Here is a 72,089-nt window from a genome sequence, read left to right as displayed (position 1 = left end):
CAAACCACATGCTCTTCAAAAGAGGAATGGATACAGAAAATGTGGTACATATACACAATGGAATATTATTCAGCTATCAAAAACAATGACTTTATGAAATTCATAGGCAAATGGATGGAACTGGAAAATATCATCCTGAGAGAGGTAACCCAAGTACAGAAAAACACACATGGTATGCATTCATTGATAAGTGGCTATTAGCCCTAATGCTTGAATTACCTTAGATGCACAGAACACATGATACTCAAGAATCATGACCAAAGTGTGAATGCTTTACTCCTTCTTTAAAAGGGAAACATGAAAACACTTGGCAGGGAATAGGGAGGCAAAGTTTAGAACAGAGGCAGAAGGAACACCCATTCCCAGTCGGCCCCACATGTGACCCATAAATATTCAGCCACCAAACTAGATAAGATGGATGAAGCAAAGAAGTACAGGATGACATGAACCAGATGTAGATCTCTCCTGAAAGACACACCCAGAATACAGCAAATACATAGGCGAATGCCAGCAGCAATCCACTGAACTGAGATTGGGACCCCCGTTGAAGGAATCAGAGTAAGGTCTGTAAGAGATTGAAGGGGCTCAAGACCTGATATGAACAACAATGCCAACCAACCAGAGCTTCCAGGGACTATGCCACTACCCAAAGACTATACATGGACTGACCCTTTGCTCCAACCACATAGGTAGCAATGAATAGCCTAGTAAGAGCATCAGTTGTCGGGGAAGCCCTTGGTCCTGCCAAGACTGAACCCCCAGTGAACGTGATTGTTGGGGGCAGGGTGGTAATGGGGGGAGGATGGGGAGGGGAACCCTATTTAGAAGGGGAGGGGAGAGTTTAGGGGGATTTTGACCCAGAACCCAGAAGGGGAATAAGAATCGAAATGTAAATAAGAAATAGTCAAGTTAATGATAAAAAAAAGAAAGTAGGCAGGATATGGAGTTCCTGTGAAGGACCCTAAGGGCTTTTGCCAGCTTTACACCCACCATCTCAGGTCAAAATTAAGCCAAGTACCATCTTCCCGCCTCAAGTCAAGGCTAGACAAAGTTCCATTCTCAACCTACAGTTCTCAGGAGAAGCAGGGACATTCTTGAAAGTCTGAAGAATGTACTGACTGATAGTCACCTGATCCTCTATTTCCAGATAAAGTTTTAATGCATGTCATATGCTTGTTAGCCAAGAGATTCAAAGGACAATATGTTTAGCCAATAATTTTAAACTATACCTTTGCTGATGCAGCCTATACCCCTATAAGAACTGCTTGTTATAGCCACTTGGTGTCTTCTCATCACGCACCACAAGGGGCTGACACGCCTGAAAATTACTCCTCTTGGGTGTATTTGCTTCTTTTTGTTGTAGAGTTTTAGGTGTTCTGTCAAGCTGCTAGTGGATGCTCTGTCCAGTTTCTTTTTGGAGGCCCTGAGAGCTATGATTTTGTGGTATTTTGTGCCTTCATTTTCAGGTTGAAGTCTATCACTATTATGGTGTGAGGTACAATTTGTGCTTTGAGCTTTAGTAAGATATCTTTTATGAATATTAGTGGCTTTTCATTTGGAGCACAGACATTAATATTTGTGAGTTCATCTTGATAGACTTTTCCTTTGGTTAATATGAAATGTCCTTCTTTATTTTTGTGATAGCTTTTAGTTGAAAGTTGATTTTATTTTGTATTAAAATGGCTACTCCAGCTTCTTAGGACCATCGGCTTGGAAAATTGTCTTCCAGCCTTTTTTCTGAGGTGATGTCTGTCTTTTTTCACTGAGTTGTGTTTCCTGTATGCAGCAAAATGCTGAGTGCTTTTTTTCCATAGCCAGATTATTAGTCTATGTCTTTCTATTGAGAAATTGATTCCATTGATATTAAGAGATATTAAGGAATAGGGATTGTTGTTTCTCTTTGTTTGCTTTTTGTTTGTTTGTTTGTTTGTTTGTTTTGATAGAGGTGGAATTATGTTTGTGTGCCTCTCTTGGCTTTATTCCAAGGAGATTACTTTCTCGCTTTGTCTAGTGTGCAGTTTCCCTCCCTGTGTTGGAGATTTCCATCTACTATCCTTCGTAGGGCTTGATGCATGGAAAGATACTGTGTAAATTTGGTTTTGTTATGGAATATCTTGGTTTCTCCATTTTTAATAATTGTGAGTTTTGCTGGATATAGTGGTCTGGCCTGGCATTTGTTTTCTCTTATGTTCTATATGAAATCTGCCCAGTAGCTTCTTCCTTTCATAGTCTCTTGGGAGAATTCTGGTGTAATTATAATAGGTGGAATTTTCCTGTGATGGATATGAAGGTTCCTTCCTTGATTTTTGATAACTTTTGATTGAAAGTTGATTTTATGTGATACTAGAATGGCTACTGCATTTTGTTTCTTGGGACCATTTGCTTGGAATATTGATTTCCAGCCTTTTCCACTGAGTTATTGACTGCCTTTTTCACTCAGATGTGTTTCCTGTATGCAGCAAAATGCTGGATCCTCTCTGTGTATCCTATCTCTTAGTGTATGTGTTTTCATTGGAGGATTGAGTCTTTTGATGTTAAGAAATATTAAGGAACAGTGATCATTGTTTTTTATTATTTTGTTGTTAGAGTTGGAATTGTGTTTGTGTAGCTACCTTGATTAGGGTTTGTTGCAAGATTACTTTCTTGTTTTCCTATGGAGAGGTTTCCTCGTGTTGGAGTTTTTTCTTCTCGGATCCTGTTATTTTTCTCACATTTGTGTCTTCAATCCTGCCTTTAAAGTTCTGGAATGTCTCAAAAGTAGCTGAGATGAGGACAAAGTATTTGGGGAGTATCTTCTTCCTGTGCAAACTACTCAGCAATACTTACACTGGCTGCTTCTCCATGCAATTGTGACACAGTTCCAACTCCCTACTGGGGAAATCTCATTCCATTTCTTCTATGCTGTCAATCATATATAAGTGTCTGTGTTCAGCCTGGACACAGGATCGGAGTTCTCAACCTGAAGCCAGGATATCTGGAAGGTACATAATAAATATACAAAGGCTACTTTTTGTGTACAAATTGACAGGCAATTTTTCAAAGTTTAAAGTTTCTCTCTCCTTTCTCAATCTCTGCTTTCTTTCTCTCCTACTCACTCACTCACAGCTTGAGGCTGCATGTACTCTGCACTATCTTGCGCACTCTGTTTTCTTATGTGTGCTCTTCTTTTCATGAACTTCCACACTGCCTCACACCTCTATTCATTCCCCTTTTGTGCTCATGCCCAATCTTCACACCCTTTTCCAACACATTTCACACATACCACATATTCTCTCCTTTCACTCTCACACACACTTCTCCACACACACTTAACATTATCTCTCCTTTCACTCACAAACACACTTCTCCTCATACCTCACATTCTTTTTTCACTCACTCTTCTCATGCTCCTCTCATGTTCTCTCACTTTTTCTTACCCCAATCTTTTATTTCTACTCCAAAAGCAGGTAGAAAAAAAGTCATTGTATAATTATTGCCAAGTGATATTCAAAAGAAAACAACATCTCACAAACAATCAAGAATTACAATTCTTCCTAAAATTTCAAGCTTCCTCTTTTCCCAGGCCTGTGACCAAAATAATAGTGATTGCAAGAGATTTGAGGTCAGCTACTTGCATTTTCCTGTGAATCTCTGAAGAAAAATGACATGGCCAAAGATGTCAGGCAACGGCCAGAAAGAAAAAAGTTAACCCTTAACTCAGTTAGTTCTATTAGCTTTCTACTTCTGTTCATTGCATTCAATGATTCTTCTGAGAGTCCCACTGTCTTGAATTAATTTTACTAGTATAAGGTTTTATGTATTCTATACTTGCTTTTCAGGAACCACCCTGAAATGTTGTACAAAACTTATTTCATAACATCAATAGTTTTTTTTTTCTTTCTTTCTTTCTTGGAGTACCAATCTTGGGTCAAATTCATTTTCTTTCTTTTACTGGAGATATATATATATATATATATATATATATATATATATATGTGTGTGTGTGTGTGTGTGTGTGTGTGTGTGTGTGTGTGTGTGTGTTTATTCCCTTTCCAGGTTTCCTGTCCATCAGCCCCCTAACCCCTCCCCTTTACTACTCCCCCCAACAATCCCCTGCACTAGAGTTTCAACCTTGGCAGTACCAAGGCTTTCCCATTCCACTGGTGCCCACAACAAGTCTATTCACTGCTACATATGCTGTTGGAGCCCAGGGTCAATCCATGTATAATCTTTGGGTAGCGGTTTAGTCCCTGGAAGCTCTGGTTGTGTGGCATTGTTGTTGTTATAGGGTTGCAAGTCTCTTCAGCTCTTTCAATCCTTTATCTAAGTCATCCGATGGGGGTCCTGTTCTCGGTTCAGCAGTTTGCTGCTGTCTTTTGCCTCTACATTTGGCATTCTCTGCTTGTGTCTCTCAGGAGAGATCTACATCTGGTTCCTGTCAGCATGTACATCTTAGCCTCATCAATCGTATCTAGTTTTGGTGGCCATATAAATATGGGCCACATGTAGGGCAACTCTGAATGGCCATTCTTTCAGTCTCTGCTATATACTTTGCCTCCACAACCCTTCCTATGGGTATTTTTGTTCCCCTTTTAAGAAGGAGTGAAGCATCTGCAATTTGGTCATCCTTCTTCTTGAACTCCATGTGGTCTGTGGATTGCATCTTGGATAATTTGAGCTTTAGGGCAAATATCAACTTACCAGACAAGTTTAGGAAACTATAATGGTGACTATATTATTCGTGTCAATGCTACCATAATTTAGAAAATGTTGAATGTTCTCATGCCTGTCATCCCAGCATTGAAGGAAACTTTGAACCTGTGAAATTCAACGTTTGTATCAAAGTGACTTGTTTCACATATAATGAGCATTGATGCCTTTTGCACTTTACACTTTATACATAATATATGACAATAACATATTTAATGAATTAATTTTAGTTTTCCAAAATAGAGCGTAATCTCTAGAGCAGATCCAAGAATGCCAATGTGAATAATATTCATTTCAAAGTTCAGATGAAGAATACCCAAGAGAACAAATAATGCTGTTATACACAACTTAGTGGATACTCTTTTTCTTTCCAAGGTGGTGTTCATTGTGGTACTTGTATTGTTTGCCAGTTGTAAAATCTGGGGAAAATCTTCTTAACATTTTGTCTCACTAATAGAATCCCTCACACAATACTGCTTTGAGTTAGAAATTGTACATCATTTGTAGAAGTTTGTGGAAAGTGCTGCCACTTAGTAAGAAGAGTGATGAGTTTTGCTTTAACTACACTGCTTGGACTAGAGTCTATGGAAATAATTGGGAGTATGTTGAAACTTAGAAAATTTCTTATTCAAAACCAGATCTTGGATGCTTTCAAGATTGGATGCTCTCTAGATTAAGAAGACACACTGCTCTTGCATAGAACTCAAGTTTACTACCAAGCACCCATATCTGGCAGCTCTGACTATAACAAGTCTTACTTAGTTATGTTTTTAAACCTGCCTTAAACCTGTGAAGGTGAGACAGGTGATGGATGTTTAGCCAGATAATTACTCCTAATGGATATGCATATAAACATTCTGTTGTAAGCAATTTCAATTCATGATTTGATTTTTTATGTGAACTTGTGGTGAACTTTTAAACATGTGATCATGTATTCTAAAAGATATATAAGTATTGAAGACAAAGAGGTAAGAATAGAAATTTTCTTTTACTAAAAAATTTTTGCCTTTCCTCCCATAGAGATTTTTTTTCCTTGTCCCCACTTAGGATCGTTCTGCTTCCCCCCTTTTTAGATAGCTTTAGTAGGAACATTTTCACAACTTAATAATAAACACTATTATCACTTTTCAAAGTGTCCTATTTTTCCTGATACATCCTACTAGCAGGTGGAAAATTAGGGCCTCACAATTACTGTGGAAATAGTACAAAGGCTATTTACTTAAATCTGTTGCTCTTTCTACACTTTCTGACCTCAGAGGATCACAGAAGGCAGGTCAGCTTCAGTAGCAAGGTAACACTGACTTAGATGAGTAAACATTTTATTATTATATTATTTTATTATTATTAATATCACATAAGACAAAATCTTACTCCATATCTCAAAAGACCAAGTCCAACCCTTCACTGAGGCTCTTCCCCCTCTGCTGCCTCAAGAAAATGAACAAGAAAGAAGACCCCACCAGGGCTGATTCCTGGCAGACTATTGACAAAGTATACTTGTTTTGGAGAAGTCAGGAACAAATACCTCTTAGCCCAGATCAGGCACTAATTATGTATCAAGAAATTCTTCTATTCTGGTTAGATAGTGAACCAATAATTTTAACTGGAATACTAATCAAAGTATAGGTGATTAGCTGAGATTCTTAGCCATGGAGGATATGGAGACGGAAGTGGCCACCTGCTTTAGCCAGGAAGAACTTCCATTGGAAGTAAGGGGACACCAACCCACCCACAAAATCTTCAATACCAAATTTGTCCTACCTAAAATATGTGCAAGTATACAGATGGAACGGAGTTTGATGGGAATGACAGAACTATGGCTGGCCGAATTTGGAATCCATCCCATGGGAAAAAGCCAGTCTTAGACATAATTAAGGTTACATTGTTATGTCTAGTACAGCTGTCTTCTGAGAGTGGTTTCCTTTCATCTTAACAGCTTCATTCAGTAGTTAATGGAAACAGAAGCAGAGACCTATAGCCAAACAATAAATAGAGTTCAACAATTCTTGTCAGGAAACCTGGCAGGTAAGGATTCAGGTAGCCAGAGATGTCAAAGAAACCACAAGAAGACCTACATAGTCAATAAACTTCGGTCCAACTGTACTCACAGGGACTCAATCACCAACCAAAGAACATACATGGGCTGAATGAACCTTGGCTCACCTACACATATGTAGCAGATGTGCAGCTTGGGTCTCCTAATAATTGGATTTGGGGGAGGGCTCTCTCTGACTTTGTTGCCTAACTTTGAATTCCTTCCTCCAAGCTGGCTTGCCTTATCTGACCTTAGTTGTGGTGGATGTCCTTATTGGTGCTATAATTTAATCTACCTGGGTAGGGGAAGGTGGATTGGTACCCATGGTAGGGATCAGTCCTGTCTCTGAGAAGACAGGGTGGAGGGAATGGAGAAGGGTATATAAGTTTGGGACTGGGAGGAGAGAAGGAGTGCTGCAATCATGATGTAAAGAGAAAAATAAATTAATTAATGAAAAAATTAATGTGCTGTTTCATGAATATATATTCTTCCAATTGTAGGTACATCCGTGTCAGAGGAAAGAAATATTTCCACTCAATCTATTCTGAATCCAATTTTTTTAATTTCTTTTTTCTAATATCTGGGGCCAACTGGGTGACAAGGGAAATCTATTTTTTAAGGGAAATAATTTTTTATTTATTTATTATATATAAGTACACTGTAGTTGTCTTCAGACACACCAGAAGAGGGCATCAGATCTGATTATAGATGGTTGTAAGTCACCATGTGGTTGCTGGGATTTGAACTCAGGACCTCTGGAAGAATAGTCAGTGCTCTTAAGTTCTGCGTCATCTCTCCAGCCCAATCCAATGAATTTTTAAATGTAAGGGTGGGAGCTTACTTCTGAAGTATGGGTAACTGAAGGCAACTATGTCTTATAAGACCCTTCCCATCATGGGCATATGAGTCATATCACCTGACCTCTATTCCTTCCAACTTTGCAGAAGTTCTATTAAGATATTCATCCATCTCCCAGAAACTTGTTATTGCTTCTAGAAGATTAGGAAGGGTTCGCCAGATGATACAATGCTGTTTATGCCAGCCCTGAGGACCTTTTAACAGTTGGGGCCTGAGGGATGCAGGGGGTACATGGGGAACAGGTCTTCTTTGATATCTTAAATAGGCACCTCAGCTTGTTTTTCCAGGTTAAAAACCTATCACTCTACAGCTGAAGATGTTTGCTCCTTGCCAGAAATCAATAACCACATGTATCCTATCATGCTGAGGAGGAACCTTCTTTTCCACAGTGTTCCCCTTTGATATTTACAAGGAAATATTTTATAGTCAGTGTTCTAGAGATAATCACAAATACTCTGATAGCAGAACAGCAGATTCTATGTCATACATTAGCCCTGAAATTATCACAAGGATACTGAGACAAAGGTTAATGTCCTGGTTATGATTAACTGGACAGAGACTTAAAAACAAACTGACAACTAGAACATTGAAAAAACAATTGCATCCATCTCATATCCACAAATATTTTGTGTACCTCTGCCTGGGTGGAAAATGTGCTGAGACAGAGAAATCCAGATCAGTATGCTGCCCATTAAGCATGTAAATCTCCATAAATATATACAATAATAAAGAGGCATTGGAGGGTGGGGTGGTAGGCCAGTGCATAGTAATTTTGTAACAATTCTAACACCTGTCTGACTAAGGAATGTAGTTCACAATATACATTGTTAAATCCCGTCAATTCATTTTGTACAAGAATGCAAAGTCTTCTCCACCATGGCAAGTATAGCACTAGATACAAAGTAAATCTTTAGCCAGCATCAACCTACCACAAAAGCTAGTGTTAAAATACTCAAAAATGTGTATCAAACAAACCAGGACAATGTCATTGCAATGAGAACAAGCCCAGGCAACTTCCTCAGAGGTTGTGATTGTAAGGAAGTCACTACTATCTTTTGTGTATACAGACACTCGCAGACAGAAGAAAGAGTTTTAGATCCTCAGAATGGCAAAGGGAAAACTTTTGGTCTCTCTGATTTATAGTTAACAGACTTATTATAGAAGGAGGTTCAGTTCCATTAATTTAAGGTTTTAACTACAATGATTAATGAATGAGCAAGAATAAAATAAAAATGAAAAAATATATGTCTGTTTCTAGATATAATATAGAAGGGCAATTTTAAAAGGGATAAGAGAGAATTGCCAGCTATAGGAAGTCCCCTCTATGGAAACAGCAGCCCAATCCCCAGACTGTAGACTTCAGAGTAGACAGTTGAGAAGGTCAGCCATATCCTGTAACAGGTAAGAACTTAGAGATACTGGGAGAACCTTATAACCATTCCTGCTTTGATATGTTAAATAGACAACTCAGCACACTTGGGGCCTGTGAGGAAACCCAGTGCAATGAAAACTTCCTGCAGTCTATGATGGTGACCCTAATAAGGACTCTCACAATGCTTAATGAAACAGAATGATAGGCAGAAGGGTGCAAAATGGAGATGTTGTATGAAGTTAAGGGTGTTAGCATTCCATCTAAGCTCCACCCCCACAGTTACCTGGCAACAGCCAGGCATGCCTGACACTATAAAAGGGGCTGCTTGCCCCCTCCTTTTTCTTTTATTCTTGGTGCTCTCTTGCTCTCTTGCTCTTTACCACTTCCACATTTGACCCATTCCCATCCCTCTCCCCATTCCCTTTGCCAGTCTCTCTCCACTTGCTCATGGCTGGTCTCTACTCCCTTTTCTTCTCTTCTTCTCTACTTCTCTTCTCTTCTCTTCTCTTCTTTTCTCTCCTCTTCCTCCTCCTCCTCCTCCTTCTTCTTCTCCCTCTCTCTCTCTCTCTCTCTCTCTCTCTCTCTCTCTCTCTCTCTCTCTCTCTCTCTCTCTCTCCCCTACCATCCTCTTAACTCCTCTCCACATGCCCTGAATAAACTCTATTCTACACTATGCCATCCTGTGGCTAGTCCCTCAGAGGGAAGGGGATGCCTCAGTCCCCACCCGCCTCTAACTTTTTATGAACACATCACTCACATTCAAATGGTCAAACACCCTCCACACAGGTACATGCACACAAATAAGAAAATAAATATTTTTCTTTGTTTATATATTTCCCATTATTTATTTATTCACTTTATGTAACATTCACACTCCCCCCCCATATCTCTCCTAAGTCCCACCCTCACAAATACCTCCTTTTATTACCAAGCCCTTCCTCCTAAGAGAATGGGAACCCCTCCCTTCGGATACCACTGACACCTGAGACATGAAGTGTCTCAGCAGGACTAATTCCATCCTTCCCCACTGAGGCCTTCCCACAGAGCCCGACTGGGGGATGGGGATACAGTAGAAGGCAATATACTCAGAGACAGTCCCCACTCCAATTGTTAGGAGACCCACATAGAGATCAAGCTGCACATCTGCTACACTTGTGGGCTGGGTGGAGGCTAAGTCTAGTCCATGCATATTCTTTGGTTGGTGGTGCAGTCTCTGTGAATTGCCATGGTCCCAGGTTACTTGAGTCCATATGTCTTCTTGTAGTGCCCTTGACCCAATCAGCTCATTCAATCCTACCTTCCACTCTTCCTTAAAATAAAGCATACTCTGCCTAATGTTCAGTTGTGGGTCTCTAGATCTCTTTCCAACAATGGGTAGATAAAGCCTCTCTCATGAGACAGTTATGCTACACTTCTGTCTGCAAGCATAGCAATATCATTAATAAAGTCAGGGTTTGGCTTTTTTGCATTGGATGCATCTCAAGTTCGGTCTGTCATTGGCTGGCAATTCTCTCAATGTCTGCTCCATCATTATCCTTGTACATTTGTAGGCAGAACAGACTGGGGGTTGAAGGATAGAGATGTCTCAGCCATTAAAGGCTAAGCTCAAACAAAAGATAAATATTGTGTGTGTGTGTGTGTGTGTGTGTGTGTGTGTGTGTATACACATGCATGCATGTTTGTATATATTACTGTATTGGTTACTTATAACTACTTTAAAAGAAATCTTGGAGAGATGGCTCAGTATGTAAGTGTACTTGTTCTTGCAGAGAACAAGATTTCGATTTCCCAACACCATATGACAGCTCACAATCATATGTATAGCCAATCTCCAGGGATAAGCCATGCTTTTCAGGTCTCTGCAGACACTGGATGTGTATAGTGTACAGACATACAGGCAGAAAAAACACCAATGCTCACAAATTTTGGAAGATCAATTTTTTTACAAAATTTAAAAAATTAGAGGAAAGGCAATAAACGAGAGTGTATGGCAGTATGGGAGAGAAAATGGTTATGTATTACATGCTTACATGCAAATGTCCCTTTGTAACACAGTCATGTTCAATGAATGCACACAATGAAAATAATCAAGGAACATAAATTAATAAGTAATTAAATGAAAGGAAATAAATATTAATAGTAAGTAAAAGAAAACTGAGGATTTGGAATGCAGTTCAGTAGAGTGCTTGTCCAGTATACAGGCGGTCCTGGGTTTAAGGCCCCAGTTTTTCATAAGCCAGGGTTGATGGTGTATATCATGTGCAATCCCAGGGTTGGTTGTATTTACCTGCAATCCCAGCATGTAATGAGACAGAGGAGAACCAGGGGTTCAAAGTCATCTTCAGCTTTGCAGAGAGCTCAAGACCAACCTGAGCTACATGAGAAACTTTCTTGAAACATATTTTAAGGAAATAATATAGAAAATGAACAAACATAAACCCAACATATTTTAAGATATCAATGTTAAATACCTAAGTAAACTGAAATGAAGGGAAAATATGGGAATAGGTGGTAAAAGCATAAATAAATGAAGACAGAGATTACATGGACTCTGGAGGATAAGCATAGAAACATGACTAGAAATTGTATAAACAATAATTAGGGGATTGGAGAAATGGGGCATCAGTTAAGAGTACTGTATACTCATGTAATTCCTAACACCCACAGGGCAGCTCACAACTACCTGTAACTCCAGTTCTGAGCAACCCTATGCTTTCATTCAAACAGACATGTAAGCACAACACCAATGTACATAAAAACAAATACAAATGAACATTTTAAAAATGCAAGAATTAGAAATTTAGGACAGTGTTTAATATCTGTTAAAGACAGATTGTCAGATTGTCATGCCTCTAAAGACATGGTCCCTTTTGATAGTGTCATTTGTGGATTTCAAATTTTTACTTTCAATTTTTTGCTCACTACAACAAGTAAAAACAAAAAGTATTCTAGTACTCAAGGTCAATATCATTAATTTTAATAATTCTGGTCTTTTGTATACTTTATGTCATTTTCCAAAATGACATGCAAATTTTCCCCTTTCTTTTTGGACTCTATTGTCTCATATATGGAAGTGTGATTTTCATTTATTCCTACTCACAATTCCAAGTTGGTTAATCATTTCGATGAAATCTTCATAATATCAGAAAGCTTTCAAAATCTATTTTTAATTTGTTGCTTTGTTTTAATCTGAATTTTTAAAATTTTAATTGTGTGTGTGTGTGTATTTTTGTGGGTATGAGGTGGTTTAAGTTCACAATTTTATAATGCATCACATTCATAGCTATCCCTAAATGCAAGTGATCTTCAGGAGAACATATCAAAAAAGAACACTGTTACACCTGCACACTTCTAAGCTAGACTGGGCACCCCAGACATCTTGCTCAATGCAGGTTTTCACAGCATCTACTTATTGAAAAATGCTCTACAGTGGCTGATAATATCAGAACTCCTGGGCATCAGTAAAGAAACTCATAGCAAGAGATCTGGAGGGCACAGTAGTCAAGGAATACTCTATACACAATTTCAACTTCATATAAAGATGCCGTAAATTACATTGGAGAGTAAACTATGTTATCTCATGCCAAGGTTCCACGTAAATCTGAGATATATCACAAATGCTCATGGAAGGACAGCAAGATGGCATTAGGAAGGTTGAGAACCACTGGTCTAGATTATTAACACATGATTCAGAAGGCTAGAATCACCTGGGCATCTGTAACCATCATTGAGAACCTGTTCCCACCTGCAGCTATCTGCTAAAATTAACCATTGTGCTGGGTACCAGGGGTGACTGTGACTCCTCCCTATCATACACAACAAAGGAAAACTGATGGTACTCCTGGTAGAATTAAAAGAGGAAAATACAAAAGATGTAACATCTCTTTATACAACCAGGTCTTTGTAAATTAAAAAATAACCCAATAAAGAGACCCAAAACATAATCACCAAAAATCTCATGCTGAAAGCAAAGATCATTTATGATAACATTTTTAAAACAAACTGTGTGTGTGTGTGTGTGTGTGTGTGTGTGTGTGTGTGTGTGTGTGTGTGTGAAAGAAAACCTTGTGTTGTGTTGACATTGGCCATCTAAGCCAGAGAAAGGAAGAGCCATGGTAATCAAACTTCGAACTTGAAATTTAGCAACAAGTTTTTTTACCTAACTGTAGTCTTAGCAGTCCAAATTCTGAGACTGGAGGAGCCTGATTTCCATCCTAGTCTGGATTATGTGAGGAAAGGAGGGTGGATGAGACAGAACGTCTGCCTATCCTAATTTATCAGGCACGTTTAAGCTAGGTAATGGAGACACACATAAAATGATAACAACTCATAATGATGGCATGAAGCGATCCATCTGTACAGCCTTAGAGATTCCTTATCTGGTGGCCATCCAGAGGCCTACATAACCAGATTCAGTGCAATATCCACTATCTGTAAAGACCAGTTTCTAAGGGTTTAGAGCAACAACAATCTTCCAACATCAATCCTATCCTTCCTCCATTTTCCAACCCCTTCTCCCCACCACCAATGAGAGGGAGTGATGCATTGACCAATCACATAGCACCAAAGATTTTTTGTAACTAGTTGCAGCTGTCATATACTAAGGGTTGACTTGGAAGTCCTAGGGCAGTGAGTCTGAAAATCTTGACTTCTGCTCCTTTTTCCTTGTATGCTTTTATTTGCTTTGTTATTTGAGGAGTGGGTGTATGTGCATCGTTTTTCTTCTGTTTTTTTCCTCCCTCATGTGTAGGCAAACCAGAACCAGTTTGTATCCTGGTTATTTGGACTTGCTTTAGCAGGAGAGTAAAAACAATTTGCAGTACTGTGGTACTTAAACTATGTATTTAATCTTTTCTTTTTTGAAATAGGTCTACAAAAATCATTACTAGTCTGAATCTTCCAACAACTGTTCCAGCTGGATCCACAAACAAGACTACAGACTTTATCTTGCTTTTCCCGACTTCAAAGTAAGTAAATGGACCACATGAGATTTTTGGCTGGGCTGGAGACCTTGGAGGAGAAGGTATTCTTTAGTCCTCCCAGATACAAAGAAAAAGTAAATAGTGTGTATGTATTATGATGGTTGGACACCAAAAAAGGAGATGATAGAGATATATTTATATATTTATGTTAATGAGTGTTAGGCCTAGAATCAGGAGAACCCACAGAGGTACAGGCAGGTATGATCACATCCAACATTTGTGTCTGTACCCTTCACCTGAGTTTACCTTTTAAAGGCTCACCTTTTCCCCCTTAGACTAGGAGGTAAATGCATGGGCAAAGATTGGTTACATATCAATAAAAATGGGTTGGCTGTTGTGTTGAGTTACGGTTCCTATGCTAAACAACTGTATTAAACCCCTGAAGTCTAATACCTCAAAAAGGGATAAAAAGATATTTCTGTAGATGTAATTGGTTGTCTAAGGGTAACCATGTGGAGACTGTGACACCAGGAAAATTTAATGTGATAATCAAGGCAGATACTGGAGTTAAGTAGCTAAAAGAGACAACAAAGTTTTTCAGGAAAGAAGGGGATCAGAGTGTGCAGGCCAGGGGTTCTCTGAGGAAGGGCGTGTGAAACTGCTGACCCTGCCTCACATTTAGTAAGGCAACACAATTCTTAGTGATTTTGTTGTTATTGGAGTTTGGTTTTTTTAAAACAGAGTCTTAAGGACAGTGGGCTAGCTGACAATCACTGTGTAGAGAAGGATGACCTTGAACTTCTAATCCACCTGTTTTCACTATCCAAGTTCTGCTGTTGCAGGTGTGGACCATCACAATAGATTTTCTATGTTGCTGTGTGTGGAATCCAGAGCTCTGTACATTCTAGGCGAGCATGCTCCCAGTCAACCCACATTTCTAACTGAATTTCTGTAGTTGAAAACCTCATAGCTTGTCATTTTGTAACAGACACCCTGCAAATTTACCTCTGATGTTTACCACAAATAACTCAGGGTTTGTGTTCTGAAAATAAAAATGTTGTTCAGTATCACAGTATATCAAAGTCAGGAAATTAACAGCAGTAGGATAGTGTTGACCAACATAAAAAAAAATATTTAGCCTTGCATGATGGCTCTTGAGCCCACCAACAAAAACAGATGAAATAGTAATGAAGGATAGAAAGAAATTAGAGTAAAAATAATCAGTAGATTCTGTGAAAAGCCCTATAAGGTCTAGTTTAAAAGAAATATAAAAAATGAATGCATAAATAAATAAATAAGAAAATACTCGTATTGTCAAAAAATGTACTCCATCCCACCAGAGGAAGGCTACTTGAGTTGAAGACTAGCCTGGTCTATACAGTGCATTCAAAGACAGCCAAGGCTACAACAAAACCATAGCAACAACAAAAACCAAAACTAAAACAACAAAATTTTTTAATAGGCGGCTGTGTTTTCATACTAAATATCTAATACCTTTTCTGGCATGAAGCGTGTGCTTTAAACACAGGGTTTCTGGCACTCTGTGTGCTTGTGCATCCTCTGAACCCTCTACTCCTGTGACAGCTCACTCTATGTCTCTCTGTCTCTCTCTGTCTCTCTGTCTCTGTGTGTTTCTCTCTCTGTGTGTGTGTGTGTGTGTGTGTGTGTGTAAATTTCTATAGGGACAAGATGACTTTTTTTGACTCAACTTACTGGTAAAAATGTTGGAATATGAAGTCTTATTTCACCTGATAAAGTCCCTAATAAAGTTAGCTTTCAAACTTTCTCTTAGGGGTTGAAGGTTTACCTGGGTATTAACCACACTTGTCTAACCTGCTCAAGACCCTGCCTTTGGTCTCCAAAGTTGGAAACAAACACTCATTAAATAAACAAAAATGGGAGGTGAAGAATGTCGTTTTTCAAGATTTTGTACAAATAAACAAAAATCACCTGTTTGATTGGATGGAAAGTTGTAACTGTCCCTATTTCTGGTTGCTAGCTGATGTTTGGTTTTGTTGTTGTTGTTGTTGTTATTCTCTTTTGCTTTTTATTTCCTGCTTGCCTGATTGTCTGCCTGCCTTTCTTCCTTCCTTCCTTCCTTCCTCCCTCCCTCCCTTCCCCCCTTTCTTTCTTTCTTTCTTTCTTTCTTTCTTTCTTCCTTCCTTCCTTCCTTCCTTCCTTCCTTCCTTCCTTTCTTTTGAGACAGTGTCTAATTTTTTTTTTTTGGAGCTGGGGACCGAACCCAGGGCCTTGCGCTTGCTAGGCAAGTGCTCTACCACTGAGCTAAATCCTCAACCCTGACAGTGTCTAATTTTGTTGCCCTGGCCTACTTCAAACTCAAAGATACACCTGCCTCCAGCTCCTGAGTGCTTGGAATAAAGGTGTGTACCACCATGATGAACTTTTTCTGGTTTGGTTTGCTTTGCTTTGCTTTGCTTTGTGGTAAGTATTATCTGTGTAGCATTGGCTGTCCTGCAACTCACTCTGTAGACCAGGATATCCTGGAACTAACAGACGATCCTGCCTCTGCCTCTTGAGTGCTGGGAACAAACATGTGTGCCACTGCTGCCTGAATTATTTTATATTTTTTAATTAGACCTGTTGGGGTTTCTCACTCTACTGACTGACTCCCTGTCTCCCTCTCCCTCTTGCCAATTATTATTCTCTTCCAACTTGAATTCCCCACTTTGTTGTTTCTCACTTAAAGTATGTAACTCCATCATGGAATTTCAAGATATGAAATATGTAATATATAACATGTGTGTGTCACTTGAAATATGTAGGGTCACTTGAAAACTGGCAAGTACCAGGGTTGTCTCCTCCTCATGGAAGTATGGTTCTACTTCTCAGTAGCAATCAACTGCCATTAGCTCCTCAGTGAGGAGTGGGACCTTGTCACTCCCTCTTCCATCCAGCTAGGGTGTTGACAAGTTTGATCTTGTTCAGGAACCCCAGCTACTGTGAGTTTGTGTGTGCAGCAACTGCATCATATCCCAGACACCAACTTTCCCAATTCTCTTTCCCATATTCTGGCATTTAAATACTTACCCAAATTCCATCATCAGGTTCCTTCAGGAAGCAAAACCTTATCTAAGGAATATTCATTGTTGAGGCTGCCTCCTTTTGTGTTTGCAGCTTCAGTCACAAGGGAGAGACTGCTTGTAACTTTGCAACTCTGCAAACTTCCAGTCCCCTGTTAAAGGAGATGGGGGGAGCCTAGGGCCTGCTGATTTCAATATGTGATTCTATGATCTCTGAGTTCTGAGCACACTGAAAATGGACCTCAACAATGTTTTTATTACAGTGACCATGAGAGAGTAGGAGCTGGTACAGGTATGGTGATTCCAGTACTGCACAGTCCGTTGGTTGGCTGTGAGCATTCTCCTCTGTATTGGTCAGGCTTCTGTAGAGCCTCTCATGGGATAGCTATACCACACTCCCATCAGCAAGCACTTCTTGGCATCAGCAATATTGTCTGGGTTTGTTGTTTACAGATGGGATGGATCCCCAGGTGGTCAGTCTCTGGATGGCCTTTCCTTTCATCTCTGTTCCACACTTTGTACCTGAATTTCCTCTTAACAGGAGCAATTCTGGGTTAATATTTTTGAGATAGGTGGGTGGCCCCATCCCCCAACCAAGTGCAGTGCCTAACCTCTGAATATGATCTCTACAAGTTCTCTCGCCCCTTCGTTGGATATTTCAGCAAATGTCATCCCCTTTGGGTCCTGGGAGCATCTTGCTTTCCTAACATCTGGGACATTGTAGTGGATACCTCCAGTCCCCCATCCCTCACTGCCGTATACTGCCATTGAATTTCCTGACTCTGTACTTCTCCCTAGTTTCCTATCACACCCCTCTTTTCCCTCCCTCTCAGGTTGCTCGCTAGCTCTATCTCCTCAGATTATTTTCTTTCTTCTTCTAAGTAGAACAGAAGCATCTACACGCATCTATTTGTGAGTTGTAATGCAGGAGTTCTGAGCTTTTTTCCTATAATGCACTTATCATTGAGTTCATATCATGTTTGCTCCCTTGTGACTGGGTCACCTCACTTAGGATGTTATTTTCTAGTTCCATCCATTTGCCTGTGAATTTCATGAAGTCACTGTTTTTAATAGCTGAGTAGTAGAGCATTGTGTAAAAGTACGACATTTTCTGTATCCATTCCTCTGTTGAAGGACATTTAGGTTGTTTTCAGCTTCTGGCTATTATAAATAAAACTACTGTGAACACAGTGGAGCATGTGTCCTTGTTTTATGTTGCAGCATCTTTTGGGTACATGCCCAGAAATGATATAGCTGAGTTCTCAAGTAGTATTTTGGGTACATGCCCAGAAATGATATAGCTGAGTTCTCAAGTAGTATTACTTTTCTGAGTAACTTACAGCCTGATTTCCAGAGTGGTTGTAGCAGCTTGGAATCCCACCAGCAACAGAAGAGTTTTTCTCTTTCTCCCCATCCTGTCCAGTATCTGTTGTCACCTGAATTTTTGATCTTAGCCACTCTGACGGGTATGAAGTGGAATCTCCGGGTTGTTTTGATTTGCAATTCACTGATGATTAAGGATGTTGAAAATTTCTTTAGGTGCTTCTGAGCCCTTTGAGATTCCTCAGTTGAGAATTCATTGTTTAGGTATGTACTCAATTTTTAATAAGTTTATTCAGTTCTCTGGAGTCTAACTTCTTGATTTCATTGTATATAGTGCATAATGGCCCTCTCTATATGATGTACGATTGGTAAACATATTCTCCCAATATGTAGCTTGAAGTTTTGTCCTGTTGACAGTGTCTTGTGTCTTATAGAAACTTTTCAATTTTAATGAGATCCCATTTGTCTATAGTTGATCTAAGAGCCTAAGCATTGGTGTTCTGTTCAGGAAAATTTCCCCTGTGCAGATGTGTTCAAAACTCTTTCCCACTTTCTCTTTTAATGGATTCAGTGTATCTGGTTTTATGTAGAGGTACTTGATCCCCTTAGACTTGAGCTTTGTACAAGGAAATAAGAAAGGATCAATTTACGTTACTTTACATACTGACTGACAATTGAGCAAACTCCATTTGTTGAGTAAGCTCTTTTTCATTTTTATTTATTTATTTATTTATTTATTTATTCTTTAACCTTTTTTATAGTCCAGGTTTTACCCCTCTTCCAGTCCCTCCTAGACTGTACCCATACCTCCTCCAACCCCAGTCTACAAGAGGATGTCCGTACCCACCCACCCCACCAGACCTCCCCACTCCTTGGGGCCTCAAGTATCCTGAGTGTTATGTACATCTCTGAGTCCAGACCAGGTAGTCCTCTGCTATATATGTGTTGGGGGCCTCATTTAGGCTGGTGTATGCTGCCTGGTCGGTGGCTCAGCTTCTTAGAGATCACAGGTGTCCAGATTAGTTGAATCTGCTGGTCTTCCTATGAGGTTGACCTCTTCAGCTTCTTTAAGCTTTTCACTAATTCAACCACAGGGGTCACCAGCTTTGGTCCATTGACTGGGAATAAATATCTGAATCTGACTATCTCATCTACTTCTTGGTCCTTTCTGAGGGCAGTCCTGGTAGGGTCTAATTTGTAAGCATGCCATAGTTGCTGAGAAGGTATATCCTTTTGTTTTAGAATGAAATATTCTGTAGATATCTGTTAAATTCATTTGGATCATGACTTCTCTTAGTTTATCTGGGTTTCTGTTTAGTTGCCATGATCAGTCCATTGGTGAGAATGGGGTACTGTAGTCTCCCAATGTTATTGTGTGATATTTGATGTGTTCTTTCAGCTTTAATAACATTTCTTTTACAAATGAGGGTATACTTGGAATTGGGACATAGATGTTCATAATTGAGAGGACCCTGGGCTTGTATTTTGATCTTTTATGGTCATTCTGACATCTGTCAAAGATGTCCGGGCTTTAGAGTAGCTATTAAGAAGTCTGGTATAATTCTCATATGTCTGCCTTTATATGTTACTTGACCATATTCCCTTAACACTGTTAATACTTTTTCTTGTTTTTGTACATTTGGTGTTTTGACTATTAAGTGAAAGGAAGAATTTCTTCTTTCTCTTTCTTCTTTTTTTTTTGCAGTTTGTATTTTTTTCTTCTATTCTTCTTTATTAACTTGAGTATTTCTTATTTACATTTCGATTGTTATTCCCTATCCTCGTACCCCAGCCAACATTCCCCTAACCCCTCCCCCGCCCCTTCTCTATGGGTGTTCCCCTGAACATCCCCCCAATACTGCCCTCGCCCCAACAATCACTTTCACTGGTGATTCAGTCTTAGCAGGACCAAGGGCTTCCCCTTCTACTGGTGCTCTTACTAGGCTATTCATTGCTACCTATGTGGTTGGAGGCAGGGTCAGTCCATGTATAGTCTTTCAGTAGTGGCTTAGTCCCTGGAAGCTCTGGTTGGTTGGCATTGTTGTTCATATGGGGTCTCGAGTCACTTCAATCTCTTCCAGTCCTTTCTCTGATTCTTTCAATGGGGGTCCCGTTCTAAATTCAGTAGTTTGCTGCTGGAATTCGCCTATTTATTTGCTGAATTCTTGTATTCTGGCTGTGTCTCTCAGGAGAGATCTACATCTGGCTCCTGATGGCCTGCACTTCTTTGCTTCATCCATCACGTCTAATTGGGTGGCTGTATATGTATGGGCCACATGTGGGGCAGGATCTGAATGGGTGTTCCTTCTGCCTCTGTTCTTAACTTTGCCTCCCTATTCCCTGCCAAGGGTACTCTTGTTCCCCTTTTAAAGAAGGAGTGAAGCATTCGCATTTTGGTCATCCTTCTTGAGTTTCATGTGTTCTGTGTATCTAGGGCAATTTAAGCATTTGGGCTAATAACCACTTATCAATGAGTGCATACCATGTGTGTTTTTCTGTGATTGGGTGACCTCACTCAGGATGATATTTTCCAGTTCCCTCCATTTGCCTATGAAATTCAAAAAGTCATTGTTTTTGATAGCTGAGTAATATTCCATTGTGTAGATACACCATATTTTCTGTATCCATTCCTCTGTTGAAGGGCATCTGGGTTCTTCGCAGCTTCTGGCTATTATAAATAAGCCTGCTATGAACATAGTGGAGCACGTGTCTTTTTTATATGTTGGGGCATCTTTTGGGTATATGCCCAAGAGAGGTATAGCTGGATCCTCAGGCACTTCAATGTCCAATTTTCTGAGGAACCTCCAGACTGATTTCCAGAATGGTTGTACCAGTCTGCAATCCCACCAACAGTGGAGGAGTGTTCCTCTTTCTCCACATCCTCGCCACCATTTGCTGTCACCTGAGTTTTTGATCTTAGCCATTCTCACTGGTGTGAGGTGAAATCTCAGGGTTGTTTTGATTTGCATTTCCCTTATGACTAAAGATATTGAACATTTCTTTAGATGTTTCTCAGACATTCGGCATTCATCAGCTGTGAATTCTTTGTTTAGCTCTGAACCCCATTTTTAATAGGGTTATTTGTCTCCCTGTGGTGTAACTTCTTGAGCTCTTTGTATATTTTGGATATAAGCCCTCTGTTGTAGGATTGGTAAAGATCTTCTCCTAATTTGTTGGTTGCCGTTTTTTCCTAACCACAGTGTCCTTTGCCTTACAAAAGCTTTGCAGTTTTATGAGATCCCATTTATCAATTCTTCATTTTAGACCATAAGCCATTGGTATTTTCTTCAGGAAATTTTCTCCAGTGCCCATGTGTTTGAGATGCTTCCCCACTTTTTCTTCTATTAGTTTGAGTGTGTCTGGCTTGATGTGGAGGTCCGTGATCCACTTGGACTTAGGATTTGTACAGGGTGATAAGCATGGATCGATCTGCATTCTTCTACATGTTGACCTACAACTGAATCAGCACCACTTGTTGAAAATTCTATCATATTCCCATTGGATAGTTTTGACTCCTTTGTCAAAAATCAAGTGACCATAGGTGTGGGGGTTCATTTCTGGGTCTTCAATTCTATTCCATTGGTCTATCTGTCTGTCTCTGTACCAATACCATGCAGTTTTTATCACTATTGCTCTGTAATACTGCTTGAGTTCAGGGATAGTGATTCCCCCTGACGTCCTTTTATTGTTGAGGTTAGTTTTATCTATACTGGGTTTTTTGTTATTCCAGATGATTTTGCAAATTGTTCTGTCTAACTCTTTGAAGAATTGGATTGCTATTTTGATGGGGATTGCATTGAATCTGTAGATCACTTTTGGTCAAATGGCCATTTTTACTATATTAATCCTGCCAATCCATGAGCATGGAAGACCTTTCCATCTTCTGAGGTCTTCTTCAATTTCGTTCTTCACAGGCTTGAAGTTCTTATCATACAGATCTTTTACTTGCTTGGATAAGTCACACTGAGGTATTTTTTATTATTTGGGATTATTATGAAGGGTGTGGTTTCCTGAATTTCTTTCTGGGCTTGTTTCTCCTTTGTGTAGAGGACGGCTACTGATTTATTTGAGTAAATTTTATACCTAGCCACATTGCTGAAGGTGTTTCTCAGGTTTAGTAGTTCTCTGCTGGACCTTTTGTGGTCACTTTCATATACTATCATATCATCTGCAAATAGTGATATTTTGACTTCTTCTTTTCCGATCTGTATCCCCTTGATCTCCTACTGTTGTCTGAATGCTCTGGCTAGAACTTCAAGAACTATATTGAATAAGTAGGGTGAGAGTGGGCAGCTTTGTCTAGTCCCTGATTTTAGTGGGATTGTTTCAAGTTTCTCTCCATTTGTTTAATGTTAGCGACTGGTTTTCTGTATATGGCTTTTACTATGTTTAGGTATGGGCCTTGAATTCCTATTCTTTCCAAAACTTTTATCATGAAGGGGTGTTGAATTTTGTCAAATGCTTTCTCAGCATCTAATTAAGTGATCATGTGGTTCTTATCTTTCATTTTGTTTATATAATGGATCACGTTGATGGTTTTCCATATGTTAATCCATCCCTGCATGCCTGGGATGAAGCCTACTTGATCATGGTGGATGATTGTTTTGACGTGCTCTTTGATTCAGTTTGCCAGAATTTTATTGAGTATTTTTGGGTTGATATTCATAAGGGAAATTGCTCTGAAAATCTCTTTCTTTGTTGGGTCTTTGTGTGGTTTAGGTGTAAGAGTAATTGTGGTTTAATAGAAGGAATTTGGTGGTGCTCCATCTTTTTCAATGTTGTAGAATAGTTTGGATAACATTGGTATGAGGTCTTCTATGAAGGTCTAATAGAATTCTGCACTAAACCTGCCTGGACTGGGCTCTTTTTAATTGGGAGATGTTTAATGACTGCTTCTATTTCGTTATGAGTTATGGGGTTGTTTGAATGGTTTATCTGTCCCTGATTTAACTTGGGTACCTGGTATCTGTCTAGGAAATTGTCCATTTCCTGCACATTTTTAAGTTTTGTTGAATATAGGTTTTTGTACTAGATTCTGACAATTTTTTGAATTTCCTCTAAATCTGTAGTTATGTCTCCCTTTTAATTTCTGATTTTGTTAATTTGGACACACTCTCTGTGTCCTCTCATTAGTCTGGCTAAGGGTTTATCTATTTGTTGATTTTCTCAAAGAACCAACCTTTGGTTCTGTTGATTATTTCTATGGTCCTTTTTGTTTCTAATTGTTTGATTTCAGCTCTGAGTTTGATTATTTCCTGTCTTCTACTCCTCCTGGGTATATTTGCTTCTTTTTGTTCTAGAGCTTTTAGGTGTGCTGTCAAGCTGCTAACATATGCTCTCTCCTGTTTCTCTGTGCAGGAACTCAGAGCTATGAGTTTTCCTCTTAGCAAAGCTTTAATCGTGTCCCATAAGTTTGTGTATGTTGTACCTTCATTTTCATTAAATGCTAAGAAGTCTTTAATTTATTTCTTTCTTTCTTCCTTGACCAGGTTATCACTGAGTAGAGCATTGTTCAACTTCCATGTATATGTGGGCGTTCCTCCCTTATTGTTATTGAAGCCCAGCTTTAGCCCGTGGTGGTCTGATAGGATGCATGGGATAATTTCTATCTTTCTGTATCTGTTGAGGCCTGTTTTATGACCGATACTATGGTCAATTTTGGAGAAAGTACCATATGGTGGTGAGAAGAAGGTATATCCTTTCCTTTTAGGATAGAATGTTTATAAATATCTGTTAAGTCCATTTGGTTCATGACTTCACTTAGTCTGTCTATGTCTCTGTTTAATTTCTGTTTCCATGACCTGACAATTGATGAGGGTGGGGTGTTCAAATCTCCTACTATTATTGTGTGAGGTGCAATGTGTGATTTGAGCTTTAGTAAGGTTACTTTTACGTATGTAGGTGCCCTTGTATTTGGGGCATAGATATTTAGGATTGAGAGTTCATCTAGGTGGATTTTTCCTTTGATGAATATAAAGTGTCTTTCCTTATCTCTTTTGATAACTTTTAGTTGAAAATCAATTTTATTTGATATTAGAATGGCTACTCCAGCTTGTTTCTTGCGAATGTTTGCTTAGAAAGTTGTTTTCCAGCCTTTCACTCTGAGGTAGTGTCTGTCTTTGTCTCTGAGGTGTGTTTCCTGTAGGCAGCAGAATACAGGGTCCTCGTTGCGTATCCAGTTTGTTAATCTATGTCTTTTTATTGGGGAGTTGAGGCCATTGATGTTGAGAGATATTAAGGAATAGTGATTATTGCTTCCTGTTATATTCATATTTGGATGTGAGGTTATGTTTGTGTGCTTTACTTCTCTTTGTTTTGTTGCCAAGACGATTAGTTTCTTGCTTTTTCTAGGGTGTTACTTGCCTCCTTGTGTTGGGCTTTACCATTTATTATCCTTTGTAGCGCTGGATTTGTAGAAAGATATTTTTTAAATTTAGTTTTGTCATGGAATACCTTGGTTTCTCCATCTATGTTAATTGAGAGTTTTTCAGGATACAGTAACCTGGGCTGGCATTTGTGTTCTCTTAGGGTCTGTATGACATCTGTCCAGGATCTTCTGGCTTTCATAGTCTCTGGTGAGAAGTCTGGTGTGATTCTGATTGGTCTGCTTTTATATGTTACTTGGCCTTTTTCCCTTACTGCTTTTAATATTCTTTCTTTATTTTGTGCATTTTGTGTTTTGACTATTATGTGATGGGGGGAGTTTCTTCTCTGGTCCAATGTATTTGGGGTTCTTTAGGCTTCTTTTATGTTCATGGGCATCTCTTTCTTTAGGTTAAGGAAGATTTCTTCTATGATTTTGTTGAAGATATTTACTGGTCCTTTGAGCTGGGAGTCTTCACTCTCTTCTATACCTATTATCCTTAGGTTTGATCTTCTCAATGAGTCCTGGGTTTCCTGTATATTTTGGACAAGTAGCTTTTTTTGTTTTACATTATCTTTGACAGTTGTGTCAATGATTTCTATGGAATCTTCTGCTCCTGAGATTGTTTCTTATATCTCTTGTATTCTGTTGGTGGTGCTTGTACCTATGGCTCCTTGTCTCTTCCTTTGGTTTTCTATATCCAGGGTTGTTTCCCTGTGTTCTTTCTACATTGCTTCTATTTCCATTTCTAATTCCTTCAACTGTTTGATTGTGTTTTCCTGGAATTCTTTCAGGGATTTTTGTGATTCCTCTCTATAGGCTTCTACTTGTTTATTTATGTTGTCCTGCGTTTCTCTAAGGGAGGTCTTCATTTCTTTCTTGAAGTCTTCCAGCATCATGATCAAATATGATTTTAAATCTAGATCTTGCTTTTCTGGTGTGTTTGCATATTCCGTGTTTGCTTTGGTGGGAGAATTGTGCTCCAATGATTCCATGTAGTCTTGGTTTCTGTTGCTTGGGTTCCTGCGCTTGCCTCTCGCCATCAGATTATCTCTGGTGTTACTTTGTTCTGATATTTCTGACAGTGGCTAGACTGTCCTATAGGCCTGTGTGTCAGGAGTGTTGTAGACCTGTTTTCCTATTTTCTTTCAGCCAGTTATAGGAACAGAGTGTTCTGCTTTAGGGTGTGTAGTTTTTCCTGTCTCCAGGTCTTCAGCTGTTCCTGTGGGCCTGTGTCCTGAGACCACCACTCAGGTCGCTTGGAGTAGAAAAGTTGGTCTTACCTGTGGTCCCGAGGCTCAAGTTCGCTCGTGGTGTGTTGCTTTTGAGCTCTCTGTGAAGGTGGCATCCAGGAGGGCCTGCACTGCCTTTTCCGGGAGTCCCCGTGCACCGGCGTCCCAGATGGCATTAGGTGTTTTCCTCTGGAGTCAGAAATGTGGGCAGAGTGTAGTCTCTTCTGGCTTCCCAGGCGTGTCTGCCTCTCTGAAGGTTTAGCCCTCCTTCCCAGGGGATTTGTGGGCAGAGAACTGTTGATCTGGTCCCTTCAGGTCCTGGTGGTGTCTGGGGCGCAGGGGACCTGCAGCTCCAGTGCCCCTATCTTCAGGTTCCCAGAGACCATATACAGTTTCCTCTTGGGCCAGGGATGTGGGCAGGGGTGGGCAGTATTGGTAGTCTGTCCTGCTCTGAAGTCTCAGGGGGACACACGTGTCCGTGTGGTGAGCTCTCCCTCCCAAGGGGTTTGGGAGCAGTGAGCTGCGGGCCAGGATCAGCAAGGTTGGGAATCCAGCTAAAAACTGGAAGTGTCCGGTCCCAGAGGAATTTTGCCTCTGTGTGTCCTGAAACCACCAGTCAGGTCGCTTGGAGCAGAAAAGTTGGTCTTACCTGTTGTCCTGTGGCTCATATTTGCTCTTGGGGTGTTGCCTTTGAGCTCTCCGTTAGGGCGGCAACCAGGAGGGCCTGTGCAGCCTTTTTCGGGAGCCCCTGTGCACCGGGGTCCCAGATGGCATTAGGCGTTTTTCTCTGAGTCAGAATTGTGGCAGAGTGTAGTCTCTTCTGGCTTCCCAGGCGTGTCTGCCTCTCTGAAGGTTTAGCTCTCCCTCCCATCAGATTTGGGTGCAGAGAACTGTTGATCTGGTCCCTTCAGGTCCTGGCGTTGTCTGGGGACCTGCAGCTCCAGTGCAAGAATTTCTTTTCTGGTCCATTCTATTTTGCATTCTGTAGGGTTCTTTTATGTTTATGGGCAGCATTTTCTTTAGGTTAAGTCTATAATTTTGTTTAAGGTGTTCATTGGACCCTTGAGTTCGGAATCTTGGCACTCTACTATGCCTATTATTCTTAGGTTTGGTGTTTTCATTGTGTACTGAATACCCTGGATGTTTGGGGTTAGGAGATTTTTGCATTTTCTTTGACTATTGTATCAATGTTTTCTATGGTATATTCTACACCTGAGATTTTCTTCTATCTCTTGTATTCTGTTGTTGATGCATGCATCTATGACTCCTGATGTCTTTCCTAGATTTTGTATCTCCAGGGTTGTCTCCCTTTCTTATTTTTTTTTTCGGAGCTGGGGACCGAACCCAGGGCCTTGTGCTTCCTAGGCAAGCGCTCTACCACTGAGCTAAACCCCAACCCCTATTTATTATTTTTATTTCTATTATTAGATTGTGAACGGTATTGTTCATCTCCTTGACGTGTTTGGTTGTACTTCTTGTATTTCTTTAAGGGAGTTATGGGTTTCTACCTGTTTACCTCTGTTATACTGTATTTCTTTAAAAGATGTATTTATGTCCGCTTTAAAGATCTCTGTTATCATGAGATGTGATTTTAGATCAGAATATTGCTTTTCAGGTATGTTGGGTTATCTAGGGCTTGCTGCAGTAAAAGAATGGTTTTCTGCTGATGCCTAGCAGCATTAGTTTCTATTGCTTACATTCTTGAGTTTTCCTCTCACCATCTGGTTATCTCTAGTATTAGCTGGTCTTGCAGTCTCTGACTGGAAATTTTCCCTCGTAAGAGTCTTGAGTCTGGATGTGTCAACATTCCTGGGGGTCAAGGTTTTGTGGACAGCATTGGGGTGGTGAAGTGTGTATCACAGGGTCATCTTCAGGGTGCAGATGGAAACAGGAAGGGTCATTTTCCTGGCTGTGCTTTAGTTTCTAGGTCCACTGAACTCTGGTAGGTCCTCATTTTCCCAGGTATTTTGGAGGTAGTAGTGGTTCCACCTGTGAGATTGAGTGTGTCAACACTTCTGGTGGACAAGGTTTCTTTGCAGGGGGGATTGGAGTACTGAAGACTGTAGTACAAGGTCAGCTCTCAGGTGCAGAAGGAACCTGGGAGCATCATCCCCTTTTTATGTTTTGTCTTTATATATGTCAAAAATCTCATTTATTACTTATTTATTTTATTTTTTATTGTGTGTATGAGTGTACATGTATGGGTGCACAACATACATGTCTGGTACCTAGATACCCAGAAGAAGTTATTAGTTGCCATTCTAGTGAAATTACAGGTGATTGTGAGCCATCTGATATGGATGCTGGTAACTGAACTCAGATACTCTTCAAGATCAGCTGGTATGCTAAACCCCTGCACTGCACCTCACCATCATTAAAATCTCAATAGGGGATGATGCAATATGAAATCAGGTCACTAAGTGGCTCAGGCTTGCCTGAACTTCACTACATTGGTAGGTGGACCCTAAAATTGTAATCTTCCTGCCTCTTCTCTAAAGTAGCTGGGATTCCAGGCTAATATCACTGGACTACCTGTTCATATTTACAGCTGTTTTATGCTGTTTTATATACACAGTACTGTTATCCTAATAGCATCATAAATATTTCCCTGTGTTAGCATTATACTTGGTATCATCAGAGTTAAAGAGAGCAATAATTCTTTTAAGATTTATTGGTATGTCTTTCCATGAATGTATGTAGGAGCAGCACTACATGTGTGCCCTGCCTGTAGAGTCCATAAGCGGGTGACAGATTCCCTGGATCTAAAGTGACCCCCTAGCATGAGTACTGTAAACCAAATATGTGTCTTCTATAAGAGCACCAAATGCTGTTAAGTATTGGGCTATCACTCCAGTCCCATCAGTATTTCTGCAGAGTAATAAATGTCACTTTGTTGTTTTCTGCTGGACATAGTGGAGTGCAGAGTAGGACTCCAGTGATGACTCTAAAGTCTAAGGCTCTGAGGACTTTGTATCTCTCTAACTGTACTTACATGCTGATGATAATTCCTAAAAAATTCTTAAAAGATTCTTGTTCTTTCTAAGGGTAAAAGTCTGCTGGCTCAGGAGACTGACACCTCTAGACTTACAGCAGAAGATTAAGTGATGTGGCCAGGATTGCTGGGCTCTAGCTTTCAGCCTGCTAGGTGGAAGTCTCAGGAAGGAAAAGGGATACTTTGAAAATGACACAATCAGAAAAGGACCTAATAGCAGTCCCACTATAAAAGAGCTTAATAATTACTGTTTTAATATTAGGAATACTTTTAGGATCATCATTAAGACTTAAGTCATCTATTTGTCTATATAGAATTATCACAAGAAATGTACATCTTCATAGATCTGCAGAGATCTGCTCCAAAGGGTGGGCTATTACTTAATGACTACTACATAAGCTTAATAATAATAGGAAAGGCATATCAATCTTTCCTAAAACTAATTCCTTTACAGTCTTCCTTCATGAGGATGAATCTGTCACCTTATATAATAATCTTCCATCTCAGGAAGATCGCTTCCTAGTTATTAGCTTACCCAATTATGGCTACTGAAAGTTTTCCAATATTTGTAGCAGTGGTTCTGAACCTGTGGGTTGAGATCCATTTGGGGGTTCAATGACTATTTCCTAGTGGTTACTCAATACCTTAGGAAAACATATGTACATTGGTATGCATAAAGTCACAAAATTAGAAAATTATCAAAAATAACATTATAGTTAAAGGTCACAAAAACATGAGAAAGAGTATTAAATAGTCTCATCCTTGGGACCATTGAGAACCACAAAGTTGTTTTAATGACCCTTTCAATGGGATGAGAGTTAAAATGAGACTACACTGAAAAACTCCCTGCCCTTATTTATCACACACAGTGAACAGTGAAGTATGTGATAGGTTAGTGACCACATGCATGTATGGAAATGGGGATTGACATGTTTGCGTGGAAGCCAGATACTGATATCAAATATCTTTCTTGATTATTCTCTACCTGATTTTGGAGACAGAATTTTTCAGTAAACCTGGAGCTCAGTGAATTAGGCTATAGAAGCTTGTTAGAGGCCACAGCAATTCTCCTTGCTTGTATTTACCTTCCCTAGTGCTAGGATTGCAGGACTGTGCCATCATACCTGCCTTTTATTGGTTTGTTTGCTTCTCTACCTATATTATATCCTGGCCTCAGTTTCTCCTGCTTCCCTTCCTCCCAGTCCCCCTCAAAAACACATTTTCTATTTCCACTATATCTATTCCTCCATTGTTACCCCTAAAAAAACAAAGGGCTCTCAGAGATAGCAACTGAATGCAGCCTATCAAATTACAATAAGACTAGGCACGATCCCTCATATCAAGGCTAGATGATGCAATGCTATAAATGGTAAATTGTCCCAAGTTTAAGCAAAAGAGTCAGAGGCAGTCCCTGCTCCTCTGTTAGGGATGCAATAAGAACACAAAGTTATACAACCATACTAAATAAGCAGAGATTATTGCAGATTTCATGCAGGGTCCATGTTTTTCTCTTCAGTCTCTATGAGTCTCTGTAAGACCTGCTTAGTTGATTCTGTGGGTGTGTTCTCATAGTGTCCTTGACCCCTCTGGCTTCTTCTTTCCCTCTTCTGTGGGGTTACTGTGGCTTGACCATTTGTTTGGCTGTGGTCTCTGCATCTGTTCATTTCATCTCCTGGATGATGCCTCTGAAGACTATGGGGACAGGCACCATACTCTAAAAATAGCGGAAAATTATTAGAAATCATTTTTCTTTGTTTTTCTTCCTCTTACATTTCTGTCATTCTTTTTTCTTTCTTTTCTTTCTTTCTTTTCTTCCTTTCTTTCCCTTTCCTTTCCTTCCTTCTCTTCTTTCTCTCTCTCTCATATATATATATATATATTTACACAAATATATTTACTTATATATTTATTTACATATATATATGTATGTATGTATATATTTTTTTCTCCAGTTGTGTTTGTTTCTATCCTTAATCTCTGCCATGACCGGCTTTTAGTTCCTCGCAGTCAACACAGTGGCGGGCATGGGCTCCTTCTTAGGTATGTGCCCCAAGTTAGACCAGACTTGTGGGCCACTTACACACATTCTGCCTCACCATTACCCCAGCCTATCTTGTAGGCAGAACATATTGTAGAATGAAAATTGTGTGGCTGTTCTCCTTGCTTCTTACATCAATGATAAATTTCCAAATCATGTCATTATACTTCTGCAGCAAACACTTTATTAGCTCAATCAATTGCCCAGCTGTTTGCACACTCCCTGTTCTTTTGTAACTAAGCGACTTCCCTGATTTTCCTACAGATCCATCCTGTCTGAAGACAAATCTATCTTCTTTAAGACAAAATGGCATCTCTCTTTTCTGATTTTGGCTTTATGTGGTACTGGAAAGAGCTAAACAAGGTGGAATTCATGAAGTTTAAGGAATTACTCATACTTGAGATTCTGCAAATGGGGCTAAAACAGATTTCTTGGACTGAAGTAAAGAATGCATCTCGGGAAGATCTTGCCATCTTACTGGTGAAATATTGTGAGGGGAAGCAAGCCTGGGACACAACCTTCAAAGTTCTCCAGAAAATCAGTAGACATGATCTCACTGAGAGGGCAACAGGGGAGATTGCTGGTGAGTTGCTCAATGCTCCTTTAATATAGTAAGGTTTGTTTCATAATTTTGACAACTGTTCTTCACATGCCCACCTACCTTAGGGACAGAGGTGTCATTGCACATAATTCTCCTTGAGGAAGGAAGCAGTTTCATGTATACATGTTAGTTCTAGTCTGTATATTCAAATTTATGAGGGTTGCAACCCTAACCTAGATGATTAAACTACTACATAGGACATTATTAATGTTCCCTTCAAATCTAAACTGGAGCCTTAACTGTAGAGTGAAATAGTAGCACTGAGGATTTAGGGCAGCAGCAAGAGAGGACACCTGTAAGAAATCATATTTATGGAGTCTAGGAAGATGTCTTTGTCTGCAAGGTATTTGCTATGAAAACTTGAAAATCTGCCTTTGGATCTCAGCAACCATATAAAAGCAAGACAAGGTAGCAATCTGCTCAGGTAGCTTTGCAAGTTCTGAGCTAGCTGAAAAAATTGTCTCAAAAAATGAGATGGATGGCCGGAGGAGATGACTCAGTTGTTAAGAATACCTGTTCTTACAGAGGAACTCCATTCTTTTTCCAGAATCTACCTGGTAGTTCACAACCATCTGTAACTCCACTTCCAGGGGATCCAACACATTCTTTTATTCTCTGAGGGCACTGCATATTTCTGGTGCACATACATGAATGTATAAAAAAGCACCCTTTCACCCCCGTTAAAAGCAAATTAATATTTAAGAAAGTAGCAGCTAAGGAAGACACCCAATGTGAACCTCTGATCTCTACATGCACATACACTGTACCCCTCCCCATCTCACCATCCCACATGCATATCAAGTATGTATTTGAAATATCTACATAACACAGTATGAAACAAGATTTTTCAGTCTTTGTTGTTTAACAACAAAAGATTATAAAAGAAAAGTCATGTTTCATAAACACTCTGACACTCAGAGTCAGACATTAAATTATATTGATAGAAGATACCATGGATGCTTTAAAGTTTAATGTATTTTTTGTTTATTTGTTTCTGAGGTTCCAGTGTCTTACTATGATAATTTTCATTTTAATTTTTCTTATCCTCATTATAATGGGATTCGATGTTAATTTTATATTTATGGCTAGAAAATAGTCTTTACTCTTCAGTCTACATTTGTTTAAATATTGCCTCTGTGCTGTTCTTTCTATCCCACTCTACTTTGTGATTCTAATTACACATATTAAATCTTTAAATCATTATCAAAATATGCATAAGAACCATTAGAAACTATTTTATGTGTTTGTGAGAGTAACTGCATATTTGTGTGTCATGTGTGGCAGTGCCATTGGAGGGTAGAGGACATCCCTTCTGGTACTAGACCTACAGAAGGTTGATGCTACCATGGGGATGTTTAGCGTTAAACCCAGGGCTTCTGAGTGCTTTTAACAACTGAGCAGTCTCTTGAGCCCCACATATTACATCTCCATACAATGCCTTATGTATAATCTCTTTTTATCTTTTCTGAGCTCTAGGTTGGATCTTGTTTCTACCTGAACTTATGCCCTCCTTCCCCTGTACAGCTGTTTCTCATCAATATCAAAATCAATGTTTGATCCTTTTGACCTTTCTTTATTTTTCTTGTATGCAGCAAAATGCTGGTAACTCTTTACATATTCAGTCTGTTAGTCTATGTCTTTATATTGGAGAATTGAGTCCATTGATATTAAAAGATAATAAGGAATTGTGATTGTTGTGTCCCATTATGTTTGTTGTTTGAAGTGGAATTATGTTTGTGTGTCTATTTTCTTTTGGTTTCTTTGCAAGGAGATTATTTTCTTGCTTTTTCTAGGATGTAATTTCTCTCCTCGTGTTGGGATTTTCCTTCCATTATCCTTTGTAGTGCTGGATTTGTAAAAACATATTGTGTAAATTTGGATTTTTTTATGGAAATCTTGGTTTCTCCATCAATGTTAATTGAGAATATTCCAGGATATTGTAGCCTGGGCTAGCATTTCTGTTCTCTTAGATGTTCAGTATGACACCTGCCTAGGATCTTCTGGCTTTCATAATCGCTGGTGAGAAATATGGTCTAATTATGATAGGTCTGAATATATATGTTACTTGATTTTTCCCATAATGCTTTTAATATTCTTTCTTTGTTTCGTGCATTTGATGTTCTGACTATTATGTAAAGGGAGTAATTTCTTTTCTGGTCCAATCTATTTGGAGTTCTGTAGGCTTCTTGTATGTTTATGGGGATTTCATTACATTAGGGAAGTTTCTCTCTATAGTTTTGTTGAAGATGTTTACTGGCCCTTTAAGTTGGGAGTCTCCATTCTCTTCTATACCTATTATCCTTACGGTTGATCTTCTCATTGTGTCCTGGATTTTCTAAATGTTCTGTGTTAAGAGCTTTTTACCATTTCACATTACCCTTGATGTTTGTGACAATGTTTTCTCCTGTATCTTCTGCCCCTGATATTATCTCTTCTCTCTTGCTGTATTATGTGTGTAATGCTTACATCTATGACTTCTGATCCCTTTCCTAGGATTTCTATCTCCAGGGTTGTCTCACTTTTTTGCTTTCCTTATTGTTTCTATTTCGATTTTCAAATCCTGGATGATTTTGTTCAATTCTTTCACCTGTTTATTTGTGTTTTCTTGTAATTCCTTAAGAGATTTTTATGTTTCCTTTTTAAGGTATTCTACTTGTTTACCTGTGTTGTCCTGTAATTTTTTAATCTCCTTTTCTTTTTTTTCATTTTTATTAAATTGGGTATTTCTTATTTACATTTCGAATGTTATTCTCTTTCTGAGATTCCTGTTCATCAACCCCCTAACTCCACCCTCTCCATTTCTATAAGAGTGTTGCCATCCCTATCCACCCCTCCCTACCACCACCCCCAACAATCCCCTACACTGGGGGTCCAACCTTGGCATGAACAAGGGCTTCCCCTTCCACTGATGCCCCAACAAGGCTATTCTCTGATACATATGCATTTGGAGCCCTGGGTCAGTCCATATATAGTCTTTTGGTAGTGGTTTAGTCCCTGGAAGCTCTGGTTGGTTGGCATTGTTGTTCTCATGGTGCTGCAAGCCCCTTAAGCTCTTTTATTCCTTTTTCTAATTCCTCCAACAGGGGTACTGTTCTCAGTTGAGTGGTCGGCTGCTAGCATTCACCTCTGTATTTGACATACTCTACCTGTGTCTCTCAGGAGAGATCTATATCCGGTTCCTGTCAGCATGCACTTCTTAACTTTATCCATCTTATCTCGTTTCAGTGGCTGTATATATATATGGGCCACATATGGAGCAGGTTCTGAATGTCCTTTCCTTCAGTCTCACTCTAAACATTGCCTCTGTATCCCCTTCTATGGAGATTTTTGTTCCCCTTTTAAAGAAGGAGTGAAGCATCTGCATTTTGCTCACCCTTCTTGAGTTTCATGTGGCCTTCTGACTTTTCTTACACACATTTTGATAAGTTCAAATATGCACACTTCCATGCCATGGAGCACAAATGGAAATCAGAGAAAAACTTCTGAGTTAATTCTGTTTCTGTCCTTTGGGGCTCATGAAACAAATTGAGAACCTCAGACCTTGTGAAAAATGCCCAAAGACATCTCATCAGCCCCAATCTTTCGATTCTTAAATTTAGTTCAGACCTTTTACAAAGGTATACAATTTGCCTTGCTCTTATCAGTTTCCCTAATTGGTCAACTTGCCTTTTATTATTATTGAGCACATTTTAGAAATTAATTGTTATATTTGGCATACAAAATGTTTCTATGTTTAATTTGAGTGTGTATGTGTGTGTGCATGTATGTATGAATGTATATACATTTTTCAACATATATAAAATCTTATATGTATGATTATATATATATTTTATACATATATACATATATATACATACAAATATATATATACATATTATATATATACATTTATATATATATACATTTTCACTATGGTATCATTTCAAAAATTGCACATATGAATGAATGTGTATAGAGTTATGTGTGTGAGTACAGTGCTTGTAGAAGCCAGGCATTCAACAGATGGGTAATTTGTATAGGCATTGTGAGGCAACAGATATGTGTGCTGAAAACCCTTCTCAGGACATCTTCCAGAGTAGCCAGTGCCCCTAACTACTGAATCATATCTCCAGTTCCATTATTCTTCCTTTTATGTCAGTGTGACATTACCTGTTTTCATATTATGCAGACAAATTTATGTTGATAATAATACTATTTTTCTGTTTTCTGCTGTTATGGCAACCATGTATAATTACACTCTGTTAGGTGGGCATATCTGAGTATGTTAGAGATTAATAGACACTGTTGTTTAAGTTTGGATAGCCATGCAGTGTGCCATACTTTGTTGCAAATTTTGCTGTCCGAGTAAGTCAGTTGCACACTGCAGAGAGTACTATATGGTTCAACATATTATCTATGAAAGCCATGCTTTTCATTTTGAATGAATGTGTTTACTTAATACATAGCAAGTCAAAATAAAATAAGAACTAGCAAATGATAGAAATAAATAGTATGTAGGATAGATAGATAGATAGATAGATAGATAGATAGATAGATAGACAGACAGACAGAGGAATAGAGATATCTAGATACCTAGATATTTAGATAGATACCTAGATAGACACATAAATAGATACATAGATACATAGAAAGCATAATCAAATTTGACCTTCAAAACTCTGGTAGAAATTGATAGGGTCTTTACTTCAGTCTCCTGAAATGCTTGCTGACAGGAGCCCTGAGAGACTCTGCCAGAGCCTGATAAATACAGAGGTGGGTGATCTCACCCAAGCATTGGACTGAGCAAGGTGTCTCCAATTGAGGAGTAGGAAAAAGGATTGAAGGAGCTGAAGGGGTTTGTAACCCCATAAGAGGAACAACAATATCAACCAAGCAAACCCCCTAGACCACCCAGGGACTAGAGGAACATGGCTCCATCTACATACATACCAGAGGATGGCCTTAATGGGCATCAGTGGGAGAAGTGGCTTTGGTCCTGTGAAGGCTTGATGCCCCAGTGTAGGGGAATGTCAGTGCAGCATTGTGGGGTGAATGGGTGGGTAGGGGAGCACCCTCATAGAAACAAGGTGAGGGAGGATTGGATTGGGGGTTTCCAGAGTGGAGACCAGGAAAGGGTAAGACATTTGAAATGTAAATAAATAAAATATCCAATAAAAATGTTTTTAAAAAAACAGAGAAATTGACAGGGGAAGCCTCTTTAAGTCAACAACTGGAGTTCCCAGGCAGAGCAGAGAGTATCCTCTCAAGTGATATTCCAATTCAGAAACAAATTATGGTAGGAAGTTTACATCACCAAATCAGGCTTTTATAACATCATCAAATTGAGCTCTCACAAAATCGAGCAGAAACCAGATTGGGAAGGGGGAGCTAGTTGGAGCTCCCAATTGAGCTGTCTCTCCAATGGCCAAGTTTCCCATTATTCTAATGCTAGCTTTATTTCCCATTGCAGGCCCTTTTATATCATGAGGTAATATATCATAAAATCTGCTTGAAATAGTTCATGATTTAGCTGATCTCAAGGGTTACTCTTGAGCTGTTTATTCTCTTCCCTTCCTGTTGCAGAGTTAGTGCTCAGTCCATTCCCTGACAAGAACACAAGAAGGCACTGTATGTAACATGTTTGAGTTTAAAATGGGGTAAAGAGACCTCACTTCAAGTGCCAGCTTCTGAAACAGCGCATGACAGTTTAACAATATAACATTCATGACACACAGAGAAATGCAACTCTGCTCCAGGGCCAGTAAAAATCTTCACACATTAACTATCATTGTTCTTGGCTTACAGACTTCTACAAACATTCATCACAAGGCAGGGAGAGAAGAAATGACTCAGTGGCTAGAAGCATGCCCCACACTTGCAAAGAATCTGAATTCAATTCCTAGTACTCATGTGGGACTGCTCATAGACAACTGTAATTCAGCTCTGGGTGTATTTAACAACTCTGACTTCAAGAGGAACCCACAAACACATTATTAAAAAATATTTAAGGGTACATTCTGAAATGAAAATATTCAGATAAGACTATATATGGGTAAATGTTTAACTTAATTTTGATATATTTTGGCTTTTTCCCCACTCTCTGACTCAGCACACGCAAATATATATCGAGCTCATTTAAAGAAGAAGCTGACCCGTGATTGTTCTAGAAAGTTCAGCATTAGTATTCAGAATTTCTTCCAGGATGAATATGATCATCTTGAGAACCTTCTCATACCAAAGGTAACTGAAGAAAAGCCACAACTGGTGTTCCTGAAAGGTATAGCTGGAATTGGCAAGACTATTCTGTTGAAAAATTTAATGATTGTCTGGTCAGAAGGCCTTGTGTTTCAGAACAAATTCTCCTATATCTTCTACTTCTGTTGTCAAGATGTGAAGCAATTGAAGACCACAAGCCTGACTGAACTGATCTCCAGAGAGTGGCCCAGTTCCTCAGCTCCCATAGAGGAGATCCTATCCCAACCTGAAAAGCTCTTATTTATCATTGACAGTTTAGAAGGGATGGAATGGGATTTTACCAAACAGGAATCAGAACTGTGTGACAATTGCTTAGAGAAGCAGCCAGTGAATGTATTGCTGAGCAGTTTGCTCAAGAAGAAGATACTCCCTGAATCATCTCTTCTTATCTCAGCTACTTTTGAGACTTTTGAGGAATTGAAGGACTGGATTGAGTACACAAATGTGAGAACAATAACTGGATTCAAGGAAAGCAATATTAAGATGTATTTCCATAGCTTGTTCCAAGATAGGAACAGAGCCTTGGAGGCCTTCAGTTTTGTAAGAGAAAATGAGCAGCTGTTCACTTTATGTCAGGCCCCTGTGATCTGCTGCATGGTAGCTACTTGTCTTAAGAATGAGATAGAGAAGGGGAAAGATCCAGTCTCTATCTGTCGACGTACCACCTCTCTGTACACCACTCACATCTTCAATTTGTTCATTCCTCCAAATGTCCAATACCCAAGTAAGAAAAGCCAAGACCAACTACAGGGCTTGTGTTTTCTAGCAGTGGAGGGCATGTGGACTGACATATCTGTGTTTAGTGAGGAGACTCTGAGGAGAAATGGAATCCTGGACTCTGACATCCCTACATTGTTGGACATTGGAATTCTTGAACAGAGCAGGGAGTCTCAAAATTCTTACATATTCTTCCACCCGTCTGTCCAGGAGTTCTGTGCTGCCATGTTTTATCTGCTACAGACCCACATGAACCACCCTAGTCCGGATGTTCTCCATGTAGAAAAACTATTGTTTTCTTTTCTAAAGGAGGTCAATACACAGTGGATTTTTTTGGGTCGTTTCATATTTGGCCTTTTGAATGAATTGGAACATGAAAAACTGGAAGCATTTTTTGGCTACCAGTTGTCTCAGCAACTAAAACAAGAATTGTTTGAGTGGCTGGAACTTCTGTTGGACCCTGAAGTTAAAGTAAATACAATGAAGTTCTTTTACTGTCTGTTTGAGATGGAAGAGGAAGTCTTCGTACAGTCAGCAATGAACTGTAGGGAAGAGATTGACGTTGTGGCTAAGGATTATTATGATTTTATCGTTGCTGCCTACTGCTTAAACCATGGTTCTGCACTGAGAGACTTATCTATTTCAACCCAAAATGTCCTAAATGAAAAGCTGAATCAGAGATATATGTGAGTCTGTTCATTATTTTTATCTCTCCCATTTTCAGAACCTCTCCTTGTGCATTGATAATTTATATAGACAGATTCAAAACTCGCCCTTACTGGCTATGTAATGCCAAGTGTTCAGTGTTCAGCCTAGAAACCATATACACACAAACAACAAAAACAGATTCAACAGTTTGTGTGTATGTATGTTTCTGTATATGTATATGTACATATATATGAGTATACATGTGTGTAAATATGTGTATCCACATACAAAACCCCTAACGTATGTGCAAAAATTTACCTGTTTTCATAATAGCTTCTACTTTTTTAAAAATTCATTTTTCTTTTGTGTGTATGTGGCTACATCTTAATATGCACATATGTCAAAATGGCATGGGTGGCCAGAAGAGGTCATCAGATCTCCTGGAACTATAGTTAAATAGCTGTGGGTTCTGGGGTCCAAATTCTTAATATCAGAAGAAACATAAGGATGATTAAATTAACTAGTGAACTCTCTCCAGTCTGATAGATGCCATCTTGAGCCCCAAATTTACTCTTCTAAATATTTGCTATTTCATCATTTTAATATTTATTTTTTGTTAATTGTTTTGAGACAGGATCTCACTATATAGTTGTACTGAGCTTGGAACTCTGATAACCATCTGCCTGTCTCCATAGTCTTGGAATTAAAGGCATGTACTTCCATGTCTGAGTATATTTCTTAATTATTATATATATATATATGCAATATTGTATCAGTTCATATGTACAGATGCCCAGGGAGAAGTTCAGTTTTCAGAGTACTGCCTGCTGTACTGCACATGTAAAGGATTTGTTCCTCAGCATCATATAAAACTGAATATAATGGCAAATGCCTATAATATAATTTTCTGATAGTAGACACAGAAGACAAACTCAGGGTCATTGGTGCTTATTTATCAAGTGTAGGACAGGCCTACAATTCATGACAGAGTTTACATAAGGAACAAAATATTATTAAACTGAGTCAGGTATAGTGGTATCATGCTTATAATCTTAGCCCTCAGAGAACTGAGGCAGGAAGTTCTCTGAGCATTTTAAACTAGTCTGGGCTACATAAAAAGTGGGTTCTAGGTGAATCTTGTCTAAAGATTAATATTCTATCTATAAAAAATCTTGACCAACAAAAGTATATGTGAACAACTTACGATCACTTGACTCTTTTATTCTCCCATTGTGAAGATATAATGCAGGGCCTCATCTCCACTAGGCTAGCATGTTTCTGGCAATTGCAACCCCAGATTTTTTGAGACATGTTTTAGCTTTCTATTCATTGTGGAATCAAAACTAGTCTTTAATTTCTAATCTTTCTGCAGCAATAGAATTAGTTAAATTGACTGCTTAGAAGCCCTGGAATTTATCCTTTTGGCTTTCCTTTTCCTTTAATGGCCTCATTATCAAAGCAGCAATGATATTAACCCACCACAATCTGAGCATGGAGTTTATATTTTCTGCCCTTATGAGATATTAACAACACATGCAGACTTTTTATTGACCTCCTAGCTGCAAACTGCCCTGTGAACATTAAAAGTTGTAGAGAACATGGGATTGGATCAGTTGCACAAGTATGAGAACTTCAGTTCCATCCCCTGGATCCACATTTCAAATAAAAACCAAAAATAAAACAACAACAGAAACCAAAAATCCAAAAAACATTTGTGTCTAGTAGCATGTACCTATAATCCCAGCACTAAATAGGCAGAGACAAATTTTCCATTTATAAGCACATACATGCTCTCATATGCCCATGCACATTCACTCATACACATATACACACAAAAACATGTACTATATTAATTAATTTACTGCTCAGGAATATGTAATGTTAGCTGGCAAGGTGGATCAGCAGAAAAAAAAATGCCTTTTCTCAAGTCTGATGACCTATATTCAATTCATTAGACAAGATAGGAAAACTGTTTACTGTACATTGCCCTTTGACCTCCACACCCATAATGTGGTGTGCGTGTGTGCACACACACACACAAAGAAATGTTACAAGGCAAATTTGATTATCTTGTTGTAGATGAAAATAGCCAGAGAAGTTACATACATTATCCAAGATTATAAACTGAGTAAGTCATGGCTTCTGAAGCTTGAGCCAGTAGATCCTTGTTCCAGGTTTTAACTCATTGGCTCTGGCATCCTACATCATTTTTTTTCATTCTAAATTTACCAAGGTTATTTATAAATCAGATTTTCTCAACTTCAATACTGCCAAGTCATGTATGTTCCCTTATCCTGATGTGGGAGTAGGGAAGGTAGCTGAAAACATCACATAAGCTTTGTCGTCAGTGCATAGGATTCTCAGAATCCTCTGGTCATTTCCAGTAAATATTAATTGAATCTCTAAAATGAAGGTATAACATCCAGAATCCTACTACTTTACCACATATCTGGCTATTTACTGCAAATATGAAATGACCTTACATGGCTACCCTTATTCAGTATGGGGAGTCAGTTTGTTACATTTATGTGCTGTGAATGGTTTGACTTAACTTTTTGTAAATGAGTAGAATCTGAAAGTGCTGGCAGGTTTTATCCTCTATTTTTTATTTTATGGGATTGAATGATTTTGTCTACATGTGTACATGTACCTGATATGCATATATTGACCATGGTGGACAGATGGGGTTGTCATTTATCTATGGAGTTGGAGTTATGGATGGTTGTGAGCCAGCATGTTGGTGCTGGAAAATGAACTCAGGTCTTCTGAGAGAAGAACAAATGATCTTAACCATTGAGCCATCTCTCCAGTCCCTTGAATTTATTTTCTAAGAGTGGTATGTATTCCTTTCTCCTCTGTTACAGGGAAAATCTACTCATGCTTTGGCATAATATATGCTCTGTGTTTGCAAGGAATAAGGACATTCACATCCTCCAAATGAAAGACACTATTTTCAATGAGCCAGTTTTTCAAATCTTATATAATTATCTAAAGAACTCCAGCTGTATCCTTGAAGTACTTGTGTAAGTTAAAAGGTGATTTTGATATAGTCATATCTTGGAAATAACATACCTGTATTCTCACTGTCTCTCAGCTAGCTCCATAAATGTAGACTTATATACTCTAAAGTGGAATCTCACTACTTTTGCCACTAATGTCTGTTGCCAATTTTTTTTATTTAGAGCTATCCCATTCATTGTAGGAAGATCATATGTAGAGCTCTACTTTCTAGGTGCTAATAGTTTCCTCATGTAACAGCCAACCTTGCCTCTACAAGTTTCTCAAAGTTCCACATGGAAGAGAAAAATCACCCTGATTGAGAGCCAGTGAGCTATGCCACTGGGTTATGAAATTAGAGTTATGTTGTCATTATGTAATATAGCATCTTGCCAAAGGTTAGATGTTATGCTAATTATAAACTGATGGATAACTCTATTTGTTCTGCAGGGCAAATGATGTGTCCTTTTTATGCGATAAGTACCTATTTTTTGATTTGATTCAAAGCTACAATTTGGAACTCTTGGACCTCAGCGGCACATTCCTCTCCCATAGTGATGTGGTAATATTGTGTAATATCTTGAACAAGGCAGAGTACAAAATACAAGAACTCGAGTAAGTCTTTGTTTTCTCCCAGCTCAGTGACTCCCATCAAAGGAGGCATTTAATTTTGATCCTTATGCTGTGATAAAAATGACCTGACCTAAGTAATCATAGAAAAAAATGTTTACTGGATTCAAAATTTCAACTTATAGGCCATCCCTGTGGCTAGTTAGAAGAGCAAAAATAACTAGAAGCATAGTCACATCATATGCATAATCGAGCAAAGAACAATGGATTAATGCATGCATGCTTGTGCTCAATTAACTCCCTCATTGAGATTCCCTTTCTATGTGATTTTAGATTGTGTCAAGTTGACATTAAAACTATCACATGACTACAGCATTTAATTTGTGGACTTGTGTCCTATTTTTCTATTATCCATGTATAGATTTCCTCACTTTAAAACTTGATCACCACTGTCAATGAAATGGGTCAATCGGTTAAGGCACTTGCTACTAACCCTACAACCTGAGTTTTATACCAGGACCCACATGAAGAACTTCTAAAGATGACCAACTAGACTAAAGTCCCTATCACAAGCACATAGAACTATGTCAATAACTTAGTTTCAGAATATAGAATGGACTCTCAACTGGGCCATCACAGAATGCAATGCCTATGAGATCATTGACCCTATTTCATACTGAATGTGCCTCTCTTTTAATTCTGTTTGCTATCATGGAAGAATATTAAGGTCTTTAGGAACTGAAGAGGGAAAGATAGATGGCTTAGTATTTTGGAGAGTGCCAAGTGAATTCAAATTTTCATATTGTATATTCCTGTATATTTCATATTCTATTTAATGTTACTGACAACTTGGCACAATGAAGAACCACCTGAGAAGTGTCAATGAAGGAGTGTCTAGATCAGATGGGCCCAGGAGCATGTCTGTGAGACATGGTCTTGATTATGCTAATTAGTCTGTGAAGGCCCAGTCCACAGTGGGCATCGCTGTGTATGTATGAATTCTTTGTGCCCTTGACTCTACATGTGATATGACTAAGCTGCTGCCCCATTGACTTCACAAAATGAAATATTATAATCTGGAATAATGAACTAAATCATAACTTCTCTCTCCAAAAATGATTTTTGTGAAGATATTATCACAAAAACAAAAATGAAACTAAACCAACTATACATTATTTTAAATATATTTGTATCCTGTTTATTATACAAGACAATATTGATATTGTATGCATTTCAATAATTATGTAGCTTTAGAAAGTATTATTATAGACAGGAACTGAGACATCGTTAATATAAAGATTTAGGTTAGCTTCAGGTAACATCTTCCAAACATAAGCATTTTCAGTGATTTACTCAGATTCAATGCTAAATCTGATATGAGTCAAAAGTAATGAAGGGAGATGTGTTGGGTAAGCCAAATGTTCCTCCTCTTACTGAATATTTTATTAGAATAGTTTTGTGTAAATTTGTGGAAATGTATTTTCTTCCTATTCATATACTCTCCTTTCCCTCCTACAGGTTAGCCAACTGTTCCCTCAGTGAGCAATCTTGGAAATACATTTCTGATGTTCTTTGTCAGAACAAAACCCTGAGACACCTAGACATCAGCTCCAATGACCTGAAGGATGAAGGACTGAAAGTTCTCTGTAAGGCTCTCACTCTCCCAGACAGTGTACTGTTAACACTAAGGTAAGTTTCTTTGAGCTTGTACTTGGAGGTCCTGTTTAGAAATCTTTAATGTATACGACTGAGAATATGCAGAGTAGAGCCACTTATCTCTGACTCCTGAAGATCATTTCCTTGGGACAGATAGATCTGTGCCTTGCCCTCTGTATCATAGTTTTGGTATGTAGTATGAAGCCTCTCAAAATATATACACAAGGGAATAAGAGAAAGAGGAATTATGACTTGAGCTGAAGAGAGGGTTAAAAAGTTTAGATGGGTGCTGGAAGATGAAGAGATATCAAAAGATGGAAAACTGTACCCCAAATTCTAGATAGAGGGCATATTAGTGTTTTTGTTCCAATCATTGTGATTGTGATTAAATATCAGATATAAGCAGCTTAAGGGAGGCAGAATTCATTCAAAGTCATGGTATAGAATTGTGTAATGTCTCCTGTTGGGGAAAAAAGCATGATGGAGTAGCCTCATAGTGACAGTAGTATATATAAAGATTCCTCTCATTACTGTGGATCAGGAAGTAGGGTACGGAGCAAATATCAGAGTCTAGGATATAATCCTTAAGCCCACAACCAGGGACTCACAACTACCTGCCACACAGCAATATTCCAGAAATTCCACAATGTCCCAAAACCATCTAGGGACTATTGCTTTAAACATAGGAGTCTGTAGGAGATTTTTCAAGTCCAAGGATGAGTAAGACACAGAAGAGGGACTCTAAAATGTTTCTATGAATTATCTAGTATGCATGAAAAATCTACATTGGAAAGAATAAAGAGCAGTGTTACAGTAATGGGAAGAAAAATGACAGAACTCTCGATTTCAAATTATAAAACAAAGAAATTTTTGGATAATTTAATGTGGTTATTGTTTTGATCATGTTAAGTGGATTAGCATTCCGATATCAAATGGATTTTGGTGTCAAATCCAGATGTGTGGGACTTGCTAGACCCCTGATAACTACTCAATTATAAAATCACAGATTCACAACATTTTCATCCTTTCTAGAAAAAAAGCACAAAGTGCAAACTCAATATAAAATATGATTTCCCTGTGATGATGGCTTTCTAAAACACAATAAAATTGTTATACAGGATATAATGTAAACACATTCAAAGTATTTATGATTCTCTAGCACTCTAAAGAATGGAAAAAGGTTTAAAAGTATACACTACTCACTACTTGAAGTCTCTAAATACATTGAATATGTATTGAAAATCCATTGGGAGAGTAAAAGTCGGTTTTCTCCAATGAAAAGACAATGACAATATTACCCATATCAATCCCACACTCAGCAATATTGACCTACCCTAAATGGACACTGTTTTACATGCTTCAGTTGGTTGGTTTGACCAAACTAGGCTTGAATAAGACCATACTTTAAAATAGAAATGTAAAATTTATATGGCATTTTCCAAATCACAAAAGAAAATTACTGTAAGAAGATAATGAGGAAAGTCTCACTCAAATATTTTAACTGATTAGATAGTTGTGTGAGAGCTGGAGATATGGCTTTGTTCAGAGCACATATTTCTCTTCAATAGAATCTAAGTTTTATTCCCAGAACTAAAGTCCAGTGACCCAATAACTTCTGTCCCACTAGCTCTGGAAACCCAATCACCTGCTCTAACATTTGTAGGTACCTACTTACATGTGACAGAAATACACACAGAAACATTGATGTTTGTTTGTTTGTTTTTGTTTAATTTCTCTATATCTGGGTCTTTATCATATCATAACATTATAGATGATCGGGAGATTATTTGTAGCATCCACAGATTTTATTTATTGGATATATTTTTATTTAAATTTCAAATGATATCCCCTTTCCAGTTCCCCATCAAAAAAACTTCCATTCCATTCAACCTCTCCCTTGTATTATAAGGGTATTCCTCCACTCATCCACACATCCATTCCCACCTCTTTGCTCTGACATTCCCTTATACTAAGGGATATAGCCTTGGGAGAACCAAGGGCTTCTCTACCCATTGGTACACATCAAGTCCATCCTGTGCTACATTTGTGACTGGAGCCATGGGTCTGACCATATGTATGCTTTGTATGGAGGTTTAGTCCCCTGGGGCTCTGGTTAGCTGGTATGATTGTTCTTATAGAGTTGCAAACCCATTCAGATACTTCAATCCTTTACCTAACTCCTCCAATAAGAACCCCATTCTCAGTTCAATGGGTGTCTATACGTGTTCACCTATGTATTTGTCATGTTCTCCAGAACCTCTGAGGAGACAGCTAAAAGGCTCCTGTCAGCATGCACTTCTTGGCATCAGCAATATTGTTTGGGTTTGGTGGCTGTATATGTAAGGTCTGGATCCCGAGGTGAGGCAGTCTCTAGATGGCCTTTCCTAAAGTCTCTGCTACAAATTTTGTCTCCAAATTTCCTAATATTAATATTTTTGTTCCTCCTTCTAAAAAGGACTTCAGCATCCACACTTTGGTCATCCTCCTTGAGCTTCATGTAGTCTATGGATTGTATCATTGGATAATTCAAATATTTGAGATAATATCCAATTATCAGTGAGTGCATAACATGTTTGATTATTTTGTGACTGTGTCATCACACTCAAGAAGATATTTTCCAGTTTCATGCATTTGACTATGAATTTCATGAAGTCATTGTTTTTGATAGCTGAGTAGTACTCCATTGTGTAGATGAACCACATTTTTTTTTATCCATTCCTCTGTTGAGGGACATCTGTGTTATTTCCAGCTTCTAGCTACTATAAATAAGTCTGCTGTGAACATAGTGGAGCAAGTGTCCTTGATACATCTTGGAGCATCTTTTGGGTATATGCCCAGTAGTGGTATAGCTGGGTCCTCAGGTAGTAAGACGTCCAATTTCTGAGAAAGCTCCAGACTGATTTCCAGAGTGGTTGTACTAGCTTACAATTCCATGAGCAATGGAAGAGTGCTCTTCTTTCTCCATATCCCTGACAGCTTTTGTTGTCACCTGAAGTTTTGATCTTAGCCATTCTGACTGGTGTAAAGTGGAATCTCAGGGTTGTTCAAATTTGCATTTCCATGATGACTGTGGATGTAGAACATTTCTTTAGATGCTTCTCAGCCATTCAGTATTCCTCAGTTGAGAATTCTCTGTTAAACTCTGTAACTCATTTTTAATGAGGTTATTTGATTCTCTGGAGTCTAACTTCTTGAATTGTGTGTATATATTGGATATTAGCTCTCTATTGGATGTAGAATTCGAAAGATCTTTTCACAATCAGTTAATTGCTGTTTTATCCTAATGACAGTGTCCTTTGTCTTACAGAATTTTGCAATTTTTTGTCTTACAGAATCTTTGCAATTTTATTAAGACCATTTGTCAATTCTTGATCTTAGAGCATAAGTGATTTGTGTTCTGTTCAGAAAAATTTCCCCAGTGCCCATATGTTCAATGCCCTTCCCCACTTTTTCTTCTATTAGTTTTGAGTATATCTGGTTTTATATGGAGGACCTTGATCCACTTGGACTTGAGCTTTGTACAGGGTGATAAGAATGAATCAATTTGCATTCTTCTCCATGCTGAGCTCCCATTTAACCAGCACCATCTGTTGAAAATGCTATCCTTTTACCACTGGATTGTTTTAGCTCCTTTGTCAAAGTTCAATTGACAATAGATGTATGGGTTCATTAATGGGTCTTCAATTCTATTATATTGATCTACCTCCCTGTCTGGGTAGCAGTATCATATAATTTGTATCATTATTGCTCTGTAATAAATATTGAGATCAGGGATGGTGATTCCCCCAGAAGTTCTTTTATTGTTGAGGATAGTTTTTGCTATCCTGTTTTTTTTTTTTGTTGTTGTTGTTGTTGTTTGGTTTTTGTTTGTTTGTTTGTTTGTTTTTTGTTTTTTTGTTTTTTGTTATTCCAAATGAATTAGCAAATTGTCCTTTCTAACTCTATGAAGAATTTAGGTGGGATTTTGCTGGGGATTGGATTGAATTGTAGATTCCTTTTGGCAAGTTGGAGATTTTTATAATATTAATCCTGCCAAATCATGAGCACGGGAGTTCTTAACGTCTTCTGAGATCTTCAATTTCTTTCTTCTTGAAGAAAGAGACTTGAAGGTCTTGTCATACTGATCTTTAACTTGCTTCGTTAAAGTCACACTAAGGTATTTCATATTAATTGTGATTATTGTAAAAGGACTTGTTTCCCTAATTTCTTTCTCAGCCTGTTTGTCCTTTTAGGTGAGGAAGGCTGCTGATTTGTTTGAGTTAATTTTATATCCAGCCACTTTGCTGAAGTTGTTTTTCAGTATTAGAAGTTCTCTGGTAGAACTTTTGGGGTCACTTAATTATATCATCTGGAAATAGTGATATTTTGACTTCTTCCTTTCCAATTTATATCATTTTGACCTCTATTTGTTGTTTGATTCCTCTGATTAGGAATTGGAAAACTAAACTGAATAGGTAAGGAGAGCATGGGCAATTGTTTATTCCCTGATTTTAGTGGAATTGCTTGAAGTTTCTCTACATTTCCTGTGACGTTGGCTACTGGTATCCCAAATACTGCTTTTCCTATATTGAGGTATGGGCCTTGAATTCCTGATCTTCCCATGAGTTTTATTATGAAGGAGTGTTGAATTTTAACAAATGATTTCTCATCATCTACTGAGATGATCATGTCGTTCTTTGAGAAAAATTTGTAAGAGGATTATGTTTATAGACATCCACATATTAAAACATTATTACATCCATGGAATGAAGTCTAATTGATCATAATGGATTAGAGTTTTTGTGTGTTCTTGGATTCTATTTGCAAGAATTTTATTGAATATTTTCACATTGATATTCAGAAGGCCAATTGGTGTGAAGAACTTTTCTTTGTCGGGTCTTTGTGTGGTTTATGTAGAAGCATAATTGTGACTTCATAAAAGGAGTTGGACAGTGTTCTTCTGTTTCTATTTTGTGGAATAGTTTGGACATTATTGGTATGAGGTCTTCTCTGAAGGTCTGATAGAATTCTAGATTAACATATCTGGTCCTGGGTCTTCTGGGAAAGAGTGTACTTTTTTATCTTTATTAACATGAGTTTTTCTTATTTACATTTCGATTATTATTCACCTTCTCGGTTTCTGGGCCAACATCCCTGGCAGGACCAAGGACTTCCCCTTCCACTGGTGATCTTATTAGGATATTCATTGCTACTTATGAGGTTGGAGTCCAGGGTCAGTCCATGTATAGTCTTTAGGTAGTGGCTTAGTCCCTGGAAGCTCTGGTTGGTTGACATTGTTATTCATATGAGGTCTCCAGCTGTTGCTTCTGTCTCTGACCCGCAGAAAAGAGCAACACCACAATGTTCTTCTCAAAGCAGTTTATTCAGGAACCTTTCTTGCTGCATACAAGCAGCAATCTCTTTTTTCTTTTCTTCTCTCTCCCTTCTCTCTCACCCCCAGCCCCCAAGCACACTCCCTTATATCCTCCATCAACTCTGCCTCCTCAGTACATACTGCATAATCTCAGTTCATAGGTCCACGTCACGTGGCCTATTCTTTCGTCATTGTGCACCTGCGCAGTTCTCACAATGGCTGTGGCTAGTTTCAGGTGTGTGAGGAAGTCACGTGCTAGTCATGAACCTTACCTGCAGTCCCGGGCGCCATCTTGGGACTCCCGCCACACTCGCTCCCCACATCCAGCCCCTTCAAACTCTTCCAGACCTTTCTCTGATTCCTTCAACAGGGGTCCTGATCTCAGTCCAGTGGATTGCTACTGGCATTCGCCTATTCAATTGCTGTATTCTGAATGTGTCTCTCAGGAGAGATCTACATCCGGTTCCTGTCAGCCTGCACTTCTTTGCTTCATCCATCTTATCTAATTGGGTGGCTGTATATGTATGGGCCACATGTGGGGCAGGCTCTGAATGGGTGTTCCTTCTGCCTCTGATCTAAACTTTGCCTCCCTATTCCCTGCCAAGGGTTTTCATGTTCCCATTTTAAAGAAGGAGTGAAGAATTGCATTTTGGTCATCCTTCTTGAGTTTCACGTGTTCTGTGCATCTAGGGTAATTCAAGCATTTGGGCTAATAGCCACTTATCAATGAGTGCATACCATGTGTGTTCTTCTGTGATTGGGTTACCTCACTCAGGATGATATTTTCCAGTTCCATTTATTTGCCTATGAATTTCATAAAGTCATTGTTTTTGATAGCTGAATAATATTCCATTTTGTAGATACACCACATTTTCTGTATCCATTCCTCTGTTGAAGAGCATCCAGGTTCTTTCCAGCTTCTGGCTATTATAAATAAGGCTGTTATGAACATTGTGGAGCATGTGTCTTTGTTATATGTCGGGGCATCTTTTGGGTATATGCCCAAGAGAGGTATAGCTGTGTCCTCAGGTAATGCAATGTCCAATTTTCTGAGGAACCTGCAGACTGATCTCCGGAATGGTTGTACCAGTTTGCAGTCCCACCAGCAATGGAGGAGTGTTCCTCTTTCTCCACATCCTCATCAGCCTTTGTTGTCACCTGAGTTTTTGTTTTGAGTTTGTCACATTTTTATTGGATATTTTCTTTATATACATTTCAAATATTATTCTAGGTTTCCCCTCCAGAAATCCTCCATCCAATCCCCATGCCCTGGCTCAATGAGTGTGCTCCCTCACCCACCCACACACTTCTGTCACCCAGGCCCTGATATTCCCCTACACTGGGGCATCAAGCTTTCACAGGACCAAGGGCCTCTCCTCCCATTGATGCCAGAGAGGCCATTCTCTGCTACACATGTTGGAACCATGGGTTCCTCCATGTGTATTTGTTTGGTGCTTTAGTCCCTGGGAGGCCTGAGGGGTCTGGTTGGTAGATATGGTTGTTCTTCCTATAGGGCTGCAAACCCACTCAGCTACCTCAGTCCTTTCTTTAACTCCTCCACTGGGACCCCATTCTCAGTGCAACGGTTGGCTGTGATTGGTATCTCTGAAGCTGAGTATTGTTAGGTGAGATCTCAACCCACAAATTATTTGAATAGATTCAGGAAAGAAAACTTGATATATATTCTATTAACATAAAAGGTCAACATGGAAATAAAATTAATTTTCTTTTTTTAAACTTTTTTCTTAGATATATTTATTTACTTACATTTCAAATGTTATCTCCTTTCCCAGTATCCTGTCCATATGTCCCCATCCCTCACCCCTCCCCCATACAGGTATTCCCAACATCCACTCCTCCTACTGTTCTCCCCATATTCCCCTGGACTGGGGTTCCAACCTTGGTGGGGCCAAGGGCTTTCCCCTTCCACTGATGTCCCAACAATGCTATTCTCTGCTACTTATGCTGTTGGAGCCCTGGGTCAGACCATGTATAGTCTTCCGGTAATGGTTTAGTCCCTGGAAGCTCTGGTTGGTTGGCATTTTCCTTATTGGGTTGCAAGCTCCTTCAACTCTTTCAATCCTTGCTTGGAAGTTTGTTTTCTATCCTTTTACTCTGTGGTATTGTCTGTCTTTGTCACTAAGTCGTATTTCCTCTATGCATCAAAATGCTGGGTCTTTTTCTTTTCAGTTTTTTTTTATTAATTTGAGTATTTCTTATATACATTTCGAGTGTTATTCCCTTTCCCGGTTTCCGGACAAACATCCCCCTAATCCCTCCCCTTCCCCTACTTTATGGGTGTTCCCCTCCCCATCCTACCCCCATTGCCACCCCCCCAACAATCTAGTTCACTGGGGGTTCAGTCTTAGCAGGACCAAGGGCTTCCCCTTCCACTGGTGCTCTTACTAGGATATTCATTGCTACCTATGAGGTCAGAGTCCAGGGTCAGTCCATGTATAGTCTTTAGGTAGTGGCTTAGTCCCTGGAAGCTCTGGTTGCTTGGCATTGGACGTATGGGGTCTCGAGCCCCTTCAAGCTCTTCCAGTTCTTTCTCTGATTTCTTCAACGGGGGTCCTATTCTCAGTTCAGTGGTTTGCTGCTGGCATTCGCCTCTGTATTTGCTGAATTCTGGCTGTGTCTCTCAGGAGCGATCTACATCCAGCTCCTGTCGGACTGCACTTCTTTGCTTCATCTATCTTGTCTACTTAGATGGCTGTATATGTGTGGGCCACATGTGGGGCAGGCTCTGAATGGGTGTTCCTTCTGTGTCTGTTTTAATCTTTGCCTCTCTATTCCCTGCCAAGGGTATTCTTGTTCCCCTTTTAAAGAAGGAGTGAAGCATTCACATTTTGATCATCCGTCTTGAGTTTCATTTTTTCTAGGCATCTAGGGTAATTCAAACATTTGGGCTAATAGCCACTTATCAATGAGTGCATACCATGCGTGTTTTTCTGTGATTGGGTTACCTCACTCAGGGTCTTCTTTATTTATCCAGTCTGTTAGTCTATGTCTTTTTATTGGTGAATTGAGTCCATTAATGTTAAGAGATATTATGGAATAGTGATTGTTGTTTCCTGTTATTTCTGTTGTTAGAGGTGGAATTAATTTTGCATGGATATCTTCTTTTGGATTTGTTGCAAGAAAATTACTTTCTTTCTTTTTCCAGGGTGTAGATTCCCTCCCTGTGTTGGAGTTTTCCAATTATTATCCATTGCAGGGCTGGATATGTGGAAAGATACAGTGTATGTTTGGTTTTGCTATGGAATATCTTGGATTTTCAATCTACAGTAATTGAGAGTTCTGCTGGGTATAGTAGCCTGGGCTGGCATTTTTGTTCAATTGGGGTCTGTATGACATTTGCCCAGTTTTTTCTGGCTTTAATATTCTCAGGTGAGAAGTATGCTATAATTCTGATAGGTCTGCCTCCACATGTTACAACACTTCTTTCCCTTACTGCTTTTAATATTCTTTGTTTGTTTTGTGTATTTGGTGTTTTGACTATTATTTGATGAGAGGAGTTTCTTTTCTGGTTCAATCTCTTTGGAGTTCTGCAGCCTTCTTCTATGTTCATCAGCATCTTTTACTTTAGGTTAGGTAACTTTTTTTTCTGTAATTTTGTTGAAGATATTTCCTGGCCTTTTAAGTTGGGAATCTTTATTCTCTTTTCTATTACCCTTAGATTTGATCTTCTCATTGTATCCTGGATTTCCTGGATGTTTTGGGTTAAGAGCTTTTTGCATTTTGTATTTTCTTTGACTCTTTTGTCAATGTTTTCTATGGTATTTCTGCCACCGAGATTCTCTCTTCTATCTCTTTTATTCTGCTGGTAATGTTTTGGTCTATGACTCCTAATTTCTTTCCTAGGTTTTCTATCTCCAGGGTTGTTTCTCTTTGTGATTTCTGTAATGTTTCTATTTCCTGTTTTAGATCCTGAATGGTTTTGTTCAATTTTTACCCTTTGTACTTGTATTTTCTTTTAATTCTTTAAGGGATTTTGTGTTTCTGCTTTAAGCACATTTATTTGCTTACCTGTGTTGCCTTGTATTACATTAAGGCAGTTATATGTATCCTTCTTAAAGTCCTCTATCATCATCATTAGATGTAATTTTCAAATCCAAATCTTGCTTTTCTGGTGTATTGGGATACCCAGTATTTGCTTTGGTGGGAGAACTGGATGCTGCTGTTGCTAAGTGGCCTTAGTGTCTGTTGCTTAGGTTCTTGTCCTTGCCTTTTGCCATCTTCTTATCTCTGGGGTTAGCTGGTCTTGCTGTGTCTGACAGTGGCTTGATCCTCCTGTAAGCCTGTGTGTCACCACTCCTAGAAACTGGCTTTCTCCCAGTAGGATCTGGATACAGAGAGCTGTGTTATGGGGTCAGCTCTAGACACAGGCAGAACAGAATGGGCTCCAAAGAATCAGGCACATTTCCTTGTATTCATATAATGAAGTGTATCCAAGATCAGAAATAAGCTGGATTCAACACGGTTACACTATTCCTGTTCAGCCACTATCTCTGTGGATGGCAAAGGCTGTGATACCATGCCAATTTTCTTCCCTTAATATAAAGTATAAACCTTGAAATCTGTACAGTAGCTACTCTCACCCTGCCTTACCCACATAGTATGTTACCCGTAGTGCCCCACTCCATTTTCTTTTGAGTTAACTATAGTCAATCATTGCTCAAGAATATTACTTAACACTATTATTTTTACTTTAAAAGATATGTTTGCTTCCTCTAATGTGTGTGCACAAGTGCCTAAGGAGGCTGCAAGAGGGAATTGGATCCCCTAAAACTGGAGTTCCAGGTGCTTGTGAGCAGTGTAACATGAGCTCTGGGAAACAAACCTAGGTCTTCTGCAAGAGAGGTGTACTCTTAACTTCTGAGCTACCTGTCCAGCCCACTGTTTTAACTTCATTCCTATGTGTTGTAGTTGATCTTCTATAACATTGTTAATATCTTAGTTTGCCTGGTTTATTTCATTGTCATTGTCTGAAAGGTTCAGTGCTGTCTACAGTTTTTGGCATCATTTAACTTTGTGAAATGCTTCCTCTTCAAATCAAGAAGTAATCACTATATTGTGTTATTTTCTCTTTCAGTGTGAAAGCTTGTTTCATCACCACTGTAGGCTGCCAGTACCTGGCTGAAGTCCTCAGGAACAACCATAAACTGATGTTCCTAACACTTTCAGAGAATAAGCTAGAAGACTCTGGTGTGAAGCTCCTGTGTGATGCTATAAAACATCCCAGATGCCAATTAGCTCAACTCGAGTGGGTGTCATCAAGGTCATAGTGATATCCTTGAGGGTGGCATAAGATGGGAAATTTATGTGCAGAAAGGAAAACTGAAAATCCAGAGCAGGCCTATGAAGATGGCTCAATAATTAAGAATACTGCATGTTTTTCCAGAGGACCCAGGTTCAATTCCCAGGTTCCACATTGTAGCACATAACTTTCTGTGTCTCCATTTTCATAGGACCCACCACCTTCATACAGATATCCATGCAGGCAAAGCACCAATCCACATAAAACATAAATAAATAAATAAATAAAATAAGTAAATAAATAAATTAATATATACATAGATACATATACACACTATAGGGGAAATAAAGCAGGTATCAGTGTTTGTATTAAAAGACGCCCTACAAACTCAAGCCTTGAGGCAATGATTCTTAACTGCTGGCTGATTGCTAATCTATCTAAGCATGATGTATCTAGACTGGGCATCCCTACAGATTTGATTATCTAGGTGACTGTAATATGGGTGAACAAACTGTTAGAAATGGTGCCAAGATAAGTACATGTTGTAATGGCAGATGTGTACCTGGATGAAGAGATGCTAAGTTGGATGAATGGATGCATAGACTTATACATAAAACCATCTGTACGTGACTGTTGGTTGCATGTATGAGATAAATGTTTAAGTGTGTGAATGTATTTAGTTGGGTAAGTCCATGGATTCAAGAATGGATGAATGCATGGTAGGATGGATGGGTGATTGATGATTGCTTGTTTCAATGGACAGAAGCATGCATAGCATTGAAAATTCTTACATGGATGTGAGCAGATATGAATACCACATAGATGATTGGATGGATACAGGGATGGATGTCCACTGGAGATGACAGAAGAGATTGGACATCTCATTAACTTATTTGAATGGCCTGATGTGGCAATTGCTTTGGCTGCCATAACAAAAATAAAATGACTCCTCAGACAAAAGATTTATAAACACAATAGTAGAGAAAATAAATATGATTGTACACCAATAGGGATGGATCTTTTAGAGCACCAAACAAGTAGTTTATTCTAAGCTATTTTCATTAAGGTGAAAATTGTTGTCTTCTCCCTGTGTCTTCACAGTTATACAAGATTTCATCCCAACTGATTTTATCTTAGTTGCCTCTGAAAAGATTCTGTCTTAAAGTCCTGTCCCAAGGAAACTTGTGGATTAGAACTTCAACAGACGAATTTTGAGGGGAGATCATTTAGCCATTAGCAAAATGAATCTAAATGGTTCAAATCAAAAGGTGTCAAGGTGCTTGAGGTGTAGGTTCAGAATTCACCAACATTTGCCCCCTTTTTTAACTGTAGTTGACAATGCAAGATCAAATTTCATCCCAGGTTCAAGGTCTGGTACAGCAGACTATTAATGGAACTACTAGTTCACTACAAACATGGATACTGAGAATGGGCAATTGTCCCCACAACTGCCAATGAAGGGAAATGTTTGTTAACACTGAACTTTTAGAGTCTGTCCTCAGATGGAATGCAGTGAGCATACTCTAAATAGCTAAGTCACCAACCATGCATATTCCTTTTTACCCTGACACAGAATGGTTCCTCTTTGTTGTAGCTTGGAAGCCTGTGAACTTACTGGTGCCTGTTGTGAGGATCTTGCTTCTACTTTTACCCAGTGTAAAACCTTGGGTTGGATCAATCTGGTGAAGAACGCTTTGGACTTCAATGGATTGGTTGTGCTATGCAAGGCTCTGAAACAGAAAACCTCTAACCTGAAAGAACTAAGGTAAGTTGGCCTCTGTTTTTCAATATAACATGAATCTTTGGGGCTAAGAAAGGATTAATTGAAATCTGAAATGTGCAGCTAATAATATGACCATTTAAGTTTGATAGAAATAAGAGTTGGGGAGATGGCTCAGTCCATACAGTGATTGCTATATAAAATAAGAACTAGAGTTGGTTCCCCAGAAACTACACGAAAAAATCATGCATGAGCTTGCAATTGTAATCCAGTACCAGAAGTGTAAATACAGGAGGATCCTTAATGTACATGGCCAAGCAATCTATTCAAATTGGTAAGTTCCAGAACAATAAGAAACCCCATCTCAAAAATCAAGAATGATTCCTGAGGTTGGCCTCTGACCTCTGTCTGTTACATACATGTGCCCAAAATGCAAGTAGACCAATAATAAGGTGGTTGGTCACACCAATGATAATCCTGCTGTTGTAAAACAAGTAAGCACACCTTGTCAAGAAACTCCACTTCTCACTGATGGACTAATTGCTGTTTGGGAAAGGGACGCTATAAAATATTCCTTTAAATTAAAGTTAAAATGGATACAAGTTATGTTCTGTCACTGCACAGAGGGAAGGGGTAAATGTTACAGCATTATTAGATTAAGTATAATGACCCTCCTTTTTCTGTGACTGATGAGTGCCCAAGTACTGGTGGTACTTGGGACTTTTATAAAGATATTACATAAATATGCTTGTAAACACAATTTTATGCAGAGAGACCTGACTTAAGATTGTTCAGCTCCACAGTATGAAGGTATATAGTCATTATGTTTTTTTCCAAAACAGTAGTCATTAATAACATGAGACATCATTTTTGACATTTCAACATTTTAATATAAAATGGCCTTTGTATTATGTAATTTGATTTTTGCCCACCTGGAAATTAATGTGAGTTCTATCAGAATATTTAAGATAGGCTAAGTGAATTAGGGTGGTCTGCTTTTATATAAAGGTTTATATTATGCATTTTCATATAAATATGTGATTCAGAGTAATTTATATAAGCATATTTTATAAATATGATGTACACCAAATAATTATTTTAAAATTCTCAGCATTTATCTCTGCATTTCATTTTCTCCCCTATGGTCTTCAAACCAACATGTAACTAAGGTAATTTTTATGAAATATATGAATCAGGTGCAAATCCGTGTTTGGATTGTGTACAGGAGACAAGAGAATATCCTCTTATGGACATCCATCATCAGATGCCATCCTCCTCAGTAATTCTGAGATAGGAATTCTCACTGAAACCTGCGACAAACTAATTCTGAAAGACAAATTATCCACCAAGGGTCCTGCTAGTCTCTGTTTTAATGGATCTTAGAAATCACAGTGATAAGCCAACATTTCCAACTTTTTTGTGGGTGTTAGGAATTAGCCAAAGGTTATCATGCTTGTGTAGCAGATACTTCACTAAGAGTTATTTATCCAGATCCCCAAGATCAGGTTCATTTTGAGTAGTTATTAAGGTACTCATTTGTAGGAACATGAAATCAGAGTGTCCAACCTTTTGGCATTGCACCATGGCTCACACAGAGCTAACTCTCAGAAACTGTACAGCCAGTTTACAAACAAAATCTTATTCTTCAGAGGAAACTTAACTTTTTTTTTTCATCTTTATTAAATTTGGTATTTCTTATTTACATTTCGATTGTTATTCCTTTTCCCAGTTTCCGGGTCAACATCCCCCTGACACCTCCACCTCTCCTTCTCTATGGGTGTTCCCCTCCCGATCGTCCCCCCATTACTGCCCTCCCCCCAACAATCACGTTCACAGGGGGGTTCAGTCTTGGCAGGACCAAGGGCTTCCCCTTCCACTGGTGCTCTTACTAGGCTATTCCTTGCTACCTATGAGGTTGGAGCCCAGGGTCAGTCCATGTAGGACTTAGCCCTGGAAGCTCTGATTGGTTGTCATTGTTCTTCATATGGGGTCTCAAGCCCCTTCAAACAATTCCAGTCCTTTCTCTGATATTCCATCAACGGGGTTCCCGTTCTCAGTTCAGTGGTTTGCTGCTGGCATTCGCCTATGTATTTGCTGTATTCTAGCTGTGTCTCCAGGAGAGATCTACATCTGGTTCCTGTCAGCCTGCACTTCTTTGCTTCATCCATCTTGTCTAATTGGGTGGCTGTATATGTATGGGCCACATGTGGGGCAGGTCCTGAAAGGGTGTTCCTTCTGTCTCTGTTCTAAACTTTGCCTCCCTATTCCCTTTCAAGGGTATTCTTGTTCCCCTTTTAAAGAAGGAATGAAGCATGCACATTTTGGTCATCCTTCTTGAGTTTCATGTGTTCATTTTTTTTTATCTTTATTAACTGGAGTATTTCTTATTTACATTTCAATTGCTATTCCCTTTCCCAGTTTCTGAGCCAACATCCCCCTAACCCCTGCCCCTCCTCCTCTATATTGCTGTTCCCCTCCCCATCCTCCCCCCATTGTCGCCCTCCCCCCAACAATCACGTTGACTGGGGTTTCAGTCTTGGCAGAACCAAGGGCTTCCCCTTCCACTGGTGCTCTTACTAGGCGATTCATTGCTACCTATAAGGTTGGAGCCCAGGGTCAGTCCATGTATAGTCTTTGGTTAGTGGCTTAGTCCCTGGAAGCTCTGGTTGGTTGGCATTGTTCTTCATATGGGGTCCCAAGCCTCTTCAAGCTCTTCCAGTCCTTTCTCGGATTCCTTCAATGGGGGTCCCGTTTTCAGTTCAGTGGTTTGCTGCTGGCATTTACCTATGTATTTGCTGTATTCTGGCAGTGTCTCTTAGTAGAGATCTACATCCGGTTCCTGACAGCCTGCACTTCTTTGCTTCATTCATCTTATCTAACTGGGTGGCTGTATATGTATGGGCCACATGTGGGGCAGGCTCTGAATGGGTGTTCCTTCTGCCTCTGTTTTAAACTTTGCCTCCCTATTCCCTGCCAAGGGTATTCATGTTCCCATTTTAAAGAAGGAGTGAAGCATTCGCACTTTGGTCATCCCTTTTGAGTTTCATGTGTTCTGTGTGTCTAGGGCAATTCAAGCATTTGGGCTAATAGCCACTTATCAATGAGTGCATACCATGTGTGTTTTTCTGTGACTGTGTTACCTCACTCAGGATGATATTTTCCAGTTCCATCCATTTGCCTATGAATTTCATAACGTCATTGTTTTCGATAGCTGAGTAGTATTCCATTGTGTAGATGTACCACATTTTCTGTATCCATTCCTCTGTTGAAGGGCATCTGGGTTCTTTGCAGCTTCTGGCTATTATAAATAAGGCTGCTATGAACATAGTGGAGCATGTGACTTTGTTATGCTTTGGAGCATCTTTTGGGTATATGCCCAAGAGGGGCATACCTGGGTCCTCAAGTAATGCAATATCCAATTTTCTGAGGAACCTCCAGACTGATTTCCAGAATGGTTGTACTAGTCTACAATCCCACCAACAATGGAGGAGTGTTCCCCTTTCCTATATCCTTGCCAGCATCTGCTGTTGCTGGAGTTTTTGATCTTAGCCATTCTGACTGGTGTGAATTGGAATCTCAGGGTTGTTTTGATTTTCATTTCCCTTATGACTAAAAATGTTGAAAATTTCTTTAGGTGTTTCTCAGCCATACAACATTCTTCAGCTATAAATTCTTTGTTTAGCTCTGAACCCCATTTTTAACAGGGTTATTTGTCTCCCTGCAGTCAAACTTCTTGAGTTCTTTGTATATTTTGGATATATGAACTCTATCAGTTGTAGGATTGATAAAGATCTTTTCCCAATCTGTTGGTTCCCGTTTTGTCCTAACAACAGTGTCCTTTGCCTTACAGAAACTTTGCAGTTTTATGAGATCCCATTTGTTGATTCTTGATCTTAGAGCATAAGCCATTGGTGTTTTGTTCAGGAAATTTTCTCCAGTGCCCATGTATTCGAGATTCTTCCCCACCTTTTCTTCTAATAGTTTAAGTGTGGATAGACCTTTTCATAGCTGCAATCATTTGCATGTGGCTCATGAGCTACAGGTTGAATATGCCTATCAGATATTGGGTTAAAATATTTATTTTCTTACCTCTCTGTCCTGGAAGAAAGATCCAACCTCACTTCCTTAATATTTACTCTTACAAATTATGCTGCCCCTGGAAATATGAAGTGGCTGCAAGATTTTTCTTACTTTGTGCAACCTGGAGATTTAGAGGGTACCAAGCTGTAGTGGATGCAAAACAAAATAGAAAGAAGTAAGTTATCTATCATTTTCTGAGCCTTCTAGCTGTGTTATTCATTCCTACTCAGCCATGTTTATTCTGTACCTCTGGGGAAGGTATCAGTTCCTCAGATTTAGTCGGCGAAGTAAGAGTCATTAATTTGATGTGAGAAGTTAATTTATAGTTATCAGGTAATTCTGTAGATCTTATGAAACCCGGTAAGTGTATATGTTTCTTCTTGTCCTCTTACCCCACCATGGAACGCCTCAGATGGTCATACATATACTACAGTTATATGTGCCCTAGACACATGGTTTGTTTCTAGAGGACAACGCTACTGGAAACATAAAAATTAACACAATGTGATGGTTTGAATGAAAATGTTTCCTATAAGCTCAGATATTTGTATATTTGGTCTTCTGTTGATATTGCTATTTCAATAGGTTTGGGAGGTGTGACCTTGTTTGAGAAAGTATGTCACTGGGACAGGTTTTGAGGTTGTAAAGCTTCATACCATTCTCAATGACATTTCTCTGCTTCATGCTATGTATCATGATGTGAGCACTCAGCTTCCTGCTCCTGCTGCTACTCTTCCCTGCCACCATGTTGAGAGACTCTTATCCTACTGGAATCATTGGCATTTTTAGGCAAATAGACATTTCCTACTATATGTTGCCTTGTTCCATTTATTTTTTTTAATTTCAATAATAGAAATGTAATTAATACAGAATGAAAATAGGAATCAGGTTGTGTGTGTGTGGTGTCTGTGTGACTGTGAACATATTGTGTGGATACAGATGCATGAGAACAGTTAGCTATAAGGATAAGATCAGACCTTCTCATCATGGAAAGAATTATAATTTTGGGCTTGAAGAAGGAAATCCCCAAGCTTTCTTCATAACTTTTATGCAAAACCCTAAGGCTTTGATGGAATCAGTGGTTCCTACCAACGTTCTGGATATTGGTATGAAACTGAAATAGATGATGGTTTGGGTGTAAAATTCCTTACACAGAGATGGCCAAAGTAGAAGCTGCAGAGAGGCTTAGTCAATTAAAGTGCTTGCAGCCAAAGTATAAGTACCCGAGTTCAGATTTTTACCCTCCACATAAAACAGTTGATTTTGTCCTCATGTGTCTGTGTCCTTAGGGCCAGGAAGAAGTGTGGAGAGTATAGCCTTCTGGCTAGCCAATCCATGAATGGCTTCATTAAGAGACCCTGTCTCACAAAGATAAGTTGCAAAGCAATTGAAGACATGTCACCTTGACCTCTGAGAGACATGTAAATGCTTACACACATACATAAACATATATATACACACACATACACACACAAACACATATATAAACATGAGGGCAAACAAATTTTTTCCTTAATTTTTAAAATTTTATGTGTATGTACATTTTAGCTGCAAGTATATTCTGTCTCAGAGTCAAAATTTGGTATGAGATCCCTTGGAACTGGAGTTACAGATGGTTCTAAACTGTAGTGTGGGGAATTGAACAAGAGTCCTCTACAAAAATAGCCAGTGCTTTTAGCAACTGAGTTATCTTCCCAGTCCCCAAATTAGTTTTTATGACAGAGTCTGGATGTTAAACATGTATCAGCATACCATTTCATAACTTAAATATGCCACCCTATTAGAAAAAACATCAGCATCTCCTGAACTTAGCCTTAGAAAAACTATGAAGGGAAAATGAGAAGTTGAAAAGCACAAATGAAAGAATAAACGTCTAGAGAAATGAGTCTTCAATTAAGAGCACTTGCTGCTCTTGCAGAGGATTCAGCTTCAGTTCCCAGCACCCAAAGCGACTGCTCACAATTGCAAAACACATGGTTCTTGGAGATCAGGTGACTTCTGATTGTCATGAGTACCTTTAAACAGATGGTATACATATGCTCAAATAGGCACATGCACACAGAAACTAAAACTTTTGAATTGTAATAAAATTACAATTAATGAATTAACGCTGCTTGTTCTTTGCATCTTTCTAGACTGCGAATAACTGACTTTGATAACAAATCCCAGACATTTCTACTTTCTGAGGAAAAGGGAAATAAATTCTTGAATATCGAAAATGATGAGTAAGCAGAAGCAGAAAACAAAGGTGAACTTCCTGATGCAAGAACAATGGATGTATTGTGACATCAAACTACTTCTGAAAGAAAGAGAAGAGGATCTTTGTTTTGTTCTATTGTGTAAAAATTACAGGTTGTAAACATTCTAATGAGATAGGAATTCTTTAAATCCATTCAGATGGGTTTTGCAATTTAGATGCAGCTTTTTGTTTGCACTAGAGTTTCAGACAGGCCATACAAAGACAATCATGCTAAAATATAATGATATGTTTTTCGCACACTGCTTTCTTAAGCACCCAATAAAGTGTTAAGTATCTTTAAATAATAGCTTGGAATCTCTTCTCAAGAGTTTTGGTCTTTTGTTGGATTACTGGAGTTATAGTGTAGGTCCACCCAAAAAGTTGTTGGGGAATTCTTAATTGGCTATGCATGAGAATTCAATAGCAGTGAGCTAAGACTGGACACTCTGATAATGGAAACTGATGTTGTCTTGTGTTTCATATTATCCAAGTCTACTGACTTCTAGTTCCAAATGTTAATGCATATAGAGTTTTGTGTGTGTGTGTGTGTGTGTGTGTGTGTGTGTGTGTGTGTGTACATGAGCATAGTGACCTGCAAAGACCACAAGTGAACCTCAGATCTCTGGGAGCTGGAGTTTCAGGCAGTTTTGTGATGTCTGTAACAAGTATTTGGAAGTGAACTTACATTCTGCAAAAGCAGTATGTGAGCTTAACTGCTGGGTCATCTCTCCAACCTATCATCCATCTTGGTCTAGAAAGATGATGGGTATGCTGAGGTCCCCAAAAAGGCTGACCTGACTTGATTCTTAGTCCTACTAGCAATCTAATTCTGAGATTTTTCTCTAATGTTTCTGGATGAAGGCATTTACAAGCTCATTTTAAAAGAAAAAAAATTTGAAAACAGCACATTTTTTATAATTTCATTATTTCTTTGAGAATTTCATAGCCTGTATTTTGATCATATTCTCCCACCCTCCCCCTTAACTCTTCCCAGACCCATCCTCATCTTTCTACCGAACTTTGTGTCCTCTCTCATTCTCCCATCAATGTCAATATGTGTTATCCAAGCATTCTTGCACATGTTGTCTTTTACAGCAGTGTGGCCAAGGACTTGACTTAATGAAAACTGACCCTTTCTTCCAGCAGCTGACAGTTGCAACTTCTGGGATATGGGTGGAACTCCATGTCCCAAGTCTACTTTGCCTGCTGGAATTTGTCTTAATTTTGGCTAATATTGGTAATATGCATGTAAAAAGGACATAAGGACATTTTTAATAGAAATCACTCATTTCTTCTCCCTAAGAATACAAATAAGAGCAAATATTGTTTTAAATCACACCCTGGCATATTTCTCTATATATAAATTTTACTAGTAACCTTGTTATAAGACAAATGCACTTGCATAACTGAAAATATTCAGTGTTTAAAATTGGAAGACTTGATTAAGCATATATGAATTGTGCTGCAAGTCAATTTGTCAATAAAAAGACTTTATTTTCAGTTATATAGAAAACACCACATCTTCAAGATGTCAATGTTGTTGGTCTGATCCTATAGCTACTTGTGCCTATCAATACAGATAGTGAGTGGGAAGAAAAACACAATATGTTTAAATGGATACGTGCACGTATGAATATATCTATCTTTGTGTTTCCAGAGCAAAACCAAAAGTAAATAAGATATATGTATGAATTGATTAATACAATTTTAATGATGTTTTAACATGATTAGGTGGGGTTGATGAGATTGTTCAGTGGATAAGTGTTCTTGCCACTACCACGGATAGCCTCTGCTCCCTCTCTGGCATTGTCTTGGAAGCAGAAAAATGCCTCCCAAAAGTAGGCCTCTGACCACACACATATACACACATAAAATAAATATACAAAAACAAGATTATTTGCTTAAGTATGGTGTCATGCATCTGTGATTCCAGTACTCTGAAGAAAATTTACACAGTTTGGGAGTTCAAGTTCATTCTTGGCTACATAAGGAGTTTAAGTGTAGTTTAGTCTACATGTGACCCTGTCTCAAGGAAAATCCCAACTTGGGGGAGGAAGGCATGGATTCTTTTTTCTAGCTAAGGATCTCCTAGAAACTGATAACCACTGAGTGAGTGTCAAATTTCTTCAAAAGTGTGGCCACAGATAAGTTGAGCATACTTCAGTAAAGGCCAAATATTCAAGAGTATATGGGAACAGCAGAAGTTGTACTTAAGTCTATTCAAACTTGGACACAGTATAGGGGCAAAGTGTTAGGTAACTCTATTCCTAGGGAGACAAGAATTAGTTCTATTCTCCCCAGATAGACCAATGACTGAACCAAGAATGTATCACCCAAGTCCAACATGCGCAGAAATGATGGTAAAGTCTGCTGCACCATCAAAGCCCAGCCCAGCATGAGTAAGAGGTCATATCCCAAAGATAGGAACCTGGAACAGACTGCACAGCCTCCAGGTAACTTTCCAGCCAGGCAATTTGTCTCTGTTTCTTCTAGGTCGTCCTGCTGGTGTCTACCTCCAAACTTCTAGCATAGGCTTTGAAGCTGGGGGGTTGGGAGTGAGGAGTTGAACTCTACATAATCTTTTCTGCTAGGCTTTCTTGAGATCAGGTCACACTAATATATCTGGTCTATTTCTGTACCTTTCTAGAGCTTTTTTGAGTGAGTTGCTTTCTGTCTTAAGGAGCAATAACTGGGTGGACTATTTCAGCTACCCCGTAGAAAACTTTTATTTCACTTCCTTGTAACAATCCCGCCCTGAAAGATACTGTTGTTTTTGGCTCACTTTCACATCCTGTGTGTTATGTATTTTCTTATGAAGGTGGCAGATTTCTAATCTTGGAGAAAACTGCTTCACAGCACTGTGGAAAGAAGGCTGGATCTGGGAGGAGTTGTGGGAGGTGAACATGATCAAAACACCTTGTACAAAATACTGAAAAAAGTAATAAATGAAAATGATTCTATATGTGCTAATCCTTATTTTATAACCTGGCATGTAGAACAAGAAACTAGATGTTCATATCTATTTCCTAGGATTAGGGGAAGTTTTTCTTTGTCTTGTTTTTCTGTTGTTATTGTTTTAGGTGTTTTGTTTAGGTATTTTGCTAGTTTGTTCTTAAGACATGGCTTACCTCTGTAAGCAACTGCTCTGGGTTTCCTAGAACTTACTGTGTAGACCAAGCTCACTTCTACTTCACAGAGATCCAACTTGTTGGGTGTCAATAGTGAAATCTAACAAAAATCACAGCATTTGACTGGTCTTTTGGAGGGGGGTCTAACTTTCATTTATTTACTTTTATTTGATATTTTATGTATTTGCATTTCAAATATTATCCCACTTCTCCCTCTCCTATACCCTCCCCCCTCCTCCCCCTACTTCTATAAATATGCTCCCACTCCCACTTCAGCACACTGGAATTTCCCTACACTGGGGAAAGGAGCCTTCACAGGAACAAGCACTTCTCATCTCGATGGCAGACAATACCACCCTGTGCTATATATGAGTCTGGAGCCATGGATCACTCCATGTGTAGACTTTGGTTGGTGGTTCAGTTCCCAGGAGCTCGGGGGTTCTGGATGTTTGATTGATAATTGTTTTTCTTCCTGTTGGGTTACAAACCCCTTCAGCCCCTTCAGTATTTTCTCTAACACCACAACTGGGGTCTTCATACTCAGTCTGATGTTTAACTGCAAGCATCCTCATCTTTATCAGTAAGGCTCTTGCAGAGCTTCTCAGGATACATCTATATCAGCATCCTGTTAGCAAGAACTACTTGGCATCAGAAATAATGACTGGGTTTGATGGCTGCATACAGAATCAATCCCCAGGAAGGGCAGTCTCTGAATGACTTTTGCATCATTTTCTGCTCTACTCTGTACCAGTATTTCCTCCCATGAGTATTTTGATTACCCTTCTAAGAAGGATTGAAGCATCTACATATTGGTACTCCTTCTTCTTGAGCTTCATTGGGTCTGTGAATTGTTTCTTAGCTATTCTGAACTTTGGGGTTAATATCCAATTATTAGTGAGAACATACCATGTATATTCTTTTGGGACTGGGTTGCCTCATTTAAATATTTTCTAGTTCCATCTATTTGCTGATGAATTTCATGTAGAAATTGTTTTTAATAGCTGAGTGGTACTCCATTGTATAAATGTACCACATTTTCTGTATCCCTTCCTCTGTAGAAGGACATCTGTTACTTTTTCCAGTTTCTGGCTATTATAAATAAGACTGCTATGAATATAGTGGAGCATATGTTCTTGTTATATGTTGGAGAATTTTTGGGTATATGCCCAGGAGTGAATTACCCGGGTTCTCAGGAAATACTATGTCCAGTTTCTGAGGAATCCCCAGACTGATTTCCAGAGTGCTTGTACCAGCTTATAATTCCACCAACAATGGAAGCGTGTTCATCTTTCTTCACATCCTTGTCAGCATCTGCTGTGGAGTGGGTTTTTGATCTCAGCCATTCTGACTGGTGTGAGGTGGTATCTTAGGGTTGTTTTGATTTGCATTATCCTCATGACTGAGGATATTGAACATTTCTTTAGGTGCTTCTCATCTATTCTATATTGCTCAGTTGAGAATTCTGTGTTAGGCTCTGTACCCAATTTTTTTTTACTTGAGCTGAACAGTTTATTCTAAAGAGCAAAATCGGGGCAAAGGGAATCTTCTTCATGTTCATTTGATTAAAGGAGAAGAAATAGCAGCAGATATTTAAAACTTAGAATTGTGAAATGCCCAACACCCTGTGCCAGTGCTGCAAACCAAAGAACCAAAGTGTGGAAAAAAGAAAATACAAATTAGGAAACTGCAGGAAAAGCTTAGCTGAAAGCCCAAGCCAGTAGGCTGTGGCCCCGTTGGCATGATACCGAAGTTTATTATGCTGTTGTTCAAAACTGAGCTTGGGAACACATGGTAGAATAATTAATGCTAACACTGGATCCTGGGGAAATTGGAGCTGAATAATACACATATATGTATGTTTTAAGCTTTCCTTCTATCTCAAATCTACTAGTCACTAGTTTTCTATCTAGTTTCTAGATGGAAAATCATTTATCTATTTGATTAATTTGAAGAGAATGACAGCTCTCAATTTCAGTAGGATTACAGTTAGTTGAAGATTTATCTTTGAGCATAATACTTTTTTTTCTCCCTTTTTTTATGGTACTGCCCACTTTTTTTTTTAATTCTGCCCACTTTTTTTTAATTAACTTGAGTATTTCTTATTTACATTTCGAGTGTTATTCCCTTTCGTGGTTTAAGGGCCAACATCCCCCTAACCCCTCCCACTCCCGTTCTTTATGGTTGTTCCCTTCCCCATCCTCCCCCCATTGCCGCCCTCCCCCCAACAATCACGTTCACTGGGGGTTCAGTCTTAGCAGGAGCAGGGCTTCCCCTTACACTGGTGATCTTGCTAGGATATTCAATGCTACCTATGAGGTCAGAGTCCAGGGTCAGTCCATGTATAGTCTTTAGGTAGTGGCTTAGTCCCTGGAAGCTCTGGTTGCTTGGCATTGTTGTTCATATGGGGTCTCAAGCCCCTTCAAGCTCTTCCAGTTCTTTCTCTGATTTCTTCAACAGGGTTCCTGTTCCCAGTTCAGTGGTTTCCTGCTGGCATTCACCTCTGTATTTGCTGTATTCAGGCTGTGTCTCTCAGGAGAGATCTACATCTAGCTCCTGTCTGCCTGCACTTCTTTCCTTCATTCATCTTGTCTAACTGGGTGGCTGTATATGTATAGGCCACATGTGGGGCAGGCTCTGAATGGGTGTTCCTTCTGTCTCTGTTTTAATCTTTGCCTCTCTATTCCCTCTCAATGGTATTCTTGTTCCCCTTTTAAAGAAGGAGTGCAGCATTCACATTTTGATCATCTGTCTTGAGTTTCATGTGTTCTAGGCATCTAGGGTAATTCAACCATTTGGGCTAATAGCCACTTATCAATGAGTGCATACCATGTGTGTTTTTCTGTGATTGGTTTACCTCACTCAGGATGATATTTTCCAGTTCCAACCATTTGCCTATGAATTTCATAAAGGCATTGTTTTTGATAGCTGAGTAATATTCCATTGTGTAGATGCACCACATTTTCTGTATCCATTCCTCTGTTGAAGGGCATCTGGGTTCTTTGCAGCTTCTGGCTATTATAAATAAGGCTGCTATGAACATAGTGGAGCACGTGTCTTTTTTATATGCTGGGGCATCTTTTGGGTATATGCCCAAGAGAGGTATAGCTGGATCCTCAGGCACTTCAATGTCCAATTTTCTGAGGAACCTCCAGACTGATTTCCAGAATGGTTGTACCAGTCTGCAATCCCACCAACAATGGAGGAGTGTTCCTCTTTCTCAACATCGTCGCCAGCATTTGCTGTCACCTGAGTTTTTGATCTTAGCCATTCTCACTGGTGTGAGGTGAAATCTCAGGGTTGTTTTGATTTGCATTTCCCTTATGACTAAAGACGTTGAACATTTCTTTAGGTTTTTCTCAGCCATACGGCATTCCTCAGCTCTGAATTCTTTGTTTAGCTCTGAACCCCATTTTTAATAGGGTTATTTGTCTCCCTGTGGTCTAACTTCTTGAGTTCTTTGTATATTTTGGATATAAGGCCTCTATCTGTTATAGGATTGGTAAAGATCTTTTCACAATCTGTTGGTTGCCGTTTTTTCCTAACCACAGTGTCCTTTGCCTTACACAAGCTTTGCAGTTTTATAAGATCCCATTTGTGGATTGTTTTTTTTTTTATGGTCAATATGAACTTTAATATTTGACATGTCTTGAAAGAAAAGATATTAAGGGGTATAAAATATATTTAATTTTTCTTGAATATTAATATACCCAATTCTTTAGAAAGGAAATCTAATCCACGTTATAAGTAGCATGATTTAACCATGATCATACTATCTATGTCATTTTTTTATTAAATTGAGTATTGCTTATATACATTTCGAGTGTTATAACCTTTCCTGGTTTCCGGGCAAACATTACCCTCCCCCCTCCCCTTCCTTATGGGTGTTCCCCTCCCAATCCCACCCCCACTGCCGTCCTTCCCCCAACAATCTAGTTCACTGGGGGTTCAGTCTTAGCAGGACCCAGGGCTTCCCCTTCCACTAGTGCTCTTACTAGTATATTCATTGCTACCTATGAGGTCAGAGACCAGGGTCAGTCCATGTATAGTCTTTAGGTAGTGGCTTAGTCCCTGGAAGCTCTGGTTGCTTGGCATTGTTGTACATATGGGGTCTCGAGCCCCTTCAAACTCTTCCCGTTCTTTCTCTGATTCCTTCAACGGGGGTCCTATTCTCAGTTCAGTAGTTTGCTGCTGGCATTCGGCTATGTATTTGCTGTATTCTGGCAGTGTCTCTCAGGAGCGATCTACATTCGGCTCCTATTGGCCTGCACTTCTTTGCTTCATCCATCTTGTCTAATTGGATGGCAGTATATGTATGGGCCCCATGTGGGGCAGGCTCTGAATGGATGTTCCTTCTATGTCTGTTTTAATCTTTGCCTCTCTATTTCCTGCCAAGGGTATTCTTGTTCCCCTTTTAAAGAAGGAGTGAAGCATTCACATTTTGATCATCTGTCTTGAGTTTCATGTGTTCTAGGCATCTAGGGTAATTCAACCATTTGGGCTAATAGCCACTTATCAATGAGTGCATACCATGTGTGTTTTTCTGCGATTGGGTTACCTCACTCAGGATGACATTTTCCAGTTCCAAACATTTGACTACGAATTTCATAACGTCACTGTTTTTGATAGCTGAGTAATATTCCATTGTGTAGATGTACCACATTTTCTGTATCCATTCCTCTGTTGAAGGGCATCTGGGTTCTTTGCAGCTTCTGGCTATTATAAATAAGGCTTCAATGAACATAGTGGAGCATGTGTCTTTTTTATATGTTGGGCATCTTTTGGGTATATGCCCAAGAGAGATATAGCTAAATCCACAAGCAGTTCAATGTCCAATTTTCTGAGGAACCTCCAGACTGATTTCCAGAATGGTTGTACCAGTCTGCAATCCCACCAACAATGGAGGAGTGTTCCTCTTTCTCAGCATCCACGCCAGCATATGCTATCACTTGAGTTTTTGACCTTAGCCATTCTCACTGGTGTGAGGTGACATCTCAGGGTTGTTTTGATTTGCATTTCCCTTATGACTAAAGATGTTAAATATTTCTTTAGGTGTCTCTCAGCCATTTGGCATTCCTCAGCTCTGAATTCTTTGTTTAGCTATGAACCCCATTTTTAATAGGGTTATTTGTCTCCCTGCGGTCTAACTTCTTGAGTTCTTTGTATATTTTGGATTTAAGGCCTCTATCTGTTGTAGGATTGGTAAAGATCTTTTCACAATCTGTTGGTTGCCGTTTTGTCCTAACCACAGTGTCCTTTGCCTTACAGAAGCTTTGCAGTTTTATGAGATCCCATTTGTCGACTCTTTATCTTAGAGCATAAGCCATTGGTGTTTTGTTCAGGAAATTTTTTCCAGTGCCCATGTGTTCCAGATGCTTCCCTAGTTTTTCTTCTATTAGTTTGAGTGTATCTGGTTTGATGTGGAGGTCCTTGATCCACTTGGACTTAAGCTTTGTACAGGGTGATAAGCATGGATCAATCTGCATTCTTCTACATGTTGACCTCCAGTTGAACCAGCATCATTTGCTGAAAATGCTATCTTTTTTCCATTTGATGGTTTTGGCTCCTTTGTCAAAAATCAAGTTCCCATAGGTGTGTGGGTTCATTTCTGGGTCTTCAATTCTGTTCCATTGGTCTATCTGTCTGCAATACTATGCAGTTTTTATCACTATTGCTCTGTAATACTGCTTGAGTTCAGGGATAGTGATTCCCCCTGAAGTCATTTTATTGTTGAGGATAGTTTTAGCTATCCCAGGTTTTTTGTTATTCCAGATGAATTTGCAAATTGTTCGGTCTAACTCTTTGAAGAATTGGATTGGTATTTTGATGGGGATTGCATTGAATCTGTAGATTGCTTTTGGTAAAATGGCCATTTTTACTATATTAATCCTGCCAATCCATGAGGATGGCAGATCTTTCCATCTCCTGAAGTCTTCTTCAATTTCTTTCTTCAGAGTCTTGAAGTTCTTATTGTACAAATCATTTACTTGCTTGGTTAAAGTCACACTGAGGTACTTTATATT

At 39.0% G+C, this 72,089-nt stretch overlaps 1 protein-coding gene across 1 annotated transcript; it reads left to right on the top strand.

Moving 5' to 3' along the window:
- The first annotated feature begins 31,172 nt into the window (after window positions 1–31,172).
- Window positions 31,173–62,931, top strand: Nlrp4b (NLR family, pyrin domain containing 4B). The gene is made up of 8 exons (XM_063280578.1): window positions 31,173–31,449; window positions 37,556–39,104; window positions 41,931–42,089; window positions 42,514–42,678; window positions 44,152–44,322; window positions 54,738–54,908; window positions 56,497–56,667; window positions 62,838–62,931. Exons 1-8 carry the CDS (start codon window positions 31,173–31,175, stop codon window positions 62,929–62,931), a joined length of 2,757 nt encoding a protein of 918 aa, XP_063136648.1.
- The last annotated feature ends 9,158 nt before the right edge of the window (window positions 62,932–72,089 follow it).

The sequence above is a fragment of the Rattus norvegicus genome, chromosome 1, assembly GCF_036323735.1.
Source record: "Rattus norvegicus strain BN/NHsdMcwi chromosome 1, GRCr8, whole genome shotgun sequence".
Lineage (NCBI taxonomy): Eukaryota > Metazoa > Chordata > Mammalia > Rodentia > Muridae > Rattus > Rattus norvegicus.
Note: the sequence above shows the minus strand (reverse complement) of the source record. Positions and strands in the feature narration are given on the sequence as shown.

Excerpts from the sequence above, each read along its gene's own strand:
- Nlrp4b (XM_063280578.1), top strand. The coding sequence starts at position 31,173 with ATGGCATCTCTCTTTTCTGATTTTGGCTTTATGTGGTACTGGAAAGAG. Across the intron at positions 42,679-44,151 it reads TACAAAATACAAGAACTCGA|GTTAGCCAACTGTTCCCTCA; the intron begins GTAAGTCTTTGT and ends TCCCTCCTACAG. Across the intron at positions 54,909-56,496 it reads TGCCAATTAGCTCAACTCGA|CTTGGAAGCCTGTGAACTTA; the intron begins GTGGGTGTCATC and ends TCTTTGTTGTAG.